This window comes from Palaemon carinicauda, chromosome 1, assembly GCF_036898095.1.
Source record: "Palaemon carinicauda isolate YSFRI2023 chromosome 1, ASM3689809v2, whole genome shotgun sequence".
Classification (NCBI taxonomy): domain Eukaryota; kingdom Metazoa; phylum Arthropoda; class Malacostraca; order Decapoda; family Palaemonidae; genus Palaemon; species Palaemon carinicauda.
The window spans coordinates 80022405-80094493 of NC_090725.1; the positions used below are offsets into that span (position 1 = coordinate 80022405).

Here is a 72089-nt window from a genome sequence, read left to right on the forward strand (position 1 = left end):
TATATTTGGGAATAAAGGAGGATACTTGATTAATGGCCAGTGCAAACAGGGATACACATAGCACACTACCCTGGGGAACTCCTTCTTCCTGACATTTCCTCTCTGATAGAGTTTCAGCTACTCTCACTTGAAAAAAATCTATATGAAATAAATGATTGAATGAACAATGGTAACTCTCCTCTTAATCCCAATTCATGAATGGTTTTAAGTACACCAATTTCCATGCAGTATCATATGCCTTTTCAAGGTAAAAAAATGATATGGAGAGATCATCTACAAATAATGTTGAGAGAATATATTTGGGAATAAAGGAGGATACTTGATTAATGGCCAGTGCAAACAGGGATACACATAGCACACTACCCTGGGGAACTCCTTCTTCCTGACATTTCCTCTCTGATAGAGTTTCAGCTACTCTCACTTGAAAAAATCTATATGAAATAAATGATTGAATGAACAATGGTAACTCTCCTCTTAATCCCAATTCATGAATGGTTTTAAGTACACCATTTTCCATGCAGTATCATATGCCTTTTCAAGGTAAAAAAGGACTTGCATGGTGTTGTTTGGAAGTAAAGGCTTCACAAATAGAGGATTCCAGTCGCAGTCGCATCAAGACATCACTCGTCGAGTGTATTTTTCTAAATCCACACTGGATAGGTGATAAAATACCCTTCTTTTCCAGGTACCACATCAGTCTGGCATTAACCATCTTCTCCATGATCTTACATAAACAACATGTCAATGCAATTGGTCGATAGTTTGCTGCTAAAAGCTTATCCTTACCAGGTTTCAAAAAGGCTAAAATAATGGCTAGTTCCAAAACACTTGGATAACTATGATCATGCCATACTCTGTTAATAATGCTTAAAATAAATAACTTGGTATAAACGGATAAAGGTTTAATCATTGCATATGGAATGCCATTGGGTGCAGGGGCTGTATCATTACAAGTAGAAAGTGTAGAATCGAATTATCTTCCAGTAAAAGGAGAATTGTGACTTCCATTCCTGTTAAAATTTAAAATTTTCTTTACTTCAATGCTCCTATACTGATGACCAGGGGCTGCTTCATACTTGCATAGTATATTTGAGAAGTGATCAGCCAGGAATTGCTAACCTCAGTTTGCTTCAGTCACATACTGTCATTCACCTTCAACACGGGTGGTGGGTTGGGGGTGAATTTGCCTGCTACCTATTTTACTCTCTTGGTGGTGGGTTGGGGGGGAATATGCTTGCTATCTATTTTACTCTTTTCCACACAGAAGATGGTGGTGTTGTACTGTTAATGGAGGAAACAAAAGACACCCAAGACGGGCGCCTAGCGTCCTTCATTGCATTACGGAACTGCGCTCTACATTTCTTGTATATAATTAAATTCTCCTCAGTATGACATCTGTGCAATCGAGTCAAGGAACTTCTTGTGGATCTGTGCACAGCAGTTAGTTTTGAAGACTATCAGGGGACTAGTCGTCGTTTGAATAACCCTGTTGTTTTGGAAATTGAATTGACTCCTGCTGTATGAAGAGTTCCATTCATTGAGTCTATGGCATCATCAACACTTTCAAATTGCTGTGCACTCCCTTAGCTCAGAAAATTTAACCCAGTTCGCCTTGTCAAGGTTCCTTGAAAATAATTTTTTACACAATTAATATGGAATAAGGATTCAAGGAAGAGTGGGGAATATAGAAATAAAGGTTGATATAGTGGGATAGACAGTTAAAAGTGGTGTCAGTCAGGTTACTTACTTTACTTTAAGGGCTGTTTTTCTGGTCCTATACAGCAGGAGAACCCTACTCTCCGCAGCACCTTCACAGTCATTTTATCATGTTCATTCGAAAGCATTCAACATTACACACCTCACATTGCTCATTTAATGTCAAATCCACACTATCGAAGTACTTTGAGAACAAGAAAGTCATCAGTTTCCTCTTGAAAGCCTTAATATCTTTAGTCTTTCAAATGTCTATTGGGAGCTTTTTGTATAGTCGCAGAGGCGCATATTTAAAGGTTCTATAGCCTACAGTAGACATATATCTAGGTTCCAATAATTTGAAACCAACCATATGTAGTTTTTCTCATGTCAACACGATTTGTTGGCTGTACAATATGTAGCAATTCTCTTAAGATATTTTGGGCGTCTGGTTCTGATAACTTGATAGGTTATTGTACATATCTTGAACTCAATACTCGCTTTAATAGGCAGCCAGTGTAAATCAATTAGTAAAGGAGTGATCCTTTCTCGGGATGGGACACCTTTTATCAGTCTTGCTCCTCCGTTTATGTTTTGTAATCTCTTAAGTTGTACTTTTGGTAAATTGTCGATGGAGTTTCAGTACTCAATCCTGGTAATAACACAGTTTATCACAAGTTTCTGTACAGAATGTTCATCCAGGTACTTCTTTATAAAAGCAATGTTCCTTTATAAAAGCAGGTTTTACTACATTATCTATTTGGGCATTGAAAGACAAGTTACAGTCAAGAGATACGCCTAGATCACGAACTTTACTGGATATTTGGACCGTCATTATTTATGTTTATTTGAATATCACCCAAGTTTCTTATGCTGTTTTTCTTTCCAACCACCATGAACTCAGTTTTATTTTCATTTAATTTTAGTTGTTTGACTGCCATCCCTTCCCTTATACTGGCAAGAATTCGGGATAGAGTTTCAGTAGATATCTTTTTTAAATTCTTTATAATTTATATATGAAAGATCTATTTCAATGTTATTGTTCTTGAGCCATTTTATATTGTTCATTACTTCTCTTGTAGTTTACTTATTTCCTTTCCTCACATGGCTATTTTTCCATGTTGGAGCCCTAGGGCTCATGGCATCCAGCTTTTCCAACTAGGGTTGTAGTTTACCTAGTAGTAGTAGTAGTAGTAGTAGTAGTAGTAGTAGTAGTAGTAGTAGTAGTAGTAGTAGTAATGTGTCGTCTACATAATTTATGGATAATTAAATTATGTATCATCTGCAAATTTACATTTCGCTACATGCCTTCGTAGTATTTTCGACAGACTAATATTATAGATAGGTTCCTTTGATATTGCTTAGAGATATTTTATAACAACCCATAGCAATAGTGCATTTACTTCTCTTAAATTATTGCATTAGGTGGAAGTGGAAGGGATGAAGTGACTAATTGACAACTCAGCATAGTCGTAAAATGGACTGACCCGACTGTTTGGAGTTTATGACGACTCAGTTCCGAGATAATAATTGAGTGTTATAAAATCTCATCACCCTTGGCTTCTAGTCACGTAGAATTCACATATCCGGATATACACAACATCGATTAATGTAGAGAAAACTTTCTTTTAACATGTTTCGGCGGTTAGATGCCCTCTTTGGAAGGCAATCTAAGACCTACAGACGAGCATGAATCTTGCTTGCAATGCAATCCTTGCAACAGGAGGACTGTTTGTCTCACCTAAACCCGGACCTTTTTAGGTCCACAAATCACTTTATAAGAAAGAATCTATTGACTGAAATACCCTATTTCCCTCTCCAAAGGAATAAGCCTATAAAGCCGCTATTAGGACGTCTGTAATGAAATTAGTGTAAATAAAGTACAATAGAAAAGTACTCTAAGAATGCCTATCTATCTATATCTATATCTATCTATCTATCTACCAAAGGTTTGGTAATGGGCTATATATTACAGCGTCGGAATGGTTTTATGAACTATATGACAGTAATTTTCCTACACAATTTCAGCCGAGAGTGAAGGCTTGTAATCAATGTCGTCAGTAAATCAGAAACACAACCCAACGTATATAAAATCAGGGTACCACTTCTGGTTTAAAAGAGGATGAAGTTATATATAAATATTCTTTTTTAAAATATTAGATAGCTGGCAGCATTAAACCTACCTCTTTCCATTTATTTTTATCTTCACCAGAATAAGAGCTAATCTAAAGTTTACAATTTCTTGCCGTCATTATCATCGTTGATTTCTTTTCCACTTAGCATTCTTCATCATTATTATATAAAAACGACTTCAGAATATTGATGATTTTGGAGCAAAACATATTACAAAACTTAGCCGCACTAAACTTTCATGAGGGGGCGAATTTTTTGCCGTCATTATCATCGTTGATTTCTTTAACATTTAATAGCTCTTCATCGTCATTATCATGCAAACACGACTTCAGAATATTGATGATTTTGGAGCAAAACATATCACAAAACTTCGCCGCACTAAACTTTCACAAGGGGGCGCCCGGGATTGAACCAGGGACCTCTCGATCTGCAGTCGAATGCTCTACCACTGAGCTACACCCCCGATAACAAGTCTGGCATTTTATACATAGTTCTTTAACATTATTAATAAGCTTTCCTTGTACAGGAGGGATTAATTTATACTTAATTACAATTACAACATATAGAACCAGATGAAGTTATCAAAATGTGTTATTACTAAGGTAACTAATTTAGATATTCTTCATATTCTTCATATTGCCGAGGACTTGTTAATTTCAAACATCCCTTACTCGTGGGGATACCTTAACGTGGGGAAAGGGTTTGTTGTATTGTCATGATCAGCAAAGCTGTACTTGTCACGGCCACCCACGCTAGGTTCATTTGCTGTTTGCAATCAAGACAAAAGTCTCCCACCATCACCAATGTGCAGCGACAAATGTGTGTGTGTGTATATATATATATATATATATATATATATATATATATATATATATATATATATATATATATATATATATATATATATATATGCGTAAAAATCACAGGAAAACGTATATACATGTGTATAAATACATATATATAAATATATACATATATATATATATATATATATATATATATATATATATATATATATATATTTATACATGTACATTATATATTTATATATATACATATGGATATATATATATGTATATACATGTATACATATACGATATATATATATATATATATATATATATATATATATATATATATATATATGTGTATTTATATATACAAATATACATATATATACATGTATTTGCATAAATATACATATGCATATAAACATACATATATGCATACTGTAAATATATGCATACCTATATTCATACATACATATATATATATATATATATATATATATATATATATACATATATATATATATATTTATACTGTAAAATGGAGATGTGCCGATAGTATCGGCCTTTTTTTCTCAGTATCAGTATCGGTGTCGACCACTGTCACGACACAACTGCCATGAGTATTTGGTATCGGTATCGGCCAATCAAAAAATGAACTTAAATCATCGATACTCCGATACTTGGTATCGGTATCAGTCAATCCAAAAATGAACTGAAATTATCGATACTCCGATACTTGGTATCGATATCAGCCAATCCAAAAATTAACTTAAATTATCGATACTCCGATACTTGGTATCGGTATCAGCCAATCCAAAAATTAACTTAAATTATCGATACTCCGATACTTGTACTTTGGGTTATTCGAACATCAAAGATTTCTTTGTGTTCAGAATAGACGATAATGATAAGTACACGGTAAGGTAACTGAAACCAGCTCATGCGAGTTGTGACTAATGTATGACATCATACTTATCAACACGCATCTCTCTCTCTCTCTCTCTCTCTCTCTCTCTCTCTCTCTCTCTCTCTCTCTCTCTCTCATGCGAGTTGTGACTAATGTATGACATCATACTTATCAACCCTTCTCTCTCTCTCTCTCTCTCTCTCTCTCTCTCTCTCTCTCTCTCTCTCTCTCTCTCTCTCTCTATATATATATATATATATATATACACATATATACATACATACATACATATATATATATATATATATATATATATATATATATATATATATATATATATATATATATATGTATATATATATACACACAGACACAAAATTATATACATACAGTATACACACAAGCACACCCATACATACATACATATATATATATATATATATATATATATATATATATATATATATATATATATATATATATATATATATATATATATATATATATAAGGCAATGTCTGTGTGTGCTTGTATTCTCTATGGAAAAAACGTACAATGAACTTACAGAATATTTAATGATTGAATATTACGTCGAAAATAGATTAGACAAGTAATAAGAAAGTTTATGCCTATCCAAACCAACTTTATACAGCCCCTAAAAATAATTATGCTAGGCCTATAACTGGTATGTAGGAAAGTTTTAAGGTACTATTATGGTAAAATACGGAAAAAGCTCTACTAATAAAGGAATGCTGATTTATATAGAAAAATTACCAATTCGTAGATAATTTGTATTTTTTCCTATCGATACAAACCTCTAGTTCTTTTAGGGATATTACTTTCAGTGAAGCTGAAAGGACGAGCCATTAAAATTTTAACGAGATTAACTACCTATTACGATAGTTAGCGGTACCACAGGGGTAGCTTGGTACCACGGGGGTAGCTTTCTACCACTCCCATTCACACACCTGTGATTTAGCTCACTTTGCTTGGAGGTAGGACTTCAAAGGGTATATGGCTGACGGGTAAGTTTGTATAAATAGTTAAATATTTGTAACGTTAGGAAAAATACAAATCATCTACGAATTTGTCATTTGTTTCGTAACTGGAATACAAACCTACGCTATTTATTAAGGGACGACTCAACCATTAGGAGGATGGACGTCCCTTCCAAACTGGATTTTTGGTTACCCAGTGGCTCCTTATTTTGAATAGATTTGTACCGAATATAAGAAATCCCTACACCTCGCTAAACCTTGCTACACAAGGTCTTCGGCCTGCGCAATCTGTGTGTTGAGATATTAATAGTGTGACTGTCCAGGTAAAGTTATTCTGAGTCTTTGTAGGAAAAACTGTTGCAACCAAGACTTTCCTAATACCACCTCCCCATGGTATGGTGATGCAACAGTATGAACTTAATACTATGTACACAAGGAAGCATGGTTTACCTGCAGTAGTTTGAGGTCAGCTTGTACAGAAAACCCATGATGCTGCTTTCCCCAAGAGAGAATATTGATAGATTGATTGATTTAAGGTTTTCTGGTATCCTGACATCTAAGGTCATTAACGTCATTTTAAAAGTTAAATACCTTTCAGAAGACCTGCTTCTGAAATAAAATTAAAAATACCACTACCATGGTAGGACACATCATGTCCAAGAATCTGGGCAAGGATGAACCTACCATCCTCACATTGAGCCTCAAACAGATATCTATTTCTCTCACTATTATATGTGGGGCATTTGGTTAACAAATGCTTCACTGTCAAAGGCACCAAACACTCGTCGCAATACGATTGATGTTGGCCAGCCAGCTAAAACTTATGTGTCATCCGAGTGTGACCAATACGGAGACGACAAAGAGTAGTCTCCCACTTTCAGGGCATGACGTTATACCTCCAAGTGGATTCTGTATAACATTACTTATTTTCCTCATCTTATTTTCAAGTAAACTATCCCAATGCTGTTGCCAATTAATATGTATATAAAATTCTCAATTGTAGGTAAAAAATCATTACTGGGAATAGGATATCTTCTTGGTAGCAACTCAGCTGCAGCACTCTTTGCCAGTGAATCTGCCTTCTCATTTCCAGACACATCTACGTGTGCCGGAACCCAGCAAAATCTAACAATTATACCTTTCATACCAATAATTCGTTGAAAACAAGTTGTGGACAACTTGTTGAAAGGATCAACTTTGACTGTCAGCGTCCAACATACGACCAGACTGGCATCTGCGTCTGTGACTGCGTAAGGAAGAGATCAGAATTAGTGTCTGTGTCTACGTGACGTCTGCCGCAAGAAAGAAACCAGACTGCTACAAGCGTCCGCTCTAACGCTTCTTGTAACACGAGCATATCTCTGCGAGGATGTGTTGCTGAGTATTGGAGAACTACGCTGTCTGATACTAACAGAAAACCATTTCTTTGGTCTATGGTAGTCTTTAAGACTCTTTTAGGAAAAAATTCCCCCCCCCCCCCGAGAATCGTAAACGCTAAAAAGAGAGGAAATTGATCTCTTTTAGCTCAGACCAAACCTACATTCGCGGGGCAGCGTGTGCGCCAACTCAAGCGTGAGCGAAGGCTGTGAGAGATCATCAACCGCAGTCCCGTGAGCAACCTGGGAGAGTCCTTATGACATTTCCAGTACAGCGCGCCTTGTGCGCGACCAGAACGTATCCAATGCTGTGAGATGCCGTCAGCAGTAATCGCTAGACCCCAGAAGAAAGTAAAAGACATTTCCCCAAACTGTGGGAGAAGAAGTGTGAACAGAAGCAAACTGAGCACCTTTTCTCTCGAAGAACTATGTGTCTTACATTATTTTGGTGCTGACACGTCGCCTTCTTCCGAAAAGAAAAAAGTTCCGGCGAACATGAGTTACTGCAGGATAAGTTATAGAAAACATACGACTCCTGAAAGGTCTTGGACATATTGATTGGTGACTACCAAGTTTAGGTTTTGCGTCCTTCGACGAGGACAAACTCTTTTCTCCCTGAAAGTACGTCAGATTCCAGAGGAAGAGCTAGGATTGTATGTGACTTGTCTCGCTTCCGCTTCTCGCGTGGAAGAAAAAAACACACTCGATTGCTTCCCGTTTAAGCATCACAACACATCTGCTGTAAGGGTAAGTTCTGTTCGCGTGCATACATGACGAGTAACTTCCTAGTCTGGTAAACAGGGAAAACGTAGAACGTCATTCTCGTCAGGGAACTGCGTCCTAATACGCAAAAAAGTTACAAGATACTTGATAACATAGCGATGACGAACTGATTGCTTCAAGACATTCCAACTTTGCTCTTTTCAAGATACTATGTCACATGGTTGTGATGTCATAGTTCAACAATCGTAGGCAAAGAAAAGAGCTTTACTTCATCATTCCAAAGTGGAGAGAGAACGTCTTGGACTGCATCAACAGTATCGCTCGGCGGAACATACGTTTAATGCACGAGGTCCGAGCAGTACCTCAGCCTACCGACCTTCCTTCCTCCCAGGGGTTGGAACGTAAGGAAGAGGTATAGGACTAGGGGCAAGGTGAACACGAACAAACACCTCCTCCAGTGCACTGTGCTATGTTTACTAGTTACTAACAAGAGCGGTGTAAAACATAAGACGTTAAATCATAAAAGATCTGCCCATGGTGGGAGATATACTTTTACGTTCTATTCTCATAAAGGCCTTAATGCCCTTCCTGGTGTTGTAGCTGTAGGCGCTGCATCAATCTCTACAGTAAAGATCGTTATTTTTCTGAGAATGATTTAATGTTTATTTATTTATTTACTTTTCTATTAATCTACTGGCCATCTTTCCTTAAAGGAGCCCTTTGAGTTAAAGCATCTTGTTTTCCCAACTAGGGTTGTATGTAGCCTGGCTAGTAATAAAAATAAAATAAATAGAGACACCATCAACTCAACTATCGAAAACTCTGAAGTCGGAACGAGGAGCAGCAGGTAAAAAATAAAAGGGAAACTCTTCAGAAAATTTCTCATGAGTTTCTGAAAGTTATTCCCTTCCTCTTACAATCTCTATCCTAGGAAGAGAAGTCTTGATTCTTAGGAATCCACTCCTTCAGACCTCAATGCTTAGAGGTTTTAATTCTAGTTCTCCCAACCAAGAGTTACCCCAGTAGGCCTTGGTACGAGAATATAATATCTTTCTAGTTAAGATTTATTTCTTAATATAGCGCCTGGAGCAACAATAACTCAACACTAGACGGTCATGGTCAAGTAGACATCAAAGTCTATTGTCATAGGTAGCGAATCGTCCACACTGGCGCTGAAGCGTCCACACTGACGCTGAAGCGTCCACACTGACGCTGAAGCGTCAACACTGATGCTGAAGCGTCCACACTGACGCTGAAACGTCCACACTGACGTGGCGCTTCGCTCCTTTCCATTGACGTTCCGCTTCCGTTGCCGCACCGTTCCGATGACGCTTCGCCGGCTCTGCTGCCTGGCGAACGTCGGTGCGCCTGGATTGACTGATACTAGGCGCTATGAGCGGTCGGTTTGCGTTGAGCAGGAAATCGAAGTAATGCATCCACTTTCTCCCACCGTTGAACATTGCGGTTGGCAGGGCACCTGTGCGACAACGAATGCTCACCGTAAAAGACACGTCGCCTGTGCGACCGTGTCAAAGACCGGAATCGAGACACCCAACCGCACTGTTAACAGCAGGCTGAAAAGACTGCATAAACAAAGATACAGTAGTTGCTGTTTCATGCCTAACAGCAAATATCAAGGATCAACCATAGGCGAAACGTATTCAGCATTATCTTCGTCGATCCCTAGCGGTTGCCACTGTCGAGAGACAACACCCATCAGGTGAAGACGGCAGAACTACATCCGTGCCGCATGAAACATAACACACGCAGAACGAATCTAATTTTGTTTTCAGCTTAGCGCCTGAAGCACGCGTATTATGTTTGAAAACACTAATACCTCGCTTTATCTATAGCGAGGGTGAGCGTTCTAGTGATCGACAGAAAACGCACGAGAAGACTTCTGTTCGGGTCTTAAAAGACTGTAACGCCTGGTTACCCTCTCGATTCCTTTCGCCGTTCAACTTAACTTCTCCCGTGAGTCCGGGAGCTCGACAGAGGTCTAAGGTTAGGATAACGACAGGTCCGAATAGAAGCACTCTCCACTGAATAAAATACACAGCATAATTTAGCACTAAAAAATTTGCACTTTACTCTTTGGTAAATAGATAGTTTCATAATTACCTGAAACCCAAACGAAATGAACTCCGTAGGGAGAGACTTATAATTCTGTCAATGGTTTGAATGGGAATGCAAAAGTACCGAATCCCATATAAACACAACAAAATATTAAATATCAAATATTACCTTAATAAATATAATATTTATAAATCAAAATAAACCCTCAGCTTAAGGGGTTCCAATAAAAGACGAATCATCACTCGTACCCATTGGAACAACTACAATTAATATACGAACAATTTTACATAGAATCGTGCGCTACATCGATTGTAAAGAAAACTGCATCGTATAAACATTAACTGAATTGTAAATTTCATTAATCTCTGACTAAGGAAAAATACTGAAAGAACCAATTAATCTCAAACTAAAATGTTCCTTTTACATAGTACAACTTAAAAACTTGAGAAGAAGAATGTACTATTCATAAAAATTGCTACAAAATATTGTAATACTGTAACGATAAAGACAACTGCGTAACTAAAATAAACTGAACGCTAGTTAATCTTTGCAATCAGATCGAAGATCACCTAAAGAAAAAACTAATAAAAGGATAAAATTTTCTCAAAATAATAATCCTTTGATTCAATTTATAACTTGATGTTTCAAAAGAAAGTATTCACTTATCATTCTTTGTAAAAAAGCAAGACAGAGTTTTAGCCTACGAAAAAGGCTGTGACGTCATCAATGGACGAGATGTTTACATCCCGCCCTATGCTTTAATGAGGTTTAAAATAGGTTGATAAACCTTCTAATTCTACCTTTCAAGTTATAAATATGTGATCACAGATCAAATAAAACAAATAAGCGAAAGCCCAAACTCAAAAAACGTTAGTACATCACCAAATAACGTCTACACAGAGTAAGAAAACGAGAGAGAATTTCCAATAGTACAGCCAGCTATGGCGGCAGAAAAAGATCTGAGGCTTGTGGTTATAGTTCTACCTGTTGTACCGCGAGGGCGCTGGTGTACACCTGGCATATCTGCCATAGCTGCGCGAGATTTTGAAATTTCTGCCGGGGCGTCAGGAGACTTTAGCCATTCTTATATAACCAGCGGGTAAGTTTTATATTTAAAAAAAAGGCATTAATGGCTGCCAATGAGCAGCGAGGATGAAAGCGGACACGTCCAACTACCATCAGAGCCGAGAGCAAAGTGAGCTCAAGCACAGGTGTGTGTGAGGGGAGGCTAGCAAGCTACCCTCCCCTACCCCCGCTAACTAACGGTATGGGTAGTAAACCCTCGTTAAAATTTTAATGGCTTGTCATTTCAGCTACGCCGAAAGTAATACCCCTATTAAATAGTGTGGTTTGTATTTCAAATCCCCAAAATCAATGTACTTCACCAAAAATAAGTCCGGTACAGCGACACAGGGAAAGCGAAACGAAAAACTCTAATGGCGGACCAACGATGTTGTCGATCCGGCCAGCAGAGATGATCTGAGGAACAGAAAACAGGAATGATTCAAAGTACCACCCTGTAAGGGTTGTTAACCACCTAACCGCACAACCATCACACGGCGGTTGCCGTGATTTTTGAAAAATTCTGCCGGGACGTCAGAGACTAAGCTATATATATATATAACTGCCAGGTAAGTTCTATTCATAAAATATGACAAATTCGAAGATAATTTGTATTTTTCCTAACCATACAAACCTTAGCAATTTACATTGGGTTTACCTTTTAGCGCAGCTGAAATGGCGAGCCATTAGAATTTAACGAGGGTGTATTACCCCCGCGCTAGTTAGCGGGGGGGTAGGGGAGTGGTAGCTAGCTACCCCTCCCCCCCTCACACACAGGTGAATGCTCACTTTCACTTAGAGGTAGGACTTGTCTTGGGGGACAGAGCTGGCGGGCAAATATGTGTAAATAGCTAAGGTTTGTATGGTTAGGAAAAATACAAATCATCTTCGAATTTGTCATTTGTTCCGTAACCGAAATACAAACCACGCTATTTACATTGGGTGACTTACCCCTTAGGTAGGGTGGAAAGTCCCCAGCCATACTGGCTTTGGCTTTACCCGGGGACTCAGAATCCGAGTGAGTCGCACTCGAGATAAGGAGACCCTGCACCTCACAAGTTCCTTGCTCCGCAAGGAACCGTGTGGCCTATATAAGCTTGTGTGTGACGGAAGAAGTGTGACCCATCCTAGGCAGTTGACCTGGAGTTCCAGTAGAAACTCTGGGTTAGGACGTTCCCAATACCACCTCGTCAGGGTATGGGGGACGCGACAGTATTGACTCAATACTCGGAACACAAGGAAGCATGGTTTACCTGCAGAGGTTCGAGGTCAGCTATGCAGAAACCAGGATGCTGCTTCCCAGTAGAGGGGATGATGAAGAAAGAAGTAAGGGCCAGACATACTTTCGTTCATGCAGACTAAAACCTGATAACAATGCCCTCAACCTTCTGCTACCTATCCAAAAAGGAGCCTGAGGTTAGACCAGCTGTTGTGTAGCCACCACAGAGCGATAGAAAACGTATCGAAACTCCTGTGGGTCACGCCCTGCAGGAAGCGGGCTGCGAAGGTCATTAGACGCTTCCAGACTCCAGCTTGTAGCACCTGCGTCACAGAGTAGTATTACTCGAAGGCGAGGGACGTTGCGATGTATCTGACATCGTGCTGTAGGGCGACGTGATGGGGGAGGGTCTGGAGCTGAAGAGGTATACTGGTGACTCTCCCCCGTGTCCTTCTTGTGCTCCCAAACCGGCTGCAACTGAAACAAACTGCAGCTGTTCCCAAAGCTAACCTCTCGATTCCTTTACTGGCAAGAAGAAGAAGGTTTTGGGACATCAGATACAGAATGGTGACTCGAAATCTTGAAGGAATTGGACCGAAGGGCCGGGACCCCAAGATTCTGAGTCTAGCCAACAACTCAGGAGCGAACCTGAATGTTGCCTTCCCCTATTCCTTAGAAAGGGCGGAGTCGTACGAGACCAAGAAGATTGCTTACACACTGGCCGTGGCCAGAGTGAGCAGGAGACCCAAGACGGAATACGATCAGAGGCCTGACGTAAAAGGTCTTGAGAAGATCTCTTAAGGGACTAGAAAGTCCGAGCCATGCTCCAAGTTGGAGGTCTCACTCCGACTAGGGCAGGGACGTTCGCAGCTTCCCATGAGCGAGGAAAGGTCCAGCGGGAAGGAAAAAGTTATTCCTTTTAAGCCTGAAGGTCATGGAAAGGTTGAGCGACAGGCTTCATTGCCGAGAGCGGAAAGGAGTTTCCTCCCGCCGAAAGGCAATAAGATCGTTATTGCTGAAGAAGAGGCCTCAAGGGAAGAGGTATATCTCCCACGACACCAACCACCGAAGACTCTTCACTTCGCCTGGAAGACCCCTGCGGATGACTATTGCAGATGACGCGACCTCTGTCCCGCGACTGTAGCGGGTTGTCTCTTCTTGAGGAGGAGGCGTAGTGTCTCCAGGCATGAAGCCGAAGCGACGCCCCGGCTCGTGAAATATGTTGCAGTGTGGTTGTTTGAGTAGCCTGTGCCGTGGGAGAAGCTCTCCCAGGAGTTCCGTCAGGGGAAGCAGAGGGTCCGGAAACCATTCTGCGCATAGTCCCAGTGGAGCTCTCAGGGCCATTGAAAGGTTGACAGACAACCTGGTCTTGTTGAGACCCATTCTCAACAGACAACAAAGGAGGGAAGACGCAGGCATCGACGTTGTCCCACCATCACCGGAATGCATCTTGCCAGAGTCTCGGGGTCTGAGACTGGGGGGAAGAACACCGGAAGCTTGAAGTTCCAAGCTGTCGCGATCAGGTCCCCCAGACCAAGACTTGCTGGATACTCAAGGCCAAAGACCCCCAGGTACTCTCTCTCTACGAGGCTCTGCTCGGATAGACGGAGAGAACATTCCTCTGCCTGGAATGAGAGAGCCGATGGTGGTATTGAGAGTATCTCAACTCATCTCGGTATCTCTACTGCAAGATGCGAAGGTGTGAAAATGCGTCCCCTGCTGGTTAGAACACGCCAGAACCATGAAGTCGACGCGCAAGGAGCGACTCGGCAGGAGCTGTAGGATCTGTAGAGGGGCCAGACTACGGCCCCTAAGCCTGCCTGAATGATGGAGAGGTATCCTTCAGGTCCTGACCGGAACATGCCCCCCCCCCCCCCCTTTTCTTTGACGAGTCCGAGAACATCATCAAAAATGTGGGGAAAGGACGAGAATATCCACTCCCATCAAGAGGTTCCATAGGTCAACACCCATTGCAGGTCTAACGTTCCGCTGGTCCCATAGGGCCAGAAAGTCCGGTTAATCGTTGCTTTGAAACCACCGGAACTTGGACCGCCCCACATGGAACTTATCCTGAGGCGACCGTTCGGAACTATAGACGGGTCAATGAGGAAGAGAGAACTAGAAGACGTTCCAAGGTAGGGCTGAAAGCTCTGCTTGACTGAGAACAGGTACTGCGACTCTCCTCAGCCTTGCCACAGTCAACTAAAGGGAAGGCTCGGAGGAGGTGACAACAGAATCTGGCATCCCCAGGTGGTCACCCATCCAAGTACCGACCAGAACCGACGTTGCTTAACCTCGCTGGACGGACGAGAAGTGGGGTTTCCAACGTGGTAAGGCCGTTGACTCAGTATCATGGCTAGATACTCCAGATGCTGAGGCAGAAGAAGAGAAGGCTCCTAGCAAAATACCATGAACCCCCACTCATGGTAAGCATCCGGAAGCTTGTCCCGGTGCTGAAGAAGGTCGAACCCGACCTACCGGAGTTGACCAGACCTCCAAAAGGCGAAGGAGGCGGAAGCCTGCACCTGAGCGGCCATGAGGAAAGCAGGGAGAGTTCTCTGGGGAAAAAAACCTGCGATGCCACGGCGGGATCGCCACACTGCATCTTAAGCAGGAATACCTGCAGTCTAGGCTGAATTCCACGAGCTTCCTGGAAGATGAATGGAATGGAAACTGAAAATACCCGTCCTTCCGATCCAGGGCCTAAGGAGTCCTGTCGCCTCGTTACCAGTCTGATCGATTCTGCTGTTCCACGCTGGACGAAGTTTGTTCGACAAACTTGATCAGGGCTGAGAGGTCGACTACGGAACTCCCGTCTCAGATACTTTCTTACAAGAAAGGATCGACTGAAGAAGCCGGGGGTGAAGCCGTCGATGATCCTATGGAGGACCTTCTCCTAAGGCATGGATCATTCTGCCCAAACGGGCAAACTCTTGCCGACCCTATGGCATAGACGTTCAGAGACACTGAATTCGCTGACAGAGACGGCAGGCGCGATATCCTTGGCTGATCACAGAGATCGTGCAGGAATGGGCATCGGGAAGCTGTCATCCGGATGAGTAACCTTAGGCATCCTCCCAGCGTGAAACCTGCAAGGGGGAGGTGCCAATCCTGGAGTTCGTGAACTCTACCGCTCCCTCTAGGACTATGCCCCCCCCCGGGAGAGCTTCCCGTGCCATCTGTTCCTGACAGGAGGTAACTGCAATTGGATACCTTGTCTCAGTTGTCGTAGCCGGTCCGATAACTTAAGCCGACGTGGCTGAAAGAAAGAGGCGCTGGAGCCCTGCAGGGTCTGGAAGAAAGCGCCTTGGAGGAGTGAAAACGGAAGTCGACTTCCTCCGCACAGCCGCTGTCTATGTCTCTGTCCTTGGGCACAAACAAACTCTTCTCAAGGATGGAAGGGTGTCTGAGGTTGTCGACATCCACGGATGAGACACCCGAAAGGAAGCCCCTGGTCATTGCGTCCAGATGGTCCAACATCGAGCTTGCCCGCAAGTTCGATACTTGACGACGAAACGCCAAGGTGCTTGAGCCCGAGAGGAGGAAAGTACCCATGACCTTCCTGTAGCTGCCTTGAACCAAACCTCGGGTCGTAACCGAGGAGGGAAAGGACCTGATAAGCCCCTTTCACGAGATGGAGAAGAGGAAGGGGTAAACAGTCACCCCTTGGCCAATGGAGAAATCTCGAACGGAAAGCCCCCCGCCAAAAATCCTTCCAGGGAATAACGGGGAAGGGCTAACCCAGGTTCTGGAAAGAAGAATGTTGCTCAGACCTCCTTGAAGATTCTTCTTATTCTTGCATGTGCCATGCTCTGCGTTTACGGGGTGAGGCCGTGTTCTGGAAATACGCTCCAGAAGACTCGCCAGGCTGGCCATGCTGTGAAGACCCCAATGGGAAACGCGGTCGCAATCGCCCTGGAGCTCGCGCGATGGTAAATCAATGATTTGCGCGTAGGCAAACGTGGAAGCGCCCATGCACGGTCACGCAGGAACGCAAACGAAGGTGAGCGAAGGAGCGCAGAAGGAGGGCGAGCGTGGTAGGAAGGGCGAGAGCTGGTGGTCAGCGAGCGATAACCCATAGACGAGCAATGGATACTGCAAGAATTAAGCCGACGTTCGCACGACGGAACACCGTCGGTTCGCGCGACGGAACACCGTCTGTTCGCGCGACGGAACACCGTAGGTTCGCGTGACGGAACACCGTTGGTTCACGCGGACACGTCGGGTGAGCACAGGCGGTCGGGAGACCGATGACGAGTAGGAGGGCGATGGCGCGTTGACGAGCGATGGCGCGTTCTGGCGAGCGATAACCCGTAGGAGAGTGAAGGCGCGTTGGCAAGCGATGGCGCGTCGGCAAGCGATGGCATGTCGGCAAGCGACGGCGCGTTGGCGAGCGGTGGTGCGTTAACAAAACGCTAGCGCGCAGGTGAAGAGTCGCGCGGGCGCGTAGGCGATTGCCAACGCGAGTGAGACTAGTGATGGTTAGCGCGCATCGCGCTAACAGAAGGCGCGCAGGTGCATCAGGAAGGTGAGCGCTGAAGCAAGCTGTTAATCAGGCGATCCTAGACGGTCAGAAAACCGTTGGCGCCCATTGGTGCGTGGCAAAGAAGGGCGCGCAGATGTGCGCTGGCAAATGAAGAAAGCTGGCGCACAGAAGGACAGAAGTAAAGGTGAGCGCTGGCGAGCAGGAGGAAGATCTACGGCAAGACTCAGCTACCGGAGATCTTGGTCCACAGCAGGCGAGCGCTAGATCGCTACTGATGGTGGTCAGGGGAACTGACACGCGTGGCAGATCGATGGCGATCGTTGACGCGTAGGAGATCGCTGACGAGCAGGTGAACGTTGACGCGTCTAAGGTCGCTGGCGAGCTGGTGATTGCTGGCGAGCAGAAGGCAACGCGTGGAAGCCTGTGCGTAGAAGAAGAGTCCTTGACCCAGACCTGAACCGAAGTTCTAGATCGCGAGGGCGAACGTGGGCGCACAGGGCGCGTAACAGGAACCAACAGGAACAGCAGAGATGATCATCATGAGAGCGCTGGCGAACAGGAGAGCGCTGGAGAACAGGAAAGCGCTGATGAGCAGGAGAGCGCCTGTGCGCTAACACTGAGCAGGAGCGTAAGAGCAGAAGGGCGCGCAGGGGAACCCTGACACGCAAGGGAAGAACCCCCGTGGGAGGCAACCCTTTGCCCCGAAGGGATCGTTGTCCGTCGGGAGACTGATGTCCGTCGGAAGACCATTGTCTGTCCGCCGGGAGACTGCTGTCCGCCGGGAGACCGGCGTCCGTCGGGAAGACCGTTGTCCGTCGGGAAGACCGTTGCCCGTCGGAAGACGAGGTCAGACTGCTGTCCATCTGCACCAGGGGCGGAAGATCAAGAAAAAGGAGTTGTAGGTGGCATACGGAGATTCAAAAAGGCGCCTCTTAGCACCCTTATAGGGAGATGAGAGGCCCTTACGACGAGGCGGACGGTGAGCCTTACGGCGAAGGAAGCCAACAGCAACAGCAGCAGAAGAATCCTCCGAAGAGGAGTCTCTATGAGTGTACTCTCTTGCGAACGAAAGAGAAACACTTCGTAGAAGAGACTGGCCAGCCAGTGACCTAAAAGGAGCAATCCTCCAAAGAGGGGCTCCTGCAGTTGCCCAGCCCCTTGAGCGAAACTGCAGGTGCAACCGCTCAGCACCAAGAGCATAGTCGCACGAAAAAAAGGCAAGAGAAGAACCCCCCAAAAGGGGAAAAACTCAAGCCTGGACAGGAAAAACTTCCCTCGGAAGGAAAGTTACCCACCCAAGGAGGCAAGCCTCCTGAGAGTTCTAAAATGAACTGGAGAGCTGTCAATCGTCACGGGAGTACTTCCAGTAGAAGGAGACACGCCCCTGACGAAAATCCAAAGGGGAGGCAGCAACAGCCGAATCCCCAGGCCTCAACAAGACAGCTCACACCTTTGCCATATTACAGAAACGAACTAGATTGGAAACTGTAAAAAAATAAAACAAAAATCATTAGTACACATTCATTCCCCCGGGAAGGCTCCGAAGAGGAATCCCGAGGGAAAGGAACAAGAATTACACAACATGCACATGCCCTCACAACCACTTACACTCACGGAAGGAGAGCTGTAACCAAAACAAAATTATAACAATTATAATTATGAAACTATGTAATTATGTAATTTAAAAATGAATGAACACTAAAGAAAGAACGAAAACCCCGAAAGGAATCGTTCTACAAAGCTGAAAAATTAACAAATACAATTAGATTCATAAACTAATTGAGACAAAACGTACGGCGTAGCAACCCCCCCCCCCCCCCCCACGGGAAGGAAGCTACAAGGGGCGTAGTAAACGTAGTAAAAGGGTGAACGACCTCAAGAGAGAGAGAGAGAAAGACCGAAGTCAAACTCGACCGCAACCCATAAAATTACACCGTGGTGGCCTAAACTGCCGAGGGCTCCACGGAGATATCGTACACTATACACACAACACTGAAAAGGAAACTTACTAATTTCTATACTCAAATATATATACAAACATGAAAAACTGTTTACATATATATTGAGTAAAAGAAAAGTAAGTGATTAAGTACAGTAAAGACAAAACATACAATGGCTGCCAAGCGAGGACAAAGACAGAGACGTCTGTCCCAGTCCGAGCCAAAAGTGAAAGTGAGCATTCACCTGTGTGTGAGGGGGGGGAGGGGTAGCTAGCTACCACTCCCCTACCCCCCCGCTAACTAGCGCGGGGGTAATACACCCTCGTTAAATTCTAATGGCTCGCCATTTCAGCTGCGCTAAAAGGTAAACCCAATGTAAATAGCGTGGTTTGTATTTCGCTTACGGAACAAAAATATTTAATAGGGGTGAATCACCCATTAGGAAGGGTGGACGTCCCAGCCAGTCTGGCTTTTGGCTTTGCCTGGGGGCTCCTTATTTGAGTGTTAGCACTCAGGAAATAAGGAGCCCCTGAACCTCACTAAAACCTTGCTACGCAAGGTCTGCGGCCTACGCAAGCTGTGTGTGAAGGTATGAGGAAGCGTGACTCGTCCTAGAAAGTTGTTCTGAAGTTCTTTAGATGGAAACTTGTAGATTAAAACTTTCCCAATACCATCTCGTCAGGGTATAGGGACGTAACAGTATAATATTAATACTAGGAACACAAAGGAGCATGGTTTACCTGCAGTGGTTTGAAGTCAGCTATGCAGAGAACCCAGGATGCTGTTTTCCCCAAGGGAGGGGATGATGAAGAAAAGAATAAGGGCCAGTCAACCTTTTCATTCATGCAGACTAAAGCTGGGTAACAATGCCCTCAACCTTCTGCTACTTGTCCAATAAGGAGCTTGAGGTTTTAAACCCGCTGTTGTGCAGCCACCACAGGACCGATAGAGAAAGTATCAAGTCTCCTGTGGGTCACGTCTTGCAGGTAGTAGGATGTGAACCTGGTTTGCCGTTTCCACACCCCAGCTTGAAGAACCTGCTTCACTGGAAAATGGAGTTTTTATGATAAAATGACAAATTCGAAGATAATTTGTATTTTTCCTAACCATACAAACCTTAGCTATTTACAAAGGGTATTACTTTTAGCGCAGCTGAAATGACGAGCCAATAGTTTTTAACGAGGGTTAATTACACCCGCGCTAGTTAGCGGGGGGTGGGGAAGGGTAGCTTGCTACCCCTCCCCCCTCCACACACCGGTGACTTGCTTCACTTCACTTAGAGGTAGGACTTGACTTGGGGGTCAGGGATGGCGGGCACATATGTGTAAATAGCTAAGGTTTGTATGGTTAGGAAAAATACAAATTATCTTCGAATTTGTCATTTGTTCCGTAACCGAAATACAAACCACGCTATTTACAAAGGGTGACTTACCCCTTAGGAAGGGTGGAAAGTCCCCAGCCTTACTGACTTCGGCTTGCCCGGGGGCTCGATCCCTCAGTGAGCAGCACTAGAGAGAGGGAGCCCCTGTACCTCACAGGTTCCTAGCATCGCTAGGAACGAGTGGCCTACATAAGCAGTGTGAGGAGGAGAGTGTGACTCGTCCTATGAAGTTGACCTTGAGACCTTCAGATAGGAATTCTAGGATAGGACGTTCCCCATACTACCTCGTCAGGGTATGGGAGACGCAACAGTATTAAGCTTAATACTAGGAGCACAAAGAAGCATGGGTTACCTGCAGAGGTCGAGGTCAGCTATGCGAGGACCAGGATGCTGCTTCCCCTAGAGAGGGGAGAATGAAGAAAGAAGTAAGGGTCAGACATACTCTTTCATTCACGCAGACTAAAACCGGGTAACAACGCCCTCAACCTACTGCTACTTGTCCAAAAAGGAGCCTGAGGTTAGACCAGCTGTTGTGCAGCCACCACAGGGCCGATAGAGAACGTATCGAGGCTCCTGTGGGTCACGTCTTGCAGGTAGTGGGCTGTGAAGGTCGTTTGACGCTTCCAGACCCCAGCTTGAAGTACCTGCGTCACAGAGAAGTTTCTCTTGAAGGCCAGGGATGTAGCAATACCCCTGACATCGTGGGCCCGAGGGCGACGTGACGGAGGAGGGTCAGGATTCAGGGCATGGTGGATAACCCTTCGAATCCAAGCTGAGATGGTGTTCCTGGTGACCCTCCTCTTTGTCCTGCCTGTGCTCACAAACAAAGCTCGCACATGAGGACGGACTGCAGCCGTTCTCTTCAAGTAGTACCTCAGACACCTCACTGGGCATAGTAGCTGCTGGTCTGGGTCGTTTGTTACAGAACGGAGACTCGCGATCCTGAAAGAGTCGAACCGAGGATCCGGCACTCCAGGATTCTGAGTCTTGGCCACAAACTCAGGAACGAACCTGAACGTTACCTCCCCCCATCCCCTTGAATGGGAGATGTCGTACGAGAGACCATGAAGTTCACTAACTCGCTTGGCCGAGGCCAAGGCGAGTAGGAAAGCCGTCTTCCAAGACAGGTGGCGATCGGAGGCCTGGCGTAATGGCTCGAAGGGAGGTCTCTTGAGAGACCTGATTACTCGAACCACGTTCCAAGGAGGGGGTCTCACTTCCGACTGGGGGCAGGTAAGCTCATAGCTACGTATGAGTAAAGAGAGTTCTAGCGACGAAGAAATATCCACGCCCTTCAATCTAAAGGCCAAGCTTAAGGCTGAGCGATAGCCTTTCACCGCCGAGACAGAAAGGAGCATTTCTTCTCGCAGATACACGAGGAAGTCCGCTATTGCTGGAATAGTGGCATCGAGTGGAGAGATACCCCTTCCACGACACCAACCACAAAAGACTCTCCACTTCGCTTGGTAGACTCCCTCAGAGGACCTTCGCAGGTGCCGAGACATTCTCTCCGCAACCTGTTGCGAAAAGCCTCTCTCCACGAGGAGACGCTGGATAGTCTCCAGGCGTGAAGCCGAAGCGAGGCTACGGCCCTGTGAGGGACACCGGAGTGGGGTTGTCTGAGAAGCTCGTGTCGTGGAGGAAGCTCCCTTGGGAGTTCCGTCAGGAGTTGCAGAAGGTCCGGAAACCATTCCGCGTGATGCCATAGCGGAGCTACTAGAGTCATGGAACAGTTGACCGATAGTCTGGTCCTGTTGAGCACCCTTCTCATCAGACAGAATGGTGGGAATGCGTACACGTCGATGTTGTCCCACCGTTGCTGGAAAGCATCTTGCCAGAGTGCCTTGGGGTCCGGGACTGGTGAGCAGTACAGGGGCAGCTTGAAGTTCAAGGCTGTCGCGAACAAGTCCACAGTCGGGGAACCCCACAAAGTCAGGACTTTGTTGGCTATCTGAGGAACCAAAGACCACTCGGTACTCACTATCTGCGAAGCCCTGCTCAGACTGTCGGCGAGCACATTCCTCTTGCCAGGAATGAAGCGAGCTGATAGTGTTATCGAGTGGGTTTCGGTCCACCTCAGAGTCTCTACTGCAAGATGGGATAGCTGTTGCGAAAAAGTGCCTCCCTGCTTGTTGATATAAGCCACTACCGTGGTGTTGTCGCTCATCACCACCACGGAGTGACCCGCCAGGGACCGTTGGAACTGCTGAAGAGCCAGAAAGACGGTCTTCAATTCTAGCAGGTTGATGTGTAGGCACTTTTCTGATTCTGACCAAAGGCCTTAGGCCCTCTGGTTCAGAACGTGCGCCCCCCACCCTTCTTTTGACGCGTCTGAAAACAGAGTCAATTCCGGGGGGAGGACGAGAAGACTCACTCCCTTCCGCAGGTTCTCGTCGGCCAGCCACCACCGCAAGTCCGTCTGTTCCAGAGACCCCATTGGGATCAGAATATCCGGGGAATAGGATCCTTGATTCCACCGGGACTTGAGCCGCCATTGAAGGGATCTCATCCTGAGGCGACTGTTTGGAACCAGACGGGCCAGGGAGGATAGGTGGCCTAAGAGACGCAACCACGATTGGGCGGGGAGTTCTTTTTGCCTGAGGAAAGGCTCCGCCACCCTCCTCAGCCTTGCTATCCGGTCGTCTGATGGAAAGGCTTTGTGGAGATTGGTGTCTATTAGCATGCCTAGATAAACCAGTCATTGGGACGGCTGCAGAGAGGACTTCTCGAGGTTTACCACGATCCCCAGATCCTGGCAAAGATCCAGAAGCCTGTCTCGGTGCCGAAGAAGGGTCGACTCCGAGTCTGCTAGGATCAGCCAATCGTCCAGGTAACGAAGGAGACGAATGCCGTTCCTGTGCGCCCAAGATGAAATCAGGGTGAACATTCTGGTGAACACCTGAGGAGCTGTGGAGAGACCGAAACACAGCACCTTGACTGGTAGATCTTGTTGTCTAGGCAGAATCTCAGGTACTTCCTGGAAGACGGATGGATTGGGATCTGGAAGTACGCGTCCTTTAGATCCAGTGTACACATGAAGTCTTGTGGTCTCACCGCAAGTCTGACCGTGTCTGCTGTCTCCATGCTGAACCGGGTTTGTTTGACAAACCTGTTCAGAGCTGAGAGATCGATGACGGGTCTCCAGCCTCCAGTAGCCTTCTTTACAAGAAAGAGTCGACTGAAGAAGCCTGGGGAGCCGTCCACGACCTCCTGGAGAGCACCCTTCTCGAACATGGTCTCGACTTCGGCCTGAAGGGCCAGCCCCTTTGCCGATCCCATGGCATAGGAGCTCAACGACACTGGATTCGCTGTCAGGGGAGGTTGAGATGACGTGAACGGGACGCGATAACCTTGGCCGATCACTGAGACCGTCCAAGCATCGGCCCCGTGATGCTGCCACCTGCGGACGCAACGCTGAAGGCATCCCCCCACAGGTGGACACGCAGGGGGACTGCCACCCCTAGGGCTTGCGGCCGCGGCCGCCACCCCTAGGGCTTACGGCCGCGGCCGCCACCCCTAGGAGTCTTGCCTCCCCTGGAGGACTTACCGACCCTCTTGACCTTGGCTGGAAAGGGCTGGGGCTTAGACACCACTTTCTTAGCTGCCGGTGCCTGTTTGGGAGCCTTACGAGGCTGTTGCTGCTGTTGTGGGGGGGCTGGAGGCTTATAGGGCCGAGTTGTAAGGGCCCTGTGGAGGAGGGAGTCCGTGCTGGATTTCCTCCACCTCTCAGCCGTTCGATCCAAGTCTTGAGGCTCAAACAGGCTCTCCCCCAGAAGGGAAGCATGTCGGAGCCTACACACATCTACGGCGGGGACCTTCGGATGGAATCTCTCGGACACAGCATCGCGACGCTTCAACACCGAGTTGGCCCACAGGGTGGTAACCTGGTGCGCCAAAAACTCGATGGAGCGGGTGCCCGAGAGCAAGAAGGTCTCTAGGGCCTTCCTATTGGTCTCCTTGGACAAGTCCTCGATCGCAATAGGATGCCCAGAGATCCTAGCCAGAAGTCCAGCCACGAAGTGGCCTGCATGGCACACTTAGCGACCTTCTCGTGGTTAAGGATCTCTGCCGCCGAGAACGACACCTGCCGGGCAGAGAGTTTCTCCAGGGGAACTCCCTTCGCCAGCTCCTCCACAGAGTGATGGAGAGGAAGAGCGAGGTTGTGCTCACCCAGGATCTCGAAATACCTCCTCTGCTGAAGGCGAGGAGGAGGGATAAGCTTGTTCCCGGCAGAGGAACGACTGGAGGAAGCAAGAAGTGCGAGCTGAGCGTTGGCCCTAGCTCTGGCACTCTTCAGCCCCCGAGACCAGGGCAGAGCTGCACTGGTCTTAGGGGCCTTCCGAACGTCAAACACTTCATCCAGAATCGTGTCTTTGCCTTCACGGGGGGCGATGACTGGATCCGTAAGTCTGTTAAGTGTCCTTATCAGGCTTAGGACCTGCCAGAAGGCATGTTCGGACTCTTGCTGTTCTCCTCCCTGCGGGCTGGCAGCGAAGTCTCCTGCCCCAGGAATCTCTTCCTGGGGTGATATGTGGACATTCCCCTGGGTAGTCGTGGGTTCCTGACGAATCCTTGCAGAGGATTTAGGGACGGTCTTGGAATCCTTGGGTTCCCTCCTGGGAGGGATACAGGATCCCAACAACGAGGTTCGAGGGACCCCTTCCTCACGAGACGATTCTCCTGCCTGAAGCGAAGTCTCCCCCTCTGGTGCCGAGGGGAAGACTACCGCCCCACTGGACTCACCTGAGGACGGAAAGGCCTCGTCCACGGGAGAAGGAGAGAGTACTCGTGCAGGAGAGGGGACCCTCGAGACCGACCTCTTGGGAACCAACTTCGCCCTAGGGGAAGTCACCACGAAGTCCACTCCTCTCTTTCTCTTCAGCGTAGGAGAGACAGCCGCTGGTTTGTTACCCTGGCCGGCGAGTGCTGGTTTCATAACCCTCACTAACGCCCGTGCCAGCGGACCAAACCAAGTCTGCTGCTCCAAGGACACAGAGTCCGAAATCCTCGCTAAAGAGAAAGGGATCGGGCGATCCTTTGGAGTGGACACGACGGTACCTGCCTGAAAAGAAGGTGGGGAAGAATGCTGTACTGACCTGTCTTCGTCATGCACTACCAACCTGTGCTTGGATGGAGGTGATCCCGAGTGCCGTCTAGGAGCACGCGTCCCTGCTGCTACCACCGGCTGTGGAATTCGCCGCGAACGATGGTCGCGCGAGGGCGAATGGTCGCGCGAAGGCGAATGGTCGCGCGGGCGCGCAGGTGGATGATCGCGCGGGCGCGCAGGTGGATGATCGCGCGGGCGCGCAGGTGGATGATCGCGCGGGCGCGCAGGCGAGTGGGCGCGAGGGTGGGCAGGTAAATGAACACGTGTCCGAGGCGACGAACGCAAGCGTTGGCGCGACGGCGAGGGATCGTGCTTCTGCGTAGGTGAGGAAGATCGCTGGCAATGTAGATCCACAGGCGATCGATGACAAGCTGGTGAGTGCAGTCGCTCAAGTTGGCGATGGCGCGAAGTGGTATGTCGACGCACTGGTGTGCGATGGTGAGCAGCATGCGCAGGTGAATGACCGCGTAATGGTAAGTGATGGCGAGCAGCATGCGCAGGTGAATGATCGCGTGATAGGGTGCGATGGTGATCAGCATCCGCAGGAGGGCGATCGTTCAGGGTTGTACGATGAGGAGCAGCATGCGTAAGCGGGCGATCGTTCAGGGTCGTGCGATGGCGAGCAGCATGCGCAGGTGAATGATCGCGTGATGGGGTGCGATGGTGATCAGCATCCGCAGGAGGGCGATCGTTCAGGATTGTGCAATGAGGAGCAGCATGCGTAAGCGGGCGATCGTGCAGGGTCGTGCGATGGCGAGCAGCATGCGCAGGAGGGCGATCGTGCAATGGCGAGCGATGGCGAGCGGCATGTGCAGGCGGGCGATCGCGCGATGGCGAGCTAGAAGCTGGCGAACCATGTTCCTTCAGGAGCGTTGGCGAACGTCGGCGCGCTAGTTGTCGCTGTTGAATAGGCGATACTAAGATCGCCTGTGCGCGCTGGCAAGCAGGTGAACGCTGGCGAGGAGGTAATCGCTGGCGCGTAGGTGATCGCTGGCGAGCTGGTGATCGCTGGCGAGCAGAAGGTCGACGCGTGTCCTGTGAGAGGACAGGTGGTGCGGCGCGTTCTCGAGCAGGAACGGGAAGATCGCTGGCGCATTGGCGAACATGTGTTTCTGACACACGCGCAGCACGATGTTGCGTAGCCACAGGACCAGGCAGATGGTGAGCAGGGAGTTCAGCAGGAACTAAAGGGTGGTCAGAGACCGCAGGGCGATGGTCCTCAAATGAGCGCTGACGCTCGGAAGAGAGCTGACGAGCAGGAGAGCGCTGGCGAGGGGGGCGAACATCAGGAGAGAGCCGACGAGCAGGTGAGCGTCGGCGAGCAGGAGAGTCTTGGCGAGCAGGAGATCGTCGACGAGCAGGAGAGCGCTGGCGAGCAGGAGATCGCTGGCGAACAGGTGAGCGCTGGCGAGCAGGAGAGCGCTGGCGAGCAGGAGAGCGCTTGTGCGCTAGCACTGCTCGCGTAAGGGAAGAATCCCTTAGCCCCTTAGGGACCGTTGCTCGTCGGGTGACGAGTTCTCCAGAAGGCGAAGATCCGGCAGGAGATGGTGAGCGGTCTGCAGAGAGGTTCAAGGAGGGCGGAGCAGTAGGTTGAGGCTGACGAGGAGAGTCCCCCCCGGAGGACGAAGACCCAAAGAGGCGTCTCTTAGTCCCCTGTAAGGGTAAGGGAGGCCCTTGTGGCGTAGAGGGCGGTGAGCCTTACGGCGGAGGCGGCCTCTGGGGAGATCGTCAGGACCATCGGTCCTCCGAAGGGGAGTCTCCGTCAAAACACTTCCCTCAGAAGGAAGCTGAGCAGCAGTCGAGACCGAAGGACTCACTTCCCCCTTCGAAGGATGTACGGAAGGAGGAGGAGAGCCTTGAGCACCATCACCAGCAACAGCACCTGCGGCGGAAGGCCCAGCCACATCGGAGGCCTCTGTCACCACGACGTCGACAATAGACAGAGGGTCTACCTCTGCTACCACCGGCGACTGCTTAACAGCGGCCCCCAACGAGACAAGGTCAATAAGAGCGACCCTGGAGGGCAAGCCCTTAAGCCCCAGGGACGACCAAATCTGTAAAAGATCATCACTGGATAAGGCATTATCATTATCAATAACCTCCCCCGGAGGAGGAGGGGGAACCGAACAAGGGCCTGCGCTCCCACTCGGACGACTCTCCTTAGGAGGCGGACGAGGGGGAGCTTCGGAGGAGGTTTGGGCGGCGGAAGAAGAGTCCCGAGAACCTTCCTCCTTCAAGGCTAACCCCGGAGGAGAACAGTCTCTCTTGGACTTCTTCTTACGCCGACGGCCAAACCTCTCCCACTGGGAGGCAGACCACTCCCTGCACTCACGGCACATGTTATCCTGGTCACACCGTCGGCCCCGACATTGAGGGCAGAGGGTGTGTGGATCCGCATTAACGTCCGACATGAAAGTCCCACAAGGACGGCCGGCAACTCCAGGGTATGTACGCATAGTAAAGAAAAAAAAAAAAAACTGAAGGTCAACTTCCAACCAACACACACGCTGAAAAGAAAAAGGAGAAAATTAAAGGCTGTCACGAAGGCGATGAGCAGACACGTCTGATCACCGCCGAGCCAAAAGTGAAGTGAAGCAAGTCACCGGTGTGTGGAGGGGGGAGGGGTAGCAAGCTACCCTTCCCCACCCCCCGCTAACTAGCGCGGGGGTAATTAACCCTCGTTAAAAACTATTGGCTCGTCATTTCAGCTGCGCTAAAAGTAATACCCAATGTAAATAGCGTGGTTTGTATTTCGGTTACGGAACAAACAAAGTTTTATGAATACTTACCTGGCAGTTATATATATATATAGCTGAGTCTCTGACTGCGGCAGAATTTAATCGAAAATCGCGGCAACCGCCTTGTGGTGGTTGTGTGGTCAGATGGTTAACAACCCTAAATAGGGTGGTACTTGGAATCATTCCCATTTTCTGTTCCTCAGATTATCTTTGCCCGACCTGTCTCCTGAGGGGAGGTGGGTGGGCTTTAAAATATATATATAACTGCCAGGTAAGTATTCATAAAACTTTGTTTTATCATAAAAACTCCATTTTTATGAATAGAACTTACCTGGCAGTTATATATATATAGCTGATTCACACATTTGGAGGAGGGAAACAGACAGAAAAACATAGTTGGGGAAACAACAAAAGAGTTGTAGGAGAACAAACACCTTGATTCCTTACCTGCTAAGGTAGCTGACTTCAAAGGTAACTGCCTCTAGAGTCGCTTTCCCTTAGGAGTGTTCAGCCAGGAGTAGACCTGCTATGCTGCAAACAACTCAATCGAGTCTGTCAAAGGGGTAGGACCAACAACTTGACTAGACTTCAGAAAACTACCTTCCCATATAAAAAACCTGCAACCTTACTAAAGCTAACCATCTAACCTTGCAGAAATAGATATAAACTATCTATCTGGACTGAGGGAACCGTACCACAGGACGAGGACCTCAGACAACCATAAAAAACACAAACCCATATACAAGTACATAAACTAAGGTTGAGTGGGGGTAGTAACTCCTTTGCCTAATACAGAAGCCGCAGCTACGTATGGGCCCAAGGTATAACACTTGTCATAGTCCACTCTTACCTCTCTGAGGTAATGAGAAGCGAAGACAGAGTTGCTCCTCCAGAACGTTGCGTCCATGATCTGCTTAACTGACATATTTTTCCGGTATGCCAGCGAAGCAGCAATGGCCCTTACTTCGTGAGCCCGTACTTTTAACAGGGCGAAGTTTTCTTCCTCACAAAAGAGGTGGGCTTCCCTAATAGTTTCCCTCAGGAAAAAGGACAAAGCGTTCTTTGACAGGCGTTTTTGAGGATCCTTCACAGAACACCATAAGGAGTTGGAAGCACCCATCACGCTCTTAGTGTGGGCCAAATAAGCCTTGAGAGCCCTAACCGGGCAGAGGAGGCTTTCCTGTTCCTGACCTACTAGATTCATGAGGTTAGGGACTTCAAAAGTCCTAGGCCAGGGTTTCGAAGGGTTCTCATTCTTGGCGAGAAAGTCGAACCTCAAGGCACAAACCGCTCCAGTTTGGGTGAAGCCTACACGCTTCTCGATTGCCTGGACCTCGCTGATCCTCCTGGCAGTCGCTAGAGACAAAAGGAAGAGGGTTTTTTAGTAACATCTCGCAGAGAAGCTTGCGAGATAGGCTCAAACTTCCTGGAGCACAAAAACTTAGCACCACATCCAGGTTCCAAGAAGGGGGTCTTAAGTGCACCTGCTTCGTTGTCTCATAAGACCTAATGAGGACCTGCAAGTCCTTATTCTGAGATAACTCTAAGCCTCTATGCCTAAAGACGGTTGAGAGCATGCTCCTGTATCCTATAATGGTAGATACAGCCAGCTTAGCATCCTGCCTGAGGTACAAAAGAAAGTCTGCCATCTGGCTTAGAGAGGTAGAGGACGAGGAAACCTTGTGCCTCCTGCACCAAGCTCTAAAGGTCTCCCACTTTGACTGGTAGACTCTTTGTGAAGAGATCCTCCTTGCCCTGGCAATAGCTTTCGCCGCTTGTGCCGAAAAGCCTTGAGATCTAACGAGCTTCTCGACAGTCTGAAGGCAGTCAAATTGAGAGCGAGGGGGTTTTGGTGAAATCTCTCGAAGTGGGGTTGTCTGAGAAGATCTGGACTTGCCGGGAGTCTTCTTGGAAAGTCCATCAGTAACCCTACCACTTCGGTGAACCATTCCCTCGCAGGCCAGAATGGAGCCACTAGGATCATTCGTCCCGATTCGAAGAGAGCGAACTTCCTGACAACCAGATTGATGATCTTGAACGGGGGAAAGGCATACATGTCCAGCCCCGTCCAATCCATCAAGAAGGCGTCCACTGCAACAGCTTCCTCGTCCGGGACTAGGGAGCAGTAGTTGGGGATCCTCTTGTTTAGACCGGAGGCGAAAAGGTCTATTACTGGTCTGCCCCACAACTTCCAGAGGCTCCGACAGACATGCGGGTTGAGAGTCCACTCTGTAGGAAGGACCTGTCCCCTCCTGCTGAGCATGTCTGCCCTGATGTTTCTCTGCCCTTGAACAAACCTTGTCAACAGCTGGGTCTCGTTATCGATCGCCCAGAGGAGAAGCTCTCTCGCAGTTGAGAACAGGGAGAGGGAGTGAGTTCCCCCTTGCTTCCTTATGTACGCGAGAGCTGTGGTGTTGTCAGAATTGATCTCCACAGTCTTTCCCGACACCGAGGTTTTGAAGGCCTTGAGCCCTAACAAAATGGCCATCAATTCCTTCCTGTTGATATGCCAACTGACCTGACTCCCTTCCCAAATACCCGAGACCTCTTTGTTCCCTAGTGTTGCTCCCCAGCCTGACTCGGACGCGTCTGAGAATAACACTAGGTCGGGGTTCTTCTTGAACAAGGAGATCCCTTTTCCCAACAGAGCTGGGTCCAGCCACCACATTAAAAGATCCTTGATCTCTGTCGGAATGGGAAAAGAAAAAGTGTCCTCCTGGATCTTTCTGTTCCAAACCTTTGCGAGGAAGTGTTGCAGAGGCCTTAGGTGCAGTCTCCCCAAAGGGACAAACTGCTCCAGGGAGGATAGAGTTCCCAGCAGACTCATCCACTCCTTCGCTGAGCATTCCTGCTTCCTCAAAAAGTCTTTGACTTTGTCCAGACACCTGGTCTGCCTCTCCTGGGAGGGAGAAGCCTGAAAAAGAACTGAATTCAGAACTATCCCCAAATAGAGAATAGTCTGATTCGGCTCAGTCTGAGACTTCCCCCAGTTGACGATGAGTCCCACGTCCTGAGTGATCGTATAAGTTTTCATTAGGTCCTCCAGACATTTCTCTTTCGACTGTGACCGGATCAGCCAGTCGTCTAGATAGAAGGAGACCCTTATCCCCTCCTGGTGTAACCAGCCTGCCACATTCGCCATTAGTCTGGTGAAAACTTGGGGAGCTGTGCTGAGACCGAAGCAAAGTGCCCTGAACTGGAAGCACTTGCCCTGGAACACAAACCTCAGATATCTCCTCGAAGACGGATGAATGGGGACGTGAAAATAAGCGTCCTGCAGGTCGAGAGAAACCATCCAGTCTCCTGGACGAACTGCAGCCAGCACTGACTGAGTCGTCTCCATGGAGAACTTTGTTTTCTCCACGAAGGCGTTCAGAGAGCTGACATCTAGGACTGGTCTCCATCCACCCGATTCTTGGGAACCAGAAACAGGCGATTGTAAAAGCCTGGGGAGGCGAGCTCTTGAACTGGCTCTATTGCTCCCTTGACCAACATCTGGTCGACTAGCTCCAGAAGAGCCTCTCGTTTCCCCGCGTCGGTGTATTGAGCCACTAAGGCCAGGGGAGAGTCTGAGAGAGGTGGTTTCTTTAAAAAGGGGATCTTGTAACCTTCCTTGACGACTGAGAGGGACCAGGTGTCCGCCCCTCTCCTTTTCCAATACTGCCAAAAACGAGACAGTCTTGCCCCTACTGGTGTCTGGAGGACTTCCATCTCATTTTTTGGACCGGGGCCTAAACGCACCCCTGCTGGTCCTTGGCCCTGACTCTTGTCTTCTCCCCCTAAAATCCGCTCTCGAGGAGATCCTGCCCCGAAAGGGCTGTTGAAACTTCTTCTCCTCCTTCAGAGGAGCAGGAGCAACAGGTAAGGTCTTTCTAGCCGACCGAGACAAAAGGTCCTGAGTAGCCTTCTGAGCCAGAGAAAGGGAGATATCTCTGACCAGAGCTTCAAGAAAAAGATGACGTGAAAAAGGGGCGTAAAGTAGCTCCGACTTCTGGGCAACAGTCACAGATCTAGAGGTGAAGGAGCACAAAAGGGCCCTCTTCTTTAGGACCCCTGCTGAGAAAAGGGAAGCCAATTCATTAGCTCCATCCCTTAGAGCTTTGTCCATGCAGGACATGATACTCGTCAGGTCCTTCGTGTCCCCCAGGAGTTCAGACTTCCTGGCCAGAGTCCCGAGAGACCAGTCCAGGAAGCTGAAAACCTTGAAAATCCTGAAAATTCCCTTGACGAGGTGATCAAGCTCCGACATGGACCACATCACCTTGGCAGAGTTTAAAGCATGCCTTCTTGCCGAGTCCACAAGAGCTGAGAAGTCACCTTGGGAGGAGGAAGGCACTCCTAACCCCAAAGGTTCCCCTGTCTCATACCACATACCGGCCTTGGAAGCGAGCCGAGACGGTGGAAAAGAAAAGGTGGTCTTGACAGCTAGTCTCCGTTCCTTCATCCAATCATCCACTTTAGCGAGAGCTTTCCTGGCCGAAATTGAGTGTTTCATTTTGATGAAGGCTGAAGACTTAGTAGCTTTCTTCCTGGTAAATTGAGACTGAGGAGAACGAGGGGCCGAAGGTTGAAATTCCTCCCCATAAAGTTCCAAAAGAGAGCGAGAAAGAACCATGTAATCGCTAGAAGAGTCGGCAGGTTTTTCTTCCTCTTCCGAAATATCTTCGAGGTCCTGCTCAAGGACAACATCCCGAAAAGTTGGGCTGCCAGCAGTCTGGCAGCGAGAGCTGTTTGAATCCTGGCGCCGAGCGCCGCTAACATCCAGTCGGCGAGAAGCGGTATCGTCACAATGACGAGAAGCGGTATCGTCACGATGACGAGAGGCAGTATCGTCACGATGACGAGAAACGGAAGCGTCCTGAAGATGCAGGCTGCCGTCGCCTTGAAAATGCAGACTGCATTCATCCTGTTTCCTAAGAAACGAGGCAGTAACGTCCAGGCGTTTCGAAAGGGAAACGGAATCGTCACGGCGCCGAGAACGAGAGGCAGTATCATCCTGGCGCCGGGAGAGGAGGGAAGGAAATTCCTGGCAGCGTGCCGATGAAGAGGGTGTACGTTGTCATACGGCCGACGAAGTGCGCAGAGGTTTCTTGGGAGAGATACTAAAATCTCTCTTAGAAGAAAATCTCTCTTAGAAGAAGATCTCTTAACAGGCAAAGAGACGTCCTTACGTCTGACGGACTGAGAAGGGTGGCTGAAAGCTTTAACTAACGATGAAAGTTGTTCCTGCATAACAACCATGAAAGCTTTAGCAACCTCCGCTGGCTCTCGCGGTGCCGAAGACGGCAGTTGTCGTACGGCTTGACTGGGAGCGCTGGCAGAAGAAGCAGGGAGTCTAGCAGGATTAACTGGGCTAAGGACTCTCTGTTTCGCCCTTTTAACAGGAACATCGAAATCGTCTTCCGAAGGATCAGGGTCTCTGCTACTCGAACCGGGAGAGGGAGAGCGAGACTGCACGTCCCGGTTCCACCCTCTCTTCATTGGTCTTGATTCGTAACGCCAATTACGTCTGGGAGAACGATCAGGCGAAGACACAAACGTATCCGACACGCCTTTCCTACGGCGGTCAAGAGCAGCCTGGGAGATCGCAACAGGACTGTCTGAGGCTACGACTGACTGAGGATAAGCACCTCTCACCCCCATTCGGCTTTCGACGTACCTTCTCCCTTGGTCCTGGGAGCTTGGTAGAGGTCTAGACCTAGGGGTATGACAGATTCGATCAGTCGCCACCTCCACTGCACTTTCACAAGCACTAATTTCACCTACACCCTTACCTTTAAAGGCCTCCAACTGTGCTTTAATGGCCTCCAATTCAGCAGCTAATTTAGCATACCCAGGGTCATCCGTAGGCACAGGTCCTGTAGAAGAGGCAGGAGTCACTACATTTGGGGAAGGAATACCTTCCAAAGGGGTTACAAGCAAAGGGTCAATAGATAAATCTAAGCTAGGCTCACTAGCAGACTTTGACTTTGATTTAGCTCTTCTAACTCTATCAATCTCAAGTTTGCGCACATAGCGCTGCATAGCTAACCAATTATCATCACTTAAAACCTCGCATTCCTTGCACTTATTATCTAAAGCACATTCAAACCCCCTGCAACCCATACAGATAGTGTGAGGGTCAACCGAAAGTTTTGGCAACCTCACCTTGCAAATATCATTCACACAAACACGATAATGAATTTTCTCACTCATGATAATAAAGGAAAAAAAGACAAAAAACAAAAACAACACGATTGCCAAATCCCAACACAGTGTACTTCACCAAAAACGAAGTCCAAAAAGGCGATGAAGGGAAAGCGATCCGAAAAACTCTGAAAGGCGGACCAACGATGTTGTCGATCCGGCCGGCAGAGATAATCTGAGGAACAGAAAATGGGAATGATTCCAAGTACCACCCTGTAAGGGTTGTTAACCATCTAACCACACAACCACCACAAGGCGGTTGCCGCGATTTTCGATTAAATTCTGCCGCAGTCAGAGACTCAGCTATATATATATAACTGCCAGGTAAGTTCTATTCATAAAAATTTATTTTGAAGACCAGGGATGTAGCTATGCCCCTGACATCATGTGCTCTGGGGCGATGTGACGGAGGAGGGTCTGGATTCAGTGCCAGGTTTAATGACCCTGCGAATCCATGCAGAGATGGTGTTCTTGGTGACCCTCCTCTTAGTCCATCCTGTGCAGAAGAATAGTGCTGGCACACGAGGACGGGCTGCGGCTGTTCTCTTGAGGTATAGCCTCAAGCTCCTTACTGGGCATAGTAAGAGATGGTCTGGGTCATCTGTTACTGTACGGGGACTAGAAATCCGGAAAGAGTCGAATCGAGGATCCGCTACTCCCGGGTTCTGAGTCTTAGCAATAAACTCAGGGACGAAGCTGAATGTTACCTCCCCCATCCCCTTGAATGGGCAATGTCATACGAGAGACCATGAAGTTCGCTGACTTGCTTGGCCGAGGCCAAAGCTAGCAGGAACACCGTCTTCCATGTTAGGTGGCAATCTGATGCCTGGCGTAATGGTTCATAGGGAGGTCTCTAAAGAGACCTGAGAACTCGAACCACGTTCCATGGGGGAGGTCTCACTTCCGACTGAGGGCAGATAAGTTCATAACACCGTTTGAGTAGTGAAAGTTCTAGCGATGAAGGAATGTCCATTCCTTTCAGCCTGAAGACGAGGCTTAAGGCTGAGTGATAGCCTTTCACTGCCGACACTGATAGGCACATTTCTTCACGCAAATACATGGGGAACTGCTATTGCTGGAATAGTGGCATCAAGTGGAGAGATACCCCTTCCACGACACCAACCACAGAAGACTTTCCACTTTGCCTGGTAGACTGCTGCTGATGACTTTCTCAGGTGTCCAGACATCCTGATAGCAACTTGTTGCAAAAATCCTCTCTCAGAGAAGAGATGCTGGATAGTCTCCAGGCGTGAAGTCGTAGTGAAGCTACGGCTTTGTGGAAGATGTTGGCGTGCGGTTGTTTGAGTAAATTATGTCGTGGAGGGAGTTCTCTTGGCAGCTCCGTTAGGAGTTGCAGAAGGTCCGGGCACCATTCTGTGTGATTCCATAGCGGAGCTATGAGGGTCATTGAAAGATTGACCTATGTTCTGGTGTTGTCGAGTACCCTCCTCATCAGACAGAATGGGGGAAAGGCGTAAACGTCGATGGTGTCCCACTATTGTTGGAAAGCATCTTGCCAGAGCCTTGGGGTCTGGGACTGGGGAACAGTACAGCGGGAGCCTGAAGGTCAGGGCCGTTGCGAACAGCTCTTCAGTTGGAGAACCCCACAAAGTCAGGACTTTGTTGGCTACTAGATTATCCAAAGACCACTCGGTGATGCTCTGCTCAGGTTGTTGGCGTGCACTTTCCTCTTGCCCGGAATTAAGCGTGCCGATAGTGGTATCGAGTGGATTTCCGCCCATCTCAGTATCTCTACTGCTAGATGGGATAGTTGCTGCAAATAAGTACCTCCTTGTTTGTTAATGTAGGCCGCTACTATGGTGTTGCCGCTCATCACCACCACAGAATGACTTGCCAGGTACTGTTGGAACTGTTGAAGGGCTAGAAAGACGGCCTTCATCTCAAGGAGATTTACGTGGAGGTGCTTTTCTGACTCTGACCACAGGCCTGAGGTCGTGTGGTGCAGCACGTGGGGCCCCCCACCCTTTGTTTTTGAAGCATCTGAAAACAGCATCAAATCCTGGGGGAGGACAAGAAGATCCACTCCCTTTCGTAGGTTCTCGTCTGCCACCCACCACTGGAGGTTCGTCAGTTCCGCAGGTCCCATGGGGATCTGGATGTCCAGGGAGTCGTAAGCTTAATTCCACCGGGACTTGAGCCGCCACTGGAGGGATCTCATCCTGAGGCGACCATTGGGAACTAGACGAGCCAGCGATGAAAGGTGACCGAGGAGACGTAACCACGATTGGGCTGGAAGTTCTTCTTGTCTGAGAAAAGGTCTTACGACCTTCCTCAGCCTTGCTATCCTGTCGTCTGATGGGAAGACTTTGTGGAGAATGGTGTCTATAATCATGCCTAAGTATACCAGTCTTTGAGTGGGAAGCAGGGAAGACTTCTCGTGATTTACCATGATCCCCAGATCCTGGCAAAGTCTAAGAAGTTTGTTTCGGTGTTGAAGAAGGGTTGACACCGAGTCTGCTAGGATTAGCCAGTCGTCCAGATAACGGAGGAGATGGATGCCAATCCTGTGTGCCCAAGATGATACCAGGGTGAACACTCTGGTGAAGACTTGTGGTGCTGTGGAAAGACTGAAGCACAGCACCTTGACCTGGTATTTTCTGTTGTCTTGGCTGAATCTAAGTACTTGCTTGAAGACGGATGGACTGGGATCTGGAAGTAGGCGTCCTTTAGATCCAGTGTGCACATAAAGTCTTGCAGTCTTGCTGAACGGAGTTTGTTTGACAAACTTGTTCAGAGCTGAGAGGTCGATGACTGATCTCCAGCCTCTAGACGCCTTCTTTACAAAAAAGAGTCGACTGAAGAAGCCTGGGGATCCGTCGAGGACCTCTTGGAGAGCGCCCTTCTTCAACAGGGTCTGGACTTCTGCCCGAAGGGCTTGCCTCCTTGACGATCCCATGGCAAGGGAGTTCAATGACACTGGATTCATCCTCAAGGGAGGTAGAGATGTTATGAGCGGGACGCGATATCCTAGACTGATCACGGAGATTGTCCAGGAATCGGCCCCGAGTTGCTTCCACCTGTTTAAGCAACTTTGTAGGCATCCTCCCACTGGAGGAAATGCAGGGGGACTGCCTATCCTAGCAATTGTGGCTTCGGCTGGTCCCTCTAGGATTTTTGCCTCCCCCGGAGGACTTTTTGCCTTTCCTTTCTTTGACAGGAAAGGGCTTAGACACCATCGTCTTCGCTGCTGTTGTCGTCGTAGTGGTCTTGGCTGTACGGCACTGCTGTGGTGCTGGAGGCTTATAGGACTTGGATGTTAAAATCCTATGAAGAAGGGAGTCTTGACGAGACTTCCTCCACCTCTCAGCGGCATGTTCCACATCCTTAGGCTCGAAAAAAACGACCCCTCTATGGAGGAATGTCTGAGCCTATTGATCTCAGCGCTAGGGACCTTCTGATGGAATCTCTCAGCTACTTTATCCCGACGTTTCAGGATGGTATTTGCCCACAAATTCGAGACTTGGTGGGCCAGAAACTCGATCAGGCGAGTACCTGAGAGAAGGAAGGTTTCCATAGCTTTCCTGGTACGTTCCTTGAAGAAATCCACAGAAAATATCAGGATACCTAAGGTCCCAAACCAGATATCGAGCCACGAAGTAGCTTGCATAGCACACTTCGCGACCTTCTCCTGATTGAGGATCTCGGCTGCCGAGAACGAGACCTGCCAGTTGGAGAGTCCCTCAAGAGGGACTCCCCTGGTTAGCTCTTCCAGTGAGAGGTGAAGTGGAAGAGCTAGCAGGGCTCCTCTAGGATCTCGAAGTACCTCCTCTGCTGTACGCAAGGAGGTGGGAGGAGCTTGTTGGTGGTACCGGAACGGTTGGAGGAGGACATCTCGAAGAGCTGTTGTGAGATCTTGTCTCTGGTACTCTTTACCCCTTGAGACCAGGACAGGGCTGCACTGGTCTGAGACGGCTTTTGAGTACCAAAGACGCGGTCTAAGACTGTGTTTTTGCCCTCTTGAGGAGGGATCTCTGGGTCAGAAAACCTGTTGAAAGCCCTCAGAGTCAGAACTTGCCAAAACGTGTGTTCTGATTCTTGCTGGTCTCCTCCTGTTGTAAGACTTGCAGCGAAGTCGCCTTCTATCCCCGAAGGCTCTTCTTGGGGAGAGTCACGGACATTCCCTAGTGGAGGACTTAGGCAATGTTATGGAGTCTTTGGATTCCTTCCTGGGAAGGATGTAAGATTCCAACATTGACGAGGGTGGCATGTTTCTTCCAATCCCTGACTGAGTGGACCTCTTGGCGTGAAGAGAGGTTTTCTCCATTGGTGCGATGGGGGAAAGTCTCTCCTCGCGTGATTCCCTTGGAGATGGGAAATCTTCGTCTGAAAGGGAAGGAGAGGCAGTCTGAGGAATAGAAGGAATTTGCCTCGAAGGTCTGCATGGAGTCATTTTCACCCTTGGGGAAGTGACCGCGTCTAGAACTCCTCTTTTTCTCTTCAATGGGGTAGAGGAAGCCATGGTTCCATGTCCCAATTCAGAGAGGACAGGCTTGAAAGCCTGAGTTGTTGCTCTGATCAAGGCACCGAACCAGGGCTGTTGGCTGACAGACTCACTGTCAGACATACCCCTTGAAGGGAAAGGGACTGAATGATCCCTGGGAGGAGTCACTGTAATTGGTGGGTTCGCCTGTGGTAGCTTTGGGACCTTGAACCCCTCTGTAAGTTTCACTTCTCCCACAATGCGCGGTGGTATGCACTTGCGGGGAGGGGAATGAGGTGAGGGCGACCTTGCCGGACGTCGTTCTTTGAGATGTGTAGCTTCGCGCGCGGGAGGACATTGACGCTCGCGCGCGGGAGAATAATGGCACTCGTGCGAGGGAGAATAATGGCACTCATGCGAGGGAGAATAATGGCGCTCATGCGAGGGAGAATATCAGGGATCGTGAAAGGGACACTAGTGGCGCGCGCAGGAGAATATTTGCGCGCGTGGGCGAGCAAGAGAATCACGAAGAGTGCGCGGGCACGCGAGTGTGTGTTTGCGCGCATCTGTTACAGCCGTAAGGTGTGCAGGAAAATGTCCCCTAGCGCGCGGGAGAATGTTGGTGAGCATCCCTAAGAGAGGATTGACGAGCATGCGCATATCCTTGTGGATGCACGCGGGAGAAGGCTGGCGCCCAGGTGAGCGCTGGCGAGTTGGTAAGGGTTGGCGCACGGGTGAAGGCAGCATGGCTGACTTGTCAGTAGTCCTGCTATCAGGAGAAAGTTGGCGCGCAGGTTTTACCTGGCGCGTAGGATGGTGCGCAGGAGCAGGAGATCGATGGCGCGCAGGTAATTAGTACGCAGGTAAGCGCTGGCGCGCAGGCGAGTGTTGGCAGGCAGATGGGCGCTGGCGCATAGGAGATCGTTGTTCGCGTAAGCGTAGGGCGCAGTGTGCACAGGGCGCGCAGATCATTGGTGCATGTGCGCATGAGGGCGCGCATGGGGCGTGGAGGAACTATGCTCTTGTTGGAGCGTACTGTATGCGCATGTTGGCGCGTACGCTCTTGATGCCCTGTGTTAGGGTAAGAAGGAAGATCAGCACGTAGTGATGGGGCCTGATGAGCTACTAAAGAGCGCTTGTCAGGTTTCGTGGGAGCGTAGCGCGTAGGTTGTTGGCGCGCAAAAGCACGTTCGGTTGGAGCCTTGTCAGGCCCATGCAGGAACAGCGACGGCAGGTCGGCAGGTCTGTCAGGTGGAAGGTCGACGTGTCCTTTAAAAGGACGACCTTCCACCGAAGGAGATCGAAAACGATCTGCAGAGAGGTCCAGGACCAATGCAGGTGCAGTGACAGATGATCGGTCTAGAAGCTCCTCTGCGGGAGACTGCATAGAAAACGTTGAACCAAAGAGGCGTCTCCTCACCGCAGGTGGAGGAAGGCCTCTATGGCAAAGAGGAAGGCGAGCCTTCCGACGGATGCACCCTCTGGTGGCCGTTGGTTCAGCAAGCTGACCTTCACCAGTCCTCCAAAGAAGAGTCTCTGTAAGTGAACTCCCCCAAGGGAAAGAAACACTAGCACGAGAGACTGATGATGGACTTAGTTTCCCCCTCGTAGGTTGATCAGGAATGGGAGAAACTAAGCCGTCAGCTACCGTAGAATTTGGAGTGGAAGAGGAGATAGGTGAAACCGCATTGGATACCTCTGACACCACAACGTCGACAAGAGACAGAGGATCAACCTCTGACGGTGACGACGATTGCTTGACAGCGGCACCCAATCGGATGTAGTTAAGCAAAAATTCCTTGGAGGGCAAACCCGTAAGCCCCAAGGAGGACCAAAGCAGAAACATGACAAATTCGGAGATAATTTGTATTTTTCCTCACTATACAAACCTTAGCTATTTACATTGGGGGTATTACTTTCGGCATAGCTGAAATGGCGAGCCATTAGATTTTAACGAGGGTTAACTACCCCCTCGCTAGTTAGTGAGGGGGAAGGGGAGGGGTAGCTAGCTACCCCTCCCCCTCACACACCGGTGAACTGGTTACCTTCGCTTAGAGGTAGGACTTCACGGGGGACAGGGCTGGCGGGCAAGTATGTGTAAATAGCTATGGTTTGTATGGTTAGGAAAAATACAAATTATCTCCAAATTTGTCATTTGTTCCGTAACTGAAATACAAACCACACTATTTACATTGGGTGACTTAACCCTTAGGTAGGGTGATAAGTCCCAGCCTTACTGGCTTTGGCTTTGCCCGGGGACTCAAAATCCGAGTGTGTATCACTCGAGATAAGGAGTCCTACAAAGGAACGTGCGGCCTATATAAGCTTGTGTGTGAAGGAATGAAGTGTGACCCGTCCTAGGAAGTCGACCTGAAGTCCTTAGATGGAGCTCTAGGCTAGGACGTTCCCAATACCACCTCGTCAGGGTATGGGGGACGCGACAGTATTATCTAATACTAGGAACACAAGGAAGCATGGTTTACCTGCAGTGGTTTGAGGTCAGCTGTGCAGAGAACCCAGGATGCTGCTTTCCCCAAGAGAGGGGAGGATGAAGAAAAGAGTAAGGGCCAGGCATACTTTTTCATTCATGCAGATTAAAACCAGGTAACAATGCCCTCAACCTTCTGCTGCTTGTTCATTAAGGAGCCTGAGGTTAGACCAGCTGTTGTGTAGCCATCACAAGGCCGATAGAGAACAAGCCTCCTGTGGGTCACGCCCTGCAGGTAGCGGGCTGTGAAGGTCGTTTGACGCTTCCACACCCCAATCTGCGTCACTGAGAAGTTTCTCTTGAATGTCAGGGACGTAGTGATGCCTCTGACATCGTGTGCTCTAGTGCGACGTGACGGAGGAGGGTCTGGATTCAGGGAGAGATGGATGACCCTGCGAATCCAAGCTGAGATGGTGTACTTCGTGACCCTCCTCTTCGTCCTCCGTGTGCTCACAAACAGGGCTTGCACTCGAGGACGAACTGCAGCTGTTCTGTTAAGATAGAGCCTCAGACTCCGTACTGGGCACACTAGGGGATGGTCTGGGTCATCTGTTACAGAACGGAGACTAGAAATCCTGAAGGAGTCGAACCGTTGGTCCGGAACTCCAGGATTTTGAGTCTTAGCAACAAACTCAGGGACGAACCCAGATGTTACCTCCCCTCATCCCCTTGAATGGGCGACGTCGTGCGAGAGACCATGAAGTTCACTGATTCGCTTGGCTGAGGCCAGAGCGAGCAGGAACATCGTCTTATAAGTCAGGTGACGATCAGAAGACCTGGCGTAATGGTTCGAACGGAGGTCTCTTAAGAGACCCGAGGACACGAACCACGTTTCATGGAGGAGGTCTCACTTCCGACTGAGTGCAGGTGAACTCGTAGCTTTGTATGAGTAGTGAATGTTCCAGCGAGGAAGAAATGTCCATTCTCTTCAGCCTGAAGGCCAGGCTTAAGGCTGAGCGTTAGCCTTTCACCGCCGAGACCGAAAGGCGCATTTTTTCCCGCAAATACACAAGAAACTCCGCTATTGCTGGAATAGTGGCATCGAGAGGAGAGATGCCCCTTCCACGACACCAACCACAGAACACTCTCCACTTCGCCAGGTAGACCACTGCAGATGACTTTCACAGGTGTCGAGACATCCTTTCCGCAACTTGTTGCGAAAAGCCTCTCTCTGTGAGGAGATGCTGGATAGTCTCCAGGCCTGAAGCTGATGCGATGCTACGGCTTTGTGGAAGATGTTGCATTGTGGTTGTTTGAGTAGCTCGTGTCATGGAGGAAGGTCTCTCGGGAATTCCGTCAGGAGCTGCAGAAGGCCCGGGAACCACTCTGCATGATGCCATAGCGGAGCTATTAAGGTCATTGCCAGGTTGCCCGATAGTCTGGTCTTGTTGAGCACCCTTCTCATCAGATCAAACGGTGGGAAGACGTAAACGTCGATGTTGACCCACCGTTGTTGGAAGGCATCTTACCAGAGTGCCTTGGGGACCGGGACTAGGGAACAGTACAGTGCAGCGGAAGCTTGAAGTTCAAGTCTGTCGCGAACAGGTCCACCATCGGGGAACCACACAAAGTCAGGACTTTGTTGGGTACTAGCGGATCCAAAGACCACTCGGTACTCACTATCTGCAAAGCTCTGCTCAGACTGTCGACAAGCACATTCCTCTTGCCCGGAATGAAGCGAGCCGATAGTGGAATCGAGTGGGCTTCGGTCCATCTCAGTATCTCTACTGCAAGATGGGATAGCTGTTGCAAAAGGGTACCTCCCTGCTTATAGATATAAGCCACTACCGTGGAGTTGTCGCTCACGACACCACGGAGTGGGCCGCCAGGATCTGTTGGAATTGTTGAAGTGCCAGATATACGGCCTTCATTCTAGCAGATTATGTGGAGTCACTTTTCTGATTCTGACCAGAGGCCTGAGATCCTGTGGTTCAGAACGTGGGCCCATAACCCTTCTTTTTGAAGCGTCCGAAAACAGCATCAAATCCGGGAGGAGGATGAGAAGATCCACTCCCATTTGAAGGTTTCCCTCCGTCCCCCACCACTGAAGGTCCGTTCGTTCCGCAGGACCCATAGGAACCAGAATGTCCAGGGAATCGAGGCCTTGATTCCCCCGGGACTTGAGCCGCCATTGCAGGGATCTCATCCTGAGGCGGCCGTTTGGAACCAGACGGGCCAAGGAGGAAAGGTGTCCTAGGAGATATAACCACGATTGGGCTGGAAGCTCTTCTCGTCTGAGGAACGGATCTGTGACCCTCCTCAGCCTTGCTATCCTGTCGTCTGATGGAAAGGCTTTGTGGAGATTGGTGTCCAATATCAATGTCATTGAGATGGAGGCAGAGAAGACTTCTCGGGATTTACCATGATCCCTAGATTTTGGAAAAGTCCCAGAAGCTTGTCTCGGTGTCGAAGAAAGGTCGACTCCGAGTCTGCCAGGATCAGCCAGACGTCCAGATAGCGGAGGAGAAGGATGCTGATCCTGTGTGCCCACGAAGATATCAGGGTGAACACTCTAGTGGATAACTGGGGTGCTGTGGAGAGACCGAAACACAGCACCTTGAACTGGTAGATCTTGTTGTCTAGGCTGAACCTTAAGTACTTCCTGGAAGACGGATGGATTGGGATCTGGAAGTACGCGTCCTTCAGATCCAGTGTACACATGAAGTCTGACCGTGTCTGCTGTCTCCACGCTGAACGGAGTTTGTTTGACAAACTTGTTCACAGATGAGAGGTCGATGACGGGTCTCCAGCCTCCAGACGCCTTCTTTACGAGAAAGGGTCGACTGAAGGAGCCTGGGGAGCCGTCGACAACCTCCTGGAGAGACTCCTTCTTGAGCATGGTCTCGAATTCTGCCCGAAGGCCTAGCCCCTTTAGTGATCCAAGGCAAAGGCGCTCAACGCCACTGGATTCGCTGTCAGGGGAGGAAAAGACGTTAAGAACGGGACGCGATATTCCTGACTGTTCACGGAGATCATCCAGGAATCGCACTCAAGTTGCTGCCACCTGAATGCGCAACCTGCCGGCATCCCCCCACTGGTGGACATGCAGGTGGATTGCCATTCCTAGTGCTTGCGGCCTTGGCTGCTCCCACTAGGATTCTTGCTTCCCTTGGAGGACTTTCAACCCCTCTTGTCTTTGACAGGAAAGGGCTACAGCTTGGACACGTTCGTCTTTGCTGCCGCTGCCGGTTTCGTCGTCTTGGAGTGGCGAGGATGTTGAGGTGCTGGAGGTTTGTAGGTCTTATATGTAAGAGCCCTTTGGAGAAGAGAATCGTGGTTCAATTTCCTCCACCTCTCAGCTGCCTGTTCCGCATCCTTGGGCTCAAACAGACTCTTTCCCAAGATGGAAGAGTGTCTGAGCTTGCAGGTATCCACAGCTGGGACCCTCGAGTGGAACCTCTCAGCCACCGCATCACGTCGTTTCAAGATCGAGTTGGCCCACAAGTTCGAAACTATGTGGGCCAGAAACTCGATGGAACGTGTGCCCGAGAGAAGGAAGGTCTCCAGGGCTTTCCTGATGCTCTCCTTGGACAGATCCTCGGGTCGCAGCAGGATGCCCAGAGACCCTAGCCAGACATCCAGCCACAAAGTGGCCTGTATGGCGCACTTTGCGACCTTCTCCTGACTCAGGATCTCTGTTGCCGAGAATGTCACCTGCCGGCTAGAGTGTCTCTCAAGAGAGACTCCCCTGATAAGCTCTTCCACGGAGTGGTGTTCTAAATCATGGCGAACTGTGGAGAGATCCCGAACAGCCGGCTGGTCTGAACAGGAACAGTCCTCCGAAGAGGAGTCTCTATGAGTGGCCTCTCTCGCGAATGAGAGAGGTGAACACTTCGTAGAAGAGACTAGAAGACACTGATGATGGCGCCCCTTAGGGCTGTTGGATCAGCAAGCTGCCCTATAAGGAGCAATCCTCCGAAGAGGAGTCCTTACGAGTGGCCTCCCTCGCGAACGAGAGGGGTCACAAGATTGATCCTGCAGCTGATCAGCCCCTTGAGCATAGCTGCAGGTGCGACCGCTCAGCGCCAAGAGCATAGTCGCACAAAATTCCATGGTCCGGCCTTGCAACCACTCAGCCCCTTAAGCATGGTTACAAGAGCGGTCGCTCAGCACCAAGAGCATAACCGCCCGAGGACCAGGAAAATCCATCCAGGAATTATTAAGGTAAGAGAAGTTCCCACCCCCCACAGGGGGAAAAAACTCGTACCTGGGAAGGGAACCTCCCTCGGAAGGGAAGTTACCTACTCCTGGAGGCGAACCTCCTGAGCGTTCTAAGATAAACTAAAGAGCTGACAGTTGTCACGGGAGAACTTCTAAGAGAAGGGAACACGCCCATGACGATGTCCTAGAGAGGCGGCAGCAACAGCAGACTCCCACGGCACAAACAGGGCAGCTCTGCTTCGTTGGCACATTTAGGCAAATGAAGAAACCACATCGTAACTGGGGAAAAATAAAATAAATAATTAGTTAACAAAAATTCCCCCGGGAGGAACTCCGAAGAGAAACCCCGAGGGAATAGGAACATGACAAATTCGAAGATAATTTGTATTTTTCCTAACCATACAAACCTTAGATATTTACAGAGGGTTTACCTTTTAGCGCAGCTGAAATGACGAGCCAATAGTTTTAACGAGGGTTAATTACCCCCGCGCTAGTTAGCGGGGGGTGGGGAAGGGTAGCTTGCTACCCCTCCCCCCTCCACACACCGGTGACTTGCTTCACTTCACTTAGAGGTAGGACTTGACTTGGGGGTCAGGGACGGCGGGCACATATGTGTAAATAGCTAAGGTTTGTATGGTTAGGAAAAATACAAATTATCTTCGAATTTGTCATTTGTTCCGTAACCGAAATACAAACCACGCTATTTACAGAGGGTGACTTACCCATTAGGAAGGGTGGAAAGTCCCCAGCCTTACTGACTTCGGCTTGCCTGGGGTCTCGATCCCTCAGTGAGCAGCACTAGAGAGAGGGAGCCCCTGTACCTCACAAGTTCCTAGCATCGCTAGGAACGAGTGGCCTACATAAGCAGTGTGAGGAGGAGAGTGTGACTCGTCCTATGAAGTTGACCTTGAGACCTTCAGATAGGAATTCTAGGATAGGACGTTCCCCATACCACCTCGTCAGGGTATGAGAGACGCAACAGTATTAAGCTTAATACTAGGAGCACAAAGAAGCATGGGTTACCTGCAGAGGTCGAGGTCAGCTATGCGAGGACCAGGATGCTGCTTCCCCAAGAGAGGGGAGAATGAAGAAAGAAGTAAGGGTCAGACATACTCTTTCATTCACGCAGACTAAGACCGGGTAACAACGACCTCAACCTACTGCTACTTGTCCAAAAAGGAGCCTGAGGTTAGACCAGCTGTTGTGCAGCCACCACAGGGCCGATAGAAAACGTATCGAGGCTCCTGTGGGTCACGTCTTGCAGGTAGTGGGCTGTGAAGGTCGTTTGACGCTTCTAGACCCCAGCTTGAAGTACCTGCGTCACAGAGAAGTTTCTCTTGAAGGTCAGGGATGTAGCAATACCCCTGACATCGTGGGCCCGAGGGCGACGTGACGGAGGAGGGTCAGGATTCAGGGCATGGTGGATAACCCTTCGAATCCAAGCTGAGATGGTGTTCCTGGTGACCCTCCTCTTTGTCCTGCCTGTTTTCACAAACAAAGCTCGCACATGAGGACGGACTGCAGCCGTTCTCTTCAAGTAGTGCCTCAGACACCTCACTGGACATAGTAGCAGCTGGTCTGGGTCGCTTGTTACAGAACGGAGACTCGCGATCCTGAAAGAGTCGAACCGAGGATCCGGCACTCCAGGATTCTGAGTCTTGGCCACAAACTCAGGGACGAACCTGAACGTTACCTCCCCCCCATCCCCTTGAATGGGCGATGTCGTACAAGAGACCATGAAGTTCACTAACTCGCTTGGCCGAAGCCAAGGCGAGTAGGAAAGCCGTCTTCCAAGACAGGTGGCGATCGGAGGCCTGGCGTAATGGCTCGAAGGGAGGTCTCTTAAGAGACCTGAGGACTCAAACCACGTTCCAAGGAGGGGGTCTCACTTCCGACTGGGGGCAGGTAAGCTCATAGCTACGTATGAGTAAAGAGAGTTCTAGCGATGAAGAAATATCCACGCCTTCAATCTGAAGGCCAAGCCTAAGGCTGAGCGATAGCCTTTCACTGCCAAGACAGAAAGGCGCATTTCTTCTCGTAGATACACGAGGAAGTCCGCTATTGCTGGAATAGTGGCATCGAGTGGAGAGATACCCCTTCCACGACACCAACCACAAAAGACTCTCCACTTTGCTTGGTAGACTCCCTCAGAGGACCTTCGCAGGTGCCGAGACATTCTCTCCGCAACCTGTTGCGAAAAGCCTCTCTCCGCGAGGAGACGCTGGATAGTCTCCAGGCGTGAAGCCGAAGCGAGGCTACGGCCCTGTGAGGGACGCCGGAGTGGGGTTGTCTGAGAAGCTCGTGTCGTGGAGGAAGCTCCCTTGGGAGTTCCGTCAGGAGTTGCAGAAGGTCCGGAAACCATTCCGCGTGATGCCATAGCGGAGCTACCAGTCATGGAACAGTTGACCGATAGTCTGGTCCTGTTGAGCACCCTTCTCATCAGACAGAACGGTGGGAAGGCATACACGTCGATGTTGTCCCACCGTTGTTGGAAAGCATCTTGCCAGAATGCCTTGGGGTCCGGGACTGGTGAACAGTACAGGGGCAGCTTGAAGTTCAAGGCTGTCGCGAACAAGTCCACAGTCGGGGAACCCCACAAAGTCAGGACTTTGTTGGCTATCTGAGGATCCAAAGACCACTCGGTACTCACTATCTGCGAAGCCCTGCTCAAACTGTCGGCGAGCACATTCCTCTTGCCAGGAATGAAGCGAGCTGACAGTGTTATCAAGTGGGTCTCGGTCCACCTCAGAGTCTCTACTGCAAGATGGGATAGCTGTTGCGAAAAAGTGCCTCCCTGCTTGTTGATATAAGCCACTACCGTGGTGTTGTCGCTCATCACCACCACGGAGTGACCCGCCAGGGACCGTTGGAACTGCTGAAGAGCCAGAAAGACGGTCTTCAATTCTAGCAGGTTGATGTGTAGGCACTTTTCTGATTCTGACCAAAGGCCTGAGGCCCTCTGGTTCAGAACGTGCGCCCCCCACCCTTCTTTTGACGCGTCCGAAAACAGAGTCAATTCCGGGGGGAGGACGAGAAGACTCACTCCCTTCCGCAGGTTCTCGTCGGCCAGCCACCACCACAAGTCCGTCTGTTCCAGAGACCCCATTGGGATCAGAATGTCCGGGGAATCGGATCCTTGATTCCACCGGGACTTGAGCTGCCATTGAAGGGATCTCATTCTGAGGCGGCTGTTTGGAACCAGACGGGCCAGGGAGGATAGGTGGCCTATGAGACGCAACCACGATTGGGCGAGGAGTTCTTTTCGCCTGAGGAAGGGTTCCGCCACCCTCCTCAGCCTTGCTATCCGGTCGTCTGATGGAAAGGCTTTGTGGAGATTGGTGTCTATTAGCATGACTAGATAAACCAGTCGTTGGGACGGCTGCAGAGAGGACTTCTCGAGGTTTACCACGATCCCCAGATCCTGGCAAAGATCCAGAAGCCTGTCTCGGTGCCGAAGAAGGGTCGACTCCAAATCTGCTAGGATCAGCCAATCGTCCAGGTAACGAAGGAGACGAATGCCGTTCCTGTGCGCCCAAGATGAAATCAGGGTGAACACTCTGGTGAACACCTGAGGCGCCGTGGAGAGACCGAAACACAGCACCTTGAACTGGTAGATCTTGTTGTCTAGGCAGAATCTCAGGTACTTCCTGGAAGACGGATGGATTGGGATCTGGAAGTACGCGTCCTTTAGATCCAGTGTACACATGAAGTCTTGTGGTCTCACCGCAAGTCTGACCGTGTCTGCTGTCTCCATGCTGAACCGGGTTTGTTTGACCAACCTGTTCAGAGCTGAGAGATCGATGACGGGTCTCCAGCCTCCAGTAGCTTTCTCTACAAGAAAGAGTCGACTGAAGAAGCCTGGGGAGCCGTCCACGACCTCCTGGAGAGCACCCTTCTCGAGCATGGTCTCGACTTCGGCCTGAAGGGCCAGCCCATTTGCCGATCCCGTGGCATAGGAGCTCAACGACACTGGATTCACTGTCAGGGGAGGTTGAGATGTTGTGAACGGGACGCGATAACCTTGGCCGATCACAGAGACCGTCCAAGCATCGGCCCTGTGTTGCTGCCACCTGCGGACGCAACGCTGAAGGCATCCCCCCACAGGTGGACATGCAGGGGGACTGCCACCCCTAGGGCTTGCAGCCGCAGCCGCCACCCCTAGGAGTCTTGCCTCCCCTGGAGGACTTACCGACCCTCTTGACCTTGGCTGGAAAGGGCTGGGGCTTAGACACCACTTTCTTAGCTGCCGGTGCCTGTTTGGGAGCCTTACGAGGCTGTTGCTGCTGTTGTGGCGGGGCTGGAGGCTTATAGGGCCGAGTTGTAAGGGCCCTGAGGAGGAGGGAGTCCGTGCTGGATTTCCTCCACCTCTCAGCCGTTTGCTCCATGTCTTGAGGCACAAACAGGCTCTCCCCCAGAAGGGAAGCATGTCGGAGCCTACACACATCTACGGCGGGGACTTTCGGATGGAATCTCTCGGACACAGCATCGCGACGCTTCAACACCAAGTTAGCCCACAGGGTGGTAACCTGGTGCGCCAAAAACTCGATGGAGCGGGTGCCCGAGAGCAAGAAGGTCTCTAGGGCCTTCCTATTGGTCTCCTTGGACAAGTCCTCCGATCACAATAGGATGCCCAGAGATCCTAGCCAGAAGTCCAGCCACGAAGTGGCCTGCATGGCACACTTAGCGACCTTCTCGTGGTTAAGGATCTCTGCCGCCGAGAACGACACCTGCCGGGCAGAGAGTTTCTCAAGGGGAACTCCCTTCGCCAGCTCCTCCACAGAGTGATGGAGAGGAAGAGCGAGGTTGTGCTCACCCAGGATCTCGAAATACCTCCTCTGCTGGAGGCGAGGAGGAGGGATGAGCTTGTTCCCGGCAGTGGAACGACTGGAGGAGGCAAGAAGTGCGAGCTGAGCGTTGGCCCTAGCCCTGGCACTCTTCAGCCCCCGAGACCAGGGCAGAGCTGCACTGGTCTTAGGGGCCTTCCGAATGTCAAACACTTCATCCAGAATCATGTCTTTGCCTTCACGGGGGGCGATGACTGGATCCGTAAGCCCGTTAAGTTGCCTTATCAGGCTTAGGACCTGCCAGAAGGCATGTTCGGATTCTTGCTGTTCTCCTCCCTGCGGGCTGGCAGCTAAGTCTCCTGCCCAAGGAACCTCTTCCTGAGGTGATACGTGGACATTCCCCTGGTTAGTCGTGGGTTCCTGACGAATCCTTGCAGAGGATTTAGGGACGGTCTTGGAATCCTTGGATTCCCTCCTGGGAGGGATACAGGATCCCAACAACGAGGTTCGAGGGGCCCTTCCTCACGAGACGATTCTCCTGCCTGAAGCGAAGTCTCCCCCCCTGGTGCCGAGGGGAAGACTACCGCCCCACTGGACTCACCTGAGGACGGAAAGGCCTCGTCCACGGGAGAAGGAGAGAGTACTCGTGCAGGAGAAGGGACCTTCGCGACCGACCTCTTGGGAACCAACTTCGCCCTGGGGGAAGTCACCACGAAGTCCACTCTTCTCTTTCTCTTCAGCGTAGGAGAGACAGCCGTTGGTTTGTTACCCTGGCCGGCGAGTGCTGGTTTCATAACCCTCACTAACGCCCGTGCCAGAGGACCAAACCAAGTCTGCTGCTCCAAGGACACAGAGTCCGAAATCCTCGCTAAAGGGAAAGGGATCGGGCGATCCTTTGGAGTGGACACGACGGTACCTGCCTGAAAAGAAGGTGGGGAAGAATGATGTACTAACCTCTCCTCGTCCTGCACTACCAACCTGTGTTTGGATGGAGGTGATGCCGAGTGCCGTCTAGGAGCACGCGTTCCTGCTGCTACCACCGGCTGCGGAATTCGCCGCGAAAGATGGTCGCGCGGGAGTGCGGGCGCGCAGGTGGATGATCCCGCTGGAGCGAAGGTGGATGATCGCGCGGGCGCACAGGTGAGCGGTCGCGCGGGCGCGCAGGCAAGTGGTCGCGCGGGGGCGCAGGCGAGTGGTCGCGCGGGCGCACAGGCGAGCGGTCGCGCGGTCGCGCGGGCGCGCAGGCGAGTGGGCGCGAGGGTGGGCAGGTAAATGAACGCGTGTCCGAGGCGACGAACGCAAGCGTTGGCGCGACGGCGAGGGAACGCGCTGCAGCGTAGGTGAGGAAGATCGCTGGCGATGTAGATCCACAGGCGATCGATGACGAGCTGGTGAGTGCAGTCGCTCAAGTTGGCGATGGCGCGATGTGGCATGTCGACGCACTGGCGTGCGATGGTGAGCAGCATGCGCAGGTGAATGACCGCGTAATGGCAAGCGATGGCGAGCAGCATGCGCAGGTGAATGATCGCGTGATGGGGTGCGATGGTGATCAGCATCCGCAGGAGGGCGATCGTGCAGGGGCGAGCGATGGCGAGCAGCATGCGCAGGAGGGCGATCGCGTGATGGCGAGCGATGGCGAGCAGCATGCGCAGGTGGGCGATCGCGTGATGGGGTGCGATGGTGATCAGCATCCGCAGGAGGGCGATCGTGCAGGGGCGAGCGATGGCGAGCAGCATGCGCAGGAGGGCGATCGTGCAGGGGCGAGCGATGGCGAGCAGCATGCGCAGGCGGGCGATCGCGCGATGGCGAGCTAGAAGCTGGCGAACCATGTTCCTTCAGGAGCGTTGGAGAACGTTGGCGCGCTAGCTGTCGCTGTTGAATAGGCGATACTAAGATCGCCTGTGCGCGCTGGCAAGCAGGTGAACGCTGGCGAGGAGGTAATCGCTGGCGCGTAGGTGATCGCTGGCGAGCTGGAGATCGCTGGCGAGCAGAAGGTCGACGCGTCATGTGAAAGGACAGGTGGTGCGGCGCGTTCACGAGCAGGAACTGGGAGATCGCTGGCGCGTTGGCGAACATGTGTTTTTGACACACGCGCAGCACGATGTTGCGTAGCCACAGGACCAGGCAGATGGTGAGCAGGGAGCTCAGCAGGAACTAAAGGGTGGTCAGAGACCGCAGGGCGATGGTCCTCAAATGAGCGCTGACGCTCAGAAGAGAGCTGATGAGCAGGAGAGCGCTGGCGAGGGGGGCGAACATCAGGAGAGAGCCGACGAGCAGGTGAGCGTCGGTGAGCAGGAGATCGTCGACGAGCAGGAGAGCGCTGAAGGTCAGGAGAGCGCTGGCGAGCAGGAGAGCGCTTGTGCGCTAGCACTGCTCGCGTAAGGGAAGGATCCCTTAGCCCCGAAGGGACCGTTGCCCGTCGGGTGACGAGTTCTCCAGAAGGCGAAGATCTGGCAGGAGATGGTGAGCGGTCTGCAGAGAGGTTCAAGGAAGGCGGAGCTGTAGGTTGAGGCTGACGAGGAGAGTCCCCCCCAGAGGATGAAGACCCAAAAAGGCACCTCTTAGTCCCCCTGTAAGGGGAAGGGAGGTCCTTGTGGCGTAGCGGACGGTGAGCCTTACGGCGGAGGCGGCCTCGGGAAAGATCGTCGGGTCCATCGGTCCTCCGAAGGGGAATCTCCGTCAAAGCACTTCCCTCAGAAGGAAGCTGAGCAGCAGCCGAGACCGAAGGACTCACTTCCCCCTTCGAAGGATGTACGGAAGGAGGAGGAGAGCCTTTAGCACCATCACCCGCAACAGCACCTGCGGCGGATTGCCCAGCCACGTCGGAGGCCTCTGTCACCACGACGTCGACAATAGACAGAGGGTCTACCTCTGCTACCGCCGGCGACTGCTTAACAGCGGCCCCCAACGAGACAAGGTCAATAAGAGCGACCCTGGAGGGCAAGCCCTTAAGCCCCAGGGACGACCAAATCTGTAAAAGATCATCACTGGATAAGGCATTATCAATAACCTCCCCCGGAGGAGGAGGGGGAACCGCCTCGCTATGGGAGGCGACGCCCTCTCCCCCCACCGAAGGTCGGGAAACAGAACAAGGGCCTGCGCGCCCACTCGGCCGACTCTCCTTAGGAGGCGGACGAGGGGGAGCTTCGGAGGAGGTTTGGGCGGCAGAAGAAGAGTCCCGAGAACCTTCCTCCTTCAAGGCTAACCCCGGAGGAGAACGGTCTCTCTTGGACTTCTTCTTACGCCGACGGCCAAACCTCTCCCACTGGGAGGCAGACCACTCTCTGCACTCACGGCACATGTTCTCCTGGTCACACCGTCGGCCCCAACTTTGAGGGCAGAGGGTGTGCGGATCCGTATTCACGTCCGACAGGAAAGTCCCACAAGGACGACCGGCAACTCCAGGGCAAGTACGCATCGTAAATAATATAGAAGAAATAACTGAAGGTCAACTTCCAACCAACACACACGCTGAAAAGAAAAAGCAGAAAATTAAAGGCTGTCACGAGGGCGATGAGCAGACACGTCTGATCACCGCCGAGCTAAAAGTGAAGTGAAGCAAGTCACCGGTGTGTGGAGGGGGGAGGGGTAGCAAGCTACCCTTCCCCACCCCCCGCTAACTAGCACGGGGGTAATTAACCCTCGTTAGAACTATTGGCTCGTCATTTCAGCTGCGCTAAAAGGTAAACCCTCTGTAAATAGCGTGGTTTGTATTTCGGTTACGGAACAAATAAGAATTACAAACCAAGTATGCCCCCTCCTCCCCCACTGACATTCACGGGAGAAGGGGGAGGGCGGAGAACTGTAACAAAAACAGAATTATAACAATTATAATTATGTAATTCATTTAAGAATGTTCACAAATAGTAAGAACGACTGAACCCCGAAGGGAAGTGTTCTCCACAGAAACTGAAAAGTTAACAAATACAATTAGATTCATTGAAAATAATCGAGACAATTAACGGAATAGCAACTCAACCCGCAACAGGAAAGAGGCTACCGTAATAGTACGTAGTAGTAGTAAAAGGGTGAACGACCTCGAGTAGAGAGAGAGACCATAGTCAAACTAAACTCCCACGTTCCCTTCGCTGAGAGACCAAGTTCCCCGCAGGGAAGGAGGAACAGCAGGGAAAACAGATGAAAGGAGAAAGTCCAACGATGACGATTCCCCACAGCGGCCGAAAAACGGAAGCCGAAAGAACGACCGAAGGACCAAGAGATCGTGCCCCATGACGTGCAACCACGGTGGCCTGGAACTACGCGGTGACATTGACGTACACTACACACACACAGCACAAACACTGAAAAGGAAACTTACTATATTCCTATACCCAAATATATATATAAACATAAAGAATGTTTATATATATATATATATTAAGTATAAGAAAAAGTAAGTAATTAAGTAAAGACAAAACATTAATGGCTGCCAAGCGAGGGTGAGAGCAGACACATCTGCCCACCACCCGAGCCAAAAGCGAAGTGAACCAGTTCACCGGTGTGTGAGGGGGGAGGGGTAGCTAGCTACCCCTCCCCTACCCCCTCACTAACTAGTGAGGGGGTAGTTAACCCTCGTTAAAATCTAATGGCTCGCCATTTCAGCTACGCCGAAAGTAATACTGTACCCCCAATGTAAATAGTGTGGTTTGTATTTCGGTTACAGAACAAAAAGAGGTTAGTGACATGTCCTCCTTCCAACAAAAAACTACCACCTTCCAACAAAAAACCTTTGTCCAAGTCAGGTCTTTGTAGTTCAAGTGAGGTCGTTTTGCGTATTTTACGATGGAAGTTTTAGAAACTTGTAACGTCTGCAGTAATCCTTACTTGAAAGCATTTCGGTGAATTCCAATGTTAATCATTTTCTTAAAACTTCATAATGTAATAGCCCAACGTTTACAGTATCCCAAGTGCAGTACTAAGCTAAGACAAAGAAGAAACGGCGATGTGGGTATACAGAAGTTAAGACGTCACAGTCACAACACCCCGGTGACCCACAAGTTTCGTCGTCGCCTTCATAAAAGTAAGTCATTAATTTCTTTAATCTTATATACTTGCATGTAGAACCTTGGATAGGGGTTGTGACCTGGGAAGGGGGTCCGGGGACTTACCCCGGCTAGGGGTTGTGACCTGGGTAGAGGGTCCGGGGGCTTGCCCCGGCTAGGGGGTTGTGACCTGGGAACTTCTAGGTTAGGTTAGGTGGGTTTGTTAGGTTCTATACCATTTTGTACCTTTTTATATATAGTGTAAAGGGTATATGGAAAAATGGGTAATAGTATACAACACCAAGCTCTCCATTTACTCCAATATAATGCAATCCTACAGTTCTCTTCTCATCTTCTTGCACAGTAATTAGGTGGTTATTTAGATTCTGGGAAAGCAATAATTAGCAAGATATGTTGCACAGGGGGGAGGGGGGAGGGGGGAGGGGGGAGGGGGGGTTGGTTGGTAGCGGGGAGGGGGGTTATCTCGGGCGTCCGAGTAGCCCGTTCGACAGAATATCGCAACGAAGTTACCTTGTTAATAATAATGGATATCACCACCAATATATTGATCAACGCCCATGGCTACATTCCAATTCCAGTAAACCCGGTCATAATCACTAGTTTTTTCGAATTTATCCCATAGATAATTTATATGATTCCAGGCAGCCTGGGCTCTCAAAAGTTGTTTAACAGCGCACCATTCAAGAAGTAGGTGGCGCTGTAGCCCGTTTACAAATGAAAACACTGAAATTTTGAAACGTTCTTTGTTTTTCAATGTGCCAGTTTTCCAAAAATAGCCTGGAATATCACGAGGCCACTGATTCCTTGGCCCTATTAAATCCAGAATGGTGCACCATAACTCGTATAATCTACCCATCCAGCTTTAAAGTGAGACGCTGAACTACTGGCACGGTGGCACCACGGTCCCGACAGAGTACATTTGGTATATATTCAAACTATATACTAAATTAAAAATGGATCAATTACTCAAAAGTGTATATATTTACCAAATATATTTTATATTTGGTAAATATTTGATGATAAATCTTATTAAAGTGTATTCATTAAAGAAACTATTTTGAGAATGACTATTAATCCAAGAATACGTTTTGCTACAGTAACGCCATCTATTGATCCCTGCGTAAGGATGCCTGCCTTAGACCTCCTGCTACTATACTACTTTTTAATCTTTCATTTACTATACTACTATATCAAATATTAAAATATCATACCTAGTTTGTGGGAGGGTACAAAGCTGCCATTGCAAGCATGAAATGGTGGTAACGGTCTATTAGGCTCTTCCACCTTGACAAAAAATAAAATCGTGCCAGATACCCTCTGAAATGGTACTTCTTCCGGCCGAATTTTGGCAACCACTCCTTATAACTGCGCCACTGCCTCTCAATGGTATTGGTGTGGGCACCAGTTTCTGGGTCCACAAAGTTATAAGTATGATTCACTGTTTGGTGATCAAAGCCTTCAATTCCCAAATAATAGTAGGCTTTCCAGCAATCTGATATAATGGTGGTACCTGGAAACACGTAAATCTTAATTATTGCCAACAATGGTTCCCGGTCCCGAGTTAGCACTGGCTCTGCAAAAAATTCACGGGTCTCCCTGCAAATACCACCAAAGACCCACTGGCCGTCCACTGTTCGGCCTTTATTATACTTTCTTTTCCCAAATTTGCTTTCGTCAATTTCCACTGTTTTTCCAGGGCCACCAATAGGCTTCCTCACCACTTCACAGTAATTTTCAAGGACCTCCCTGATAAAATTACACCAGTCACTAATGGTGTTATTAGTCCACCCTATTTCCCGGCGGATGAATTCGTAAGTGAATATTTTGTCTAGATAGACTCCACTAAAAAATAAATTATCTCCAGCCTTCACCTTAGCTTGGGACAGCCAACCCCCTTTAAACACTGCTACAGAATAATTGCACTTTTTGGCCTTCTGTTTTCCAATGGCAACTTTTTTCTGGCACCGCCAAACCCACCTTTTACTGTCAAGTTGGCACTTATTATCACAATGGCCGCATTTGTGTTCTTTATCAATAACCCCGTGTTCTTGTGATTGTTTTATTACAAAATTTATCTCCTTCAAATTATCCCTTAACACCAAAATACTGTTCACCCAGCCACATTCGTATTTCAAGGGCTCGATCGCTGACAGCGCCATTGTACGATCTGACATTCTCAGTTTCCATTTTCCGCAAATGAAAACATACGGTGTAAAAATAGTCATTCTCATAAAAAGTTTCTTTAAAGAAAAACAACATTACATTTATTTTCAAGTATTTACCATGTAAAATACATCATTCACAAATAGTGACACTTTTGAGTAATCACTTAATTTCTAATTTAGTAAATGTTTTGAATATATACCAAATGTACGCTGACGTCAAAGTTTCCATTTTCCGCGAATGAAAACATACGCTGTAAAAATAGTCATTCTCATAAAAAGTTTCTTTAAAGAAAAACAATATTACATCTATTTTCAAGTATTTACCATGTAAAATACATCATTCACAAATAGTGACACTTTTGAGTAATCACTTAATTTCTAATTTAGTAAATGTTTTGAATATATACCAAATGTACGCTGACGTCACAACCTTCTCGACTATGTTGACATGTCAGTTCCAAGTCGTTTAGTGAGGAAACCGAGCTATTTTCTTTTTATAACCCCTTCTCCCCTCTTCAACACATCTTGCTAATTATTGCTTTCCCGGATTTTCAACAACCACCTAATTACTGTGCAAGAAGGTGAGAACTGCAGGATTACGTTACATTGGAGTAAATGGAGAGCGTGGTGTTATATACTATTACCGAAAAATGCTTTAAAATACACATGCTAATATTATCGTAGCATTGCTAACGTTAGCAATGGCAGTGCAACATTGGTAATGTTGCGTAACATTGCTAATGTTAGCGTTCGCAGTACATACGTTCTTGACGAGTGAAGTGACACGAAAATTGAACGTCATCATATTTAAACATTTTAATAGAGAATATATAACAAGAGACCTTATATTTAAACATTTTAACAGAAAATATATGTTTTCCTGTAGAAAATAACGTGATTCAACTGGTTTTCGCCTTCATTTCAGTCGTAATAACAGCAACCAGTTCGGCTACTTAAAGTTAGTCGAACTGATTGTTCCGTTTGTTTGCGGTTGAAATGAAGGTCAAATTCGGTCAAATCACGTTATTTACTACAGGAAAACATATTTTCAGTTTGAAATGAGAATCTGTAAAACAGTAAAACTTTACCATCCATTTTTTCCGTGTTGTTCTAAAATTTATACCAATCATAATTTTCAGGCTTGTACAGACATACGTCATTTTTTCACAATATTAATCATAAAACAAAATTGTTGTCAGGTAAAAAGCTGCAATTTTACCAAGAGTAAGCTGCCCAGTTGAAAAACTACAAACTACTTCCTCAGTACAAGGATCACATAACTAGGCTAGGCCTATATAGCCTATTAGTATGTAGGTCAGGCTAGCTTCACTAGGCAGGATACTAGTAACCCATTAAGAACGTGGTAATCGTAAAAATAATTCTCATTAACATATCTAATAACAAATTATACTGCACAAGAAGAAAATATACTTTAACAATTTATTTACCTTGAAGGTCTCGGCTACATAGGTAGACATCTTGGGTACCTTTGACCTCAGATGGATACTGTATTACAGTCCATTTATTAGTTTTACAGCCATGAAACCTTTTTCCTTATTGCTTTGAACGATTGTAGAAATGAAAAATCACTCGTTTGATAAATATACACAAAATTAAACGATGTTTACGATATTACACTTTTGAACTAACTATGTTGCACACAGATGGGTTAGTGTAAAAATCCCCAAAACTCATGATAAAAAATCCCCAAAACAACTAAAAAATCCCCATTTCCACATATATATTTTCTTCTGATCATGAAGGTTTTACTAATATAGAAACTACACACTATACTTCATGTAAGTGCAAGTAAAGTAATTGAAAAAAAATTAAAGGTTTACTCATCTTTGCTTTTTCTTCATAGAAAAAATCCCCAAAACAACTAAAAAAAACCCCCATTTCCCAAATATATTTTCTTCTGATCCTGCAAGCTTTAATAATATATAAATTACACACTATACTTCATGTAATTGCAAGTAAAGTAATTGAAAAAAAAATTAAAGGTTTACTCATCTTTGCTTTTTCTTCATAGAAATTTGTACAGAATACCCCATCAGACACCCAAAATCCCCAAATCTAGGGATAAATCTCCATATCTGGCAAACTGCTTACAGAGTTACTAGAGTTGCCAAGTTGTCAATTTGCCAGAAGCATTTGCTTATACTCAAAATACTCGAACTAACACCTATTGCAGAGTGCAATGTTTGATTAAAATTTATTGTTATAGGTTTTTTCAATAACTGGATAGATATTCATAATCATCTAACTTAAATAACTTAATTAACAAGTCAGCCATGAATGGCATTGAGTATGGATAACGAATTAAGGACCGTTTTTACTAACTAAGATACAATGTTATATAGATTTGCCATCGATTTCAGAATAAGAGTTTTAAGCATCGAAAGTAGATGGAATTTCAGAATAAGAGTTTAAGCATCGAAAGTAGATGGAATTTCAGAATAAGAGTTTAAGCATCGAAAGTAGATGGAATTTCAGAATAAGAGTTTAAGCATCGAAAATAGATGGAATTTTAGAATAAGAGTTTAAGCATCGAAAGTAGATGGAATTTCAGAATAAGAGTTTAAGCATCGAAAGTAGATGGAGTTTCAGAATAAGAGTTTAAGCATCGAAAATAGATGGAGTTTCAGAATAAGAGTTTCAGCATCGAAAGTAGATGGAATTTCAGAATAAGAGTTTAAGCATCGAAAGTAGAGGGAATTTCAGAATAAGAGTTTAAGCATCGAAAGTAGAGGGAATTTCAGAATAAGAGTTTAAGCATCGAAAGTAGAGGGAATTTCAGAATAAGAGTTTAAGCATCGAAAGTAGAGGGAATTTCAGAATAAGAGTTTAAGCATCGAAAGTAGAGGGAATTTCAGAATAAGAGTTTAAGCATCGAAAGTAGAGGGAATTTCAGAATAAGAGTTTAAGCATCGAAAGTAGAGGGAATTTCAGAATAAGAGTTTAAGCATCGAAAGTAGATGGAATTTCAGAATAAGAGTTTAAGCATCGAAAGTAAATGGAATTTCAGAATAAGAGTTTAAGCATCGAAAGTAGATGGAATTTCAGAATAAGAGTTTAAGCATCGAAAGTAGAGGGAATTTCAGAATAAGAGTTTAACCATCGAAAATAGATGGAATATAAGATCCAAAATAAAAATTTTGAAAAATCACCTCAAATTACGAATATCCCTTTATGATACTACAATGAGTTCACGGTAATTCTTGGCTGAATCGTAGAAACCCAAAGACAATAAAAGGTACAAAGACCACTCAGACTCGTTAGTTTCTTTGGTCACTGCAACCCCATCATCCTTGTGAGCTAAGGATGGGAGGTTTAGGGGAGCCTATAGGTCTATTTGCAGAATCATCAGCAGCCATTACCTGGCCCTCCTTGATCCTAGCTTGGGTGGAGAGGGGGCTTGGGCACAGACGTTTGTATATATGGTCAGTCTTAAATGATTTCGCTGAAAAATACGATTGTAAGAGTTACACTTTTATCTGTACAGATAAAGTGAACAATCCCTCTTACCCGATCCTAAAGAGTGACCCATACATTACTGCTCCACTTCACGCTTTTGACATACGTCACCCTCATAAACTTACTGCCTAAGTCATTTTCTCCACTTGTTGGGAAATAGAAAAGAAGACCTCATTTCCTAATTCTTTATATCATTGTGGTGAGCTTCAATTAACAAATTCTTATTCACAAATTTTGCTATTAAGAATTTGTGAATTGAAACTCAAGACAATGATATAAAGAATTAGGAAATGAGAAGGTTTCTTTTTGATTTCCCAACAAGTGGAGAAAATGACTTAGGCAGTTAGTTTATGAGGGTGACGAGATTGTCTTTACTCTAGTCTCAGTTTGGGTGTACTATCAAGTGCTAGTAGAACCTGAACACTGACATGGTATTGGTAACGGCAAAGGCAATATGGAGCAATCCAGTTTAATGGTTGGTGAATTGTATCAAAACAGTTTTCCGATCTGTTGACGCACTCAAGGTGGGATCTGGAATTCTGGATATCTGCTTCAGGGGATCTTCCTGGAATTAATTCTCACACAAAATCTGCTTCAGAGGATCTTCCTGGAATTAATTCTCACACAAAATCTGCTTCAGAGGATCTTCCTGGAATTAATTCTCACACAAAATCTGCTTCAGAGGATCTTCCCGGAATTAATTCTCACACAAAATGAATTCACAATATCGAACGTAGAGGATTTTGGTTAAGCATAACATCTGATCTCTTAGAATTGTTCTTGAAAATAGGATATCAATATCGAACGTAGAGGATTTTGTTTAAGCATAACATCTGATCTTTAAGAATTGTTCTTGAAAACAGGATATCAATGTCGAACGTAGAGGATTTTGGTTAAGCATAACATCTGATCTTTTGGAATTGTTCTTGGAAATAGGATATCAATGTCGAACGTAGAGGATTTTGTTTAAGCATAACATCTGATCTTTAAGAATTGTTCTTGAAAACAGGATATCAATGTCGAACGTAGAGGATTTTGGTTAAGCATAACATCTGATCTTTAAGAATTGCTCTTGAAAATAGGATATCAATGTCGAACGTAGAGGATTTGGGTTAAGCATAACATCTGATCTTTGAGAATTGTTCTTGAAAATAGGATATCAATATCGAACGTAGAGGATTTGGGTTAAGCATAACATCTGATCTCTTAGAATTGTTCTTGAAAATAGGATATCAATATCGAACGTAGAGGATTTTGTTTAAGCATAACATCTGATCTTTAAGAATTGTTCTTGAAAACAGGATATCAATGTCGAACGTAGAGGATTTTGGTTAAGCATAACATCTGATCTTTTGGAATTGTTCTTGGAAATAGGATATCAATGTCGAACGTAGAGGATTTTGTTTAAGCATAACATCTGATCTTTAAGAATTGTTCTTGAAAACAGGATATCAATGTCGAACGTAGAGGATTTTGGTTAAGCATAACATCTGATCTTTTGGAATTGTTCTTGGAAATAGGATATCAATGTCGAACGTAGAGGATTTTGTTTAAGCATAACATCTGATCTTTAAGAATTGTTCTTGAAAACAGGATATCAATGTCGAACGTAGAGGATTTTGGTTAAGCATAACATCTGATCTTTTGGAATTGTTCTTGGAAATAGGATATCAATGTCGAACGTAGAGGATTTTGTTTAAGCATAACATCTGATCTTTAAGAATTGTTCTTGGAAATAGGATATCAATGTCGAACGTAGAGGATTTTGGTTAAGCATAACATCTGATCTTTTGGAATTGTTCTTGGAAATAGGATATCAATGTCGAACGTAGAGGATTTTGGTTAAGCATAACATCTGATCTTTTGGAATTGTTCTTGGAAATAGGATATCAATGTCGAACGTAGAGGATTTTGGTTAAGCATAACATCTGATCTCTTAGAATTGTTCTTGGAAATAGGATATCAATGTCGAACGTAGAGGATTTTGTTTAAGCATAACATCTGATCTTTTGGAATTGTTCTTGGAAATAGGATATCAATGTCGAACGTAGAGGATTTTGGTTAAGCATAACATCTGATCTTTTAGAATTGTTCTTGAAAATAGGATATCAATGTCGAACGTAGAGGATTTTGGTTAAGCGTAACATCTGATCTTTTAGAATTGTTCTTGAAAATAGGATATCAATGTCGAACGTAGAGGATTTTGGTTAAGCATAACATCTGATCTTTTAGAATTGTTCTTGAAAATAGGATATCAATGTCGAACGTAGAGGATTTTGGTTAAGCATAACATCTGATCTTTTAGAATTGTTCCTGAAAATAGGATATCAATATCGAACGTAGAGGATTTTGGTTAAGCATAACATCTGATCTTTAAGAATTGCTCTTGAAAATAGGATATCAATGTCGAACGTAGAGGATTTTGGTTAAGCGTAACATCTGATCTTTTAGAATTGTTCTTGAAAATAGGATATCAATGTCGAACGTAGAGGATTTTGGTTAAGCGTAACATCTGATCTTTTAGAATTGTTCTTGAAAATAGGATATCAATGTCGAACGTAGAGGATTTTGTTTAAGCATAACATCTGATCTTTTAGAATTGTTCTTGAAAATAGGATATCAATGTCGAACGTAGAGGATTTTGTTTAAGCATAACATCTGATCTTTGAGAATTGTTCTTGAAAATAGGATATCAATGTCGAACGTAGAGGATTTTGGTTAAGCATAACATCTGATCTTTGAGAATTGTTCTTGAAAATAGGATATCAATGTCGAACGTAGAGGATTTTGGTTAAGCATAACATCTGATCTTTGAGAATTGTTCTTGAAAATAGGATATCAATGTCGAACGTAGAGGATTTTGGTTAAGCATAACATCTGATCTTTGAGAATTGTTCTTGAAAATAGGATATCAATGTCGAACGTAGAGGATTTTGGTTAAGCATAACATCTGATCTCTTAGAATTGTTCTTGAAAATAGGATATCAATGTCGAACGTAGAGGATTTTGGTTAAGCATAACATCTGATCTCTTAGAATTGTTCTTGAAAATAGGATATCAATGTCGAACGTAGAGGATTTTGGTTAAGCATAACATCTGATCTTTAAGAATTGCTCTTGAAAATAGGATATCAATGTCGAACGTAGAGGATTTTGGTTAAGCATAACATCTGATCTTTAAGAATTGCTCTTGAAAATAGGATATCAATGTCGAACGTAGAGGATTTGGGTTAAGCATAACATCTGATCTTTTAGAATTGCTCTTGAAAATAGGATATCAATGTCGAACGTAGAGGATTTTGGTTAAGCATAACATCTGATCTTTAAGAATTGTTCTTGAAAATAGGATATCAATGTCGAACGTAGAGGATTTTGGTTAAGCATAACATCTGATCTTTTAGAATTGTTCTTGGAAATAGGATATCAATAACATTCTGGTGAAACTTTGATTCGACATCTGTTATTCCCTTGTTTTAAAAGATGATGTGTATGGAACCCAATGATGCAACCATCGTTTCCCCTATGGTTTCCCCCACCCCCCTTTCTCTCTACCTGGTAAAAACATTATACCAAAGGAAACAGGGAATGCCTCATCATTTTTTTTTTCATATACTGACGATGACTTGTTAATATTTACCGAAATTAACAAACGAGAATAGAATAAAAGTGAAATACCACTTAGATAACATAATAGTAATCATAAATGCATAAGGGCACCTTAAATAAATGATAAGCTTTTGAATATCTGAGGTTAGATAAGGAAAATTTAGAAATAAGAAATGATGTTAATAGTGCAAATACGTAAATATTTATGAAAAATACAATGTTCTAGAAGATCGATAATGTAATTCAACTGTTGTTACGTCACTCTAGAAGTTTTATTCCAGCTGTTACCAAGTTGTGGAATGATCTTCCTAATCGGGTAGTTGAATCAGTAGAACTTCAAAAGTTCAAAGTTGGAGCAAATGTTTTTCTTTGTTGACCAGGCGGACATGAGTCTTTTTATAGTTTATTTATGACATATTTGTTTTTGATGTTGTTAATAGTTTATATATGACATGTCTGTTTTGACGTTGTTACCTTTTTTTTGAATGATTTATTGTTAATTTGTTCTCTTCATTTATTTATTTACTTATTTCCTTTCCTCACTGGGCTATTTTTCCCTGTTGGAGCCCCTGGGCTTATAGCATCTTGCTTTTCCAATTAGGGCTGTAGCTTGGATAATAATAATAATAATAATAATAATAATAATAATAATAATAATGATAATAATATGATAGTGATTATAATGATAGGAATTGCAGCGAGTTATTGCCTTATTGGTAAAACAGATCTTTCATATATACTGTAGACTATTATTATTATTATTATTATTACTATCCAAGCTACAACCCTAACTGGAAAAGCAAGATGCTATAAGCCCAGGGGCTCCAACAGGGAAAAATAGCCCAGCGAGGAAAGGAAATTAGGAAATAAATAAATGAAGAGAACCAATTAACAATAAATCATTCTAAAAAAGGCAACAACCTCAAAACAGACATGTCATATATAAACTATTAACAACATCAAAAACAAATATGTCATAAATAAAGTATAAAAAGACTCATGTCCGCCTGGTCAACAAAAAAGCATTTGCTCCAACTTCGAACTTTTGAAGTTCTACTGATTCAACTTCTTTGGATTTAATATTTAGCCTAAATTTTCGCTCTATTTTATGTAGTTGTATTCGTTGCCAAGTTTATCATTTTCGGTTTATAATGGATAGAGTATGCTGATAATGTTAGAGAGAGAGAGAGAGAGAGAGAGAGAGAGAGAGAGAGAGAGAGAGAGAGAGAGAGAGAGAGAGAGAGAGAGAGAAGGAGTGGTTAAATAAAGGAGGGTTAAAAAGATTGCCATACGCAAGTCAAAATCTTTGTAAAAACAAAGAGAGAGAGAGAGAGAGAGAGAGAGAGAGAGAGAGAGAGAGAGAGAGAGAGAGAGAGAGAGAGAGAGAGAGAGAGAGAAGGGGGGTGGTTAAATAAAGGAGGGATAAAAAGATTGTCATACGCAAGTCAAAATCTTTTATAAAAACAAAATGAGGAAGCATGTAGTGGGCCTGTCACCGAAATTAATTTTTTTCCTAATGATGTCTCATTTTTCTTTCTAATATAAAGAAGAGATAACCACACGAGTTCTGATTATTTTGTATCTATAATATCAGTTCCTTCTTTTTCTTCTTCTTCTTAGCCTTGAGGGAGAGCGCGCGCTGTCACTGAGAAACATAGAGATTGCCTAGAGTGGTTACGCAAAGAAATGAATCTGTCAGATGCAATAGATTCTTGATTGGGTTTGAAAGTCGATTGCCGCTATTTCTACGGGCGAATAGACTAGGCCTGGTTCTGGAATACGTCATTTCACAGGAACTTATTTCATCTACCTTACATATCAATTTATGTCTTTATAGGCTGGGAGGAACGTAAAGAGTAGAGGTCCCCTTTTTGTTTTTGTTTCATTGTTGATGTCGGCTACCCCCCAAAATTGGGGGAAGTGCCTTGGTATATGTATGTATGTATGTATGTATGTATGTATATGTGCGGGCACGTTCTATTTTTACAATAAGCGAGCTCTCGCTGTATAGGACAACGTTGCTCCACAGCAGAACACAATATGCAACTTTTTAGATAACCGGGTTGCCATGATTAAAATTAAAGATTTCATAGGGCCAGAGTTTCAATTGCTCTCAGGAGTTCCGCAGGGTAGTGTTCTCTCCCCTACACTATACAGCAGAACACAATATGCAACTTTTTAGATAACCGGGTTGCCATGATTAAAATTAAAGATTTCATAGGGCCAGAGTTTCAATTGCTCTCAGGAGTTCCGCAGGGTAGTGTTCTCTCCCCTACACTATACAGCAGAACACAATATGCAACTTTTTAGATAACCGGGTTGCCATGATTAAAATTAAAGATTTCATAGGGCCAGAGTTTCAATTGCTCTCAGGAGTTCCGCAGGGTAGTGTTCTCTCCCCTACACTATACAGCAGAACACAATATGCAACTTTTTAGATAACCGGGTTGCCATGATTAAAATTAAAGATTTCATAGGGCCAGAGTTTCAATTGCTCTCAGGAGTTCCGCAGGGTAGTGTTCTCTCCCCTACACTATACAGCAGAACACAATATGCAGCTTTTTAGATAACCGGGTTGCCATGATTAAAATTAAAGATTTCATAGGGCCAGAGTTTCAATTGCTCTCAGGAGTTCCGCAGGGTAGTGTTCTCTCCCCTACACTATACAGCAGAACACAATATGCAACTTTTTAGATAACCGGGTTGCCATGATTAAAATTAAAGATTTCATAGGGCCAGAGTTTCAATTGCTCTCAGGAGTTCCGCAGGGTAGTGTTCTCTCCCCTACACTATACAGCAGAACACAATATGCAGCTTTTTAGATAACCGGGTTGCCATGATTAAAATTAAAGATTTCATAGGGCCAGAGTTTCAATTGCTCTCAGGAGTTCCGCAGGGTAGTGTTCTCTCCCCTACACTATACAGCAGAACACAATATGCAACTTTTTAGATAACCGGGTTGCCATGATTAAAATTAAAGATTTCATAGGGCCAGAGTTTCAATTGCTCTCAGGAGTTCCGCAGGGTAGTGTTCTCTCCCCTACACTATACAGCAGAACACAATATGCAGCTTTTTAGATAACCGGGTTGCCATGATTAAAATTAAAGATTTCATAGGGCCAGAGTTTCAATTGCTCTCAAGAGTTCCGCAGGGTAGTGTTCTCTCCCCTACACTATACAACTTCTACATTAAAGACACCCCTCCACCTACTGAAGGTTGTCTAGATAGTCTCTGCTGATCAAGGAAGAACTTCTGCAGCAGATATCATTATTATTATTATTACTATCCAAGCTACAACCCTAGTTGGAAAAGCAAGATGCTATAAGCCCAGGGGCTCCAACAGGGAAAAATAGCCCAGTGAGGAAAGGAAATAAGGAAATAAATAAATGAAGAGAACAAATTAACAATAAATCATTCTAAAAAAAGTAACAACGTCAAAACAGACATGTCATATATAAACTATTAACAACATAAAAAACAAATATATGTCATATATAAACTATAAAAAGACTCATGACAGCCTGGTCAACAAAAAAGCATTTGCTTCAACTTTGAACTTTTGAAGTTCTACTGATTCAACTACCCGATTAGGAAGATCATTCCACAACTTGGTCACAGCTGGAATAAAACTTCTAGAGTACTGCGTAGTATTGAGCCTCATGATGGAGAAGGCCTGGCTATTAGAATGAACTGCCTGCCTAGTATTACGAACAGGATAGAATTGTCCAGGGAGATCTGAATGTAAAGGATGATCAGAGTTATGAAAAATCTTATGCAACATGCATACTGAACTCTGCAACATTAATAGCTTTGTGTACATAGATGAATCATCAGCAGCACGTCAAATTGTCGTAGGGTTTGTAGTATTATGACCAGATTCAAATACATTAACTACTTATATTTTACTTTATTCCTTATACACACACTCGTAAACATTCAATTATTAGAATGAAGACACCCATATTTTAGTAAAAATATTATTTTTAAAAAACTTAACATCTACCTGAATTAATGAAGCTAATCAATTTCACCAATCAAGTTCAAAGTTGGAGCAAATGCTTTTTTGTTGACTAGGCGGACATGAGTCTTTTTATAGTTTATATAAGACATATTTGTTTTGATGTTGTTAATAGTTTATATATGACATATATGTTTTGACGTCGTTGCCTTTTTTAGAATGATTTATTGTTAATTTGTTCTCTTCATTTATTTATTTCCTTATTTCCTTTCCTCACTGGACTATTTTTCCCCTGTTGGAGCCCCTGGGCTTATAGCATCTTGCTTTTCCAACTAGGGTTGTAGCTTGGATAGTAATAATAATAATAATAATATGGCTCCATAGTCAGTTTATATCACATGTTCACAACAACTAATGAGGGTTTCATGAAAGATCTAAATCTATCCCTTTTGTATCTATTTCTCTAACACCCAACAACATTGGCAACTATAGACCATTTCTTTTATCGATGCAGATTTGCACCGACTCGCAGCGGTGTCCTTTTAGCTCGGAAAAGTTTCCTGATCGCTGATTGGTTAGAATTATCTCGTCCAACCAATCAGCGATCAGGAAACTTTTCCGAGCTAAAAGGGCACCGCTGCGTGTCTGTGCAAATCTGCCTCGATAAAAGAAATGGACTATAGTAAAAAGGCCAACAAAGTTAGGAAAGAAAACAAGGAAAAAATAAAATATTTTAAGAACAGTAAAAACATTAAAATAAATATTTCTTATATAAACTATAAAAACTTTAACAAAACAAGAGGAAGAGACATTGGATAGAATAGTGAGTCCGCGAACTGTAACTCAAGACAGTGGAAGACCATGGTACAGAGGCTATGGCACTACCCAAGACTAGAGAACAATGGTTTGATTTTAGAGTGTCCTTCTCCTAGAAGAGCTGCTTACCATAGCTAAAGAGTCTCTTCTACCCTTACCAACAGGAAAGTAGCCACTGAACAATTATAGTAAAGTAGTTAACCCCTTGGGTGAAGAAGAATTGTTTGGTAATCTCAGTGTTGTCAGGCGTATGAGGACAGAGGAGAATCTGTAAAGAATATGCCAGTCTATTCGGTGCATGTGTAGGCAAAGGGAAAGGGAACCGTCACCAGAGAGAAAGCTCTAATATAGTACTGTCTGGACAGTCAAAGGACAACATAACTCTCTAGCGGTAGTATCTCAACGGGTGTAAAAGTAGGGATGGCATGAAATCTTTACCCGAGAGTTTCCTCAGAAGCCATCTGAACTGTTAATCACTCGTTAGTCTGGGAGGAGCGAAGAGAGGAATAGTCCCCTTTCGTTCCTTTTTTAGGTCGACTACCCCCGAAAATTTTAGAAAATGCCTTGGTAAATAGAATAGATAGAGAAATTGCTATACAGTCGTAAGAGTGTGACTGGGTATACAGTTAGGGTTTATAACATATGCATGGAAAGAAAGAGGTTCTAAAGGAATGGTTAAGCAAAGTACTTTTATCATTGAGCAACGATAAAGTCAAGTGAAACGATGGCGATTATTATTTGGTCTACCAGAGAAAGGTTTTGACTGAAAAAAACAAGAAGAAGACATAACCGAATGATTGGGTAAGAACCATGCAAGTTTGGGTAAGAAAAACCTGTGGGATCAAGCATTCCTTATGAAGTAGTTACTGTGCAAAGTTTGATAGGGAATATATGTGTAACATACATGGACGTAAAACAGAGTAAGATAAGAAAAATTGACATAAAGATGATGAGGAGAGTGTGGAAGATGTATAGTATAATGAATAACTTGAAAACAGCTAAGCGATTTTGTTATGGAAATGAAGCATTTATTAAAATATGGAGACAGAAAAGTGGCAGGTTTGATTCAAAATGGGCTCTGAGGTCAATTTTTGTTTTGTCTACAACGCTGATTGAAATCTTAATTGGTAGACTGATGCTAGAAGTCAAAGAAATTGATTAAGACTTATGTGCAAAGCTCGCGGAGATGAAGAGAAGTGAACGAAATTATGAAATAACTGATGTGGATGAGGCAGTGTTGACTGGAAATAGTGAATAGAAATTGTAAAACTATAGTCCATTTCTTTTAGCGATGCATATTTGCACCGACTCGCGGCGGTGCCCTTTTAGCTCGGAAAAGTTTCCTGATCGCTGATTGGTTAGAATTGTCTAACCAATCAGCGATCCGGAAACTTTTCCGAGCTAAAAGGGCACCGCCGCGAGTCGGTGCAAATATGCATCGCTAAAAGAAATGGACTATAGTAATATAGTTAACAAGCTTTTAACAGGAGAAAAATTAGTTTAAACGTGAGCAAGGTTATAAAGTGATGAAGGTGAATTGAAATAAGGATGATAGAATCATTCCTGTTGTTGTTGTTGTTGTTGGTAATGTAAAAAGCAGATGGCGCTGCTAAATCAACAATAAATTTACGAGCAACTCGGCATCATACTTGTTATATATTACTTTAGTTTATCTTAACTTATGATCAATTCCATTTTCTGTTATTGTAGTGACGTTATCATTACGTCATAATCCATTGAGGATTATGCAACCACAACCAGGCATTTTATGAGAACAAAATGACGAACTATGTCGAACATGGAATCAGAAAACGATAAATTGAAACATCAAGCGAATCGTTTCTCCTCAGGATTCATCCGACCGGAAGGTCAAAAGTTGCTGTGGGGATTTTAGCCAGATTACGTATTGGCCATATGAAGAATTGAAGAGATGACAAATATGGAGATATAAAGAATTGATCTATAGAATAAAATAGATGATTGGCTCAGAATATTTAAAGAATGGATGATGACAGATTGGCGAGATAGACTTCGAAATTAGTGTGAATCATGCAATAGGAGGAAGAACGTTCAGTTATGCTGCACCGAGACTCTTCAACGACCTTCCACTCGATGTCAAGAATAGCACAAATGTGGCTGCCTTCAAGAAAAACCTGAAGACTTATCTTTTTAGAAAGTGTTATAATAGTGACCTGAAAACTATTAAGCCTGAATACAAATGCTAGCGAAATAACTGATAATGATACAGAGCAAAATATTAACAGGAAAGAAATTATTTTCACACACCAAGGCCCGCCTGAACAGACCTTTAGTGTCTGATGGAGGGCGAGAAATAGCAGCAGTAGGGGATTCAGCATTATGAAGCTTCATCTGTGG

The 72089-nt window shown here is 46.6% G+C and overlaps 1 protein-coding gene, 1 non-coding gene and 1 pseudogene across 2 annotated transcripts; all 3 read right to left on the reverse strand.

Annotated features, from left to right (window-relative positions):
• Positions 1-4216: 4216 nt before the first annotated feature.
• Positions 4217-4288, reverse strand: TRNAC-GCA (transfer RNA cysteine (anticodon GCA)). Its single transcript has one exon. It is a non-coding gene; the product is annotated as a tRNA-Cys (tRNA).
• Positions 4289-15201: 10913 nt separating this feature from the next.
• On the reverse strand, positions 15202-15320 carry LOC137659368 (5S ribosomal RNA; annotated as a pseudogene).
• Positions 15321-56902: 41582 nt separating this feature from the next.
• LOC137645737 (uncharacterized) lies at positions 56903-57850 on the reverse strand. Its single transcript, XM_068378632.1, has one exon. The coding sequence runs from the start codon at positions 57848-57850 to the stop codon at positions 56903-56905; it is 948 nt and encodes a 315-aa protein (XP_068234733.1).
• Positions 57851-72089: the final 14239 nt, after the last annotated feature.

Coding starts and splice junctions, on each gene's coding strand:
- LOC137645737 (XM_068378632.1), bottom strand. CDS start 57,850: ATGGCGCTGTCAGCGATCGAGCCCTTGAAATACGAATGTGGCTGGGTG.